Consider the following 58015-nt stretch of genomic DNA (forward strand, 5'->3'; position numbering starts at 1 on the left):
TCCTTCCAGTAGCACCTTAAAGACCAACTAAGTTAGTTCTTGGTATGAGCTTTCATGTGCATGCACACTTCTTCAGATACACTGAAACAGAAGTTGCCAGATCCTTCTATATAGTGAGAAGGTGGGGAGGGGTATTACTCAGAAGGGTGGTGGGAATGGGAGATTGGCAGATAGCTGAGATGAGCCTGTTGACGACTCTTAACGACTGCAATAGGTCTTACAGGAAAAGGCAAGGGGTGAGAAGGTGAGAAATGGCTTAGTCATGTATAATGAGACAAGAATCCAATGTCTTTGTTCAGACCAGGTCTCTCCATGGTTTTAAGTTTGGTAATGAGTTGCAATTCACCACCTTCTCACTATATAAAAGGATCTGGGAATTTCTGTTTCAGTGTATCTGAAGAAGTGTGCATGCACACGAAAGCTCATACCAAGAACTAACTTAGTTGGTCTTTAAGGTGCTACTGGAAGGAATTTTTTTATTTTGACTACTGCATTTAAGATTGCTGCAACGCGCTCTCTGCAGGGCCTCCCTCGTGCTTGATCCAAAAGCTGCAGGTAATGCATTGCTAAGAGGCCTTGTCAGCATAGAAAACCTGGCTGCTGATTTGCAACCAGGACAGGTTCAAGGCGTTGCTGTTAGCATATAACAACTTAGGACCAGTTTACTTACGAGATCCCCTTACCCCAAATGTGCCCACTAGACCGCTTTGATCAGTGGAATGGGCACGACTACAGGCACCACGTAATACTCACCCCACACCTGTAAGCTCAGTAGTTTATTGTGGCAGCACCTACACTTTGGAACTCGCTGCCTGTTAAACCTTCATGGTTTAAACCTCTCATTTGAATCGGAACCAGCGAGGGAGGTGAACGTCCTGTGTGAGTGTCTGGAGATGGAGGATAGATGGCAGTTAATGGATTGAGGTTGAATCCTGATTCCTGACAAGACAGAATAACTGTTTTAGGGAGACAAGGAGCCATCAGGTGTGGGGGACTTCCTGGTCCTGAATGGGGCAACTGTGCCCCCAAAGGACCAAGTGTGCAGCCGGGAGTCATTTTGGACTCACAGCTGTCCATGGAGGCACAGGTCAAATCTGTGTCCAGGGCAGCTGTCTCCCAGCTCCATGTGGTACGAAGGATGAGACCCTCCCTGCCCACGGACTGTCTCGCCAGAGTGGTGCATGTTCTGGTTATCTCTCACTTGGACTACTGCCATGTGCTCTATGTGGGGCTACCTTTGAAAGTGATCCAGAAACTACAATTAATCCAGAATGCCTCAATAGGTCAAAAACCATTTGCTAGCTGGAAGTCTCACATGGAGGTGCCTCTTCCAACTTTCCCACGGAAATGTCAGTAGCACAGGTATGAACAATGTTGTAAATGCTGTTGCATGGCAGGTGACAGGTGTGGACAGGTGTGTGCTGGATGAGAAAATGGGATCAGGCACAACAGGAAGGTAAATGGATTTTTTCTTGCAGGTATTCCCCGCAGGGCTGCAACTGTGCCTGGAGAAAAGCTGCAAAATCCTGAAACATTCCAGCCGCTTCCTTTAGAACTAGAGTCACTGATTTTACATTGAAAACCTCACCCCCAGGTACAAATACCCAGTTAATGACATACCTTCACACTGCGAATGGGAGATGTTGGAAATCAACCCCTAAAATACTAACAAGACTGAGTGGGTGACAAAAGTGGCCTGCTCAACTTAATTTATCCAAAGCTTACTGGAAGCTTCAAGGAAGCATATAGAGTAGGGAGACCAGTTATAAAGTCAAAAAGTTTGCTGTGTAGGTCAGGGGTTCTCAAAGTGGGGGGCAGTGCTTCCGGGGGGGGGGGCAAAGGGATTACCTAGGGGGGCTCTTAAGAGGAAAGCAGGAGGCAGGGGGGCTGGAGGTGTCAGTGACTCTTGGATTTTGAAAAGCTGCCATCACTGGATCAAGTCTGTCCATTTGGCTGAATTAAACTAAATAGTTTTAACAGAATTTTGAATAAACGTGCAATCTGTTGTTACTGTAGGGGGGCATTGGGGAGGAGTTTATGGAACCAAAGGAGCAGCTGCCCAAAGTTTGGAAACCACAGATGTAAGCAATATGATTTTGGTTTTTTTTCAACATTTCTTCTGTATGCAGTGGCAGCGCATAGCTTATGTGCACATTTATCAATGAAAGTAGTCCCAGTAGCTGCGTTCCCCAGCCAAGCAGGAGATTTTGGTGCAACGCAGGGACTACCGGGAGGTCCTGTTGTTTGCCAAATGCAGGAATGCCAGCTGCCATCTCCTGTTCTGGTCCTGCACGGGGGACTCTGGGGCAGATCTGTAAAAGTGACTAAACCGGAGAGGGCCAGGGGAAGAGCTTCCCGTAAGCCAGGGAGGCAAGCCGAGCAAGATGCCGGGAACCAGGAGGAGGAGGAGGGCAGAAGATGCTAGCATGGCCTTGATGGAGCCTCACAAGCCAGGGATGGTGCTGGCCTTGCGGCCCCTGTTCCATCAGTAGACCTGCTGCTCCTGCCCATCGAGGGTCAAGCCCCAAGAGCTTCACCAGCAAAAGGAGGAAGGGGGAACGACCCACCAGCTGCAAGGCAGAGAGAACAAAGAGCCAGTACACTGTAGTGGTTAGTCTTGGACTGGGGTCTGAGAGGACAGGGTTCAAATATCTGCTCAGCCATGAAGCTCGCTGGGCGACCTTGAGCCAGGCAGCTTGCCAGGCTAACCTACCCCACAGGGTTGTTGTGAGGATAAAACGGGGAGGAAGAGAACTGCGCAGTGCCACTTTGAGGAAAGGCGGGTGATCCAGCCATCTCCCTGCAAAGCCCAGATTCTGGTGGCTCTGTGGATTGGATTCAGCTTCTGGGACGAAGGCGGCTCCGTGGATGGAGTGCGACCAGGTGTTGCCATCACTAAGGGGAGTGCTTGGGCGAAGAGAAGGCACTGCAAAGCACCACCCTCAGAGCAAACTGCTGGGGGGGGTCCTGGAGGGCGCAAGGTTGGAGAAGGGCTGCTTCACCTGGATCATGGGAAGAAGCTGCACCCTTCCAAGGCATGGCTGGGCAGTGAGAGGTGGAGAGTTGCCCCCGGCAAAAGGGGCGGCCAAAAGGGGTTCCACACTCCAAGCCAGGAGGGAGGGAGAGGGGGCGGCCTTCTGCTGTTACAGGAAATACTCTGAAAACATACAAAACCCACATCACACTTGTCAACATGAATAGAAATAGACCAGCTAGAAATATTTCAGTTTATTTAACTTGTTAAGTAGAATATGAATTTTTAGCTAGTAGTACCAGAGAGTGGACTGTTTTGTTTTTTAACTGCTTGGTGCTTCATGAACACAGCTTTTACAAAGGATCTCAAAGAGACTCATACAGGAGGGCCAGGCCCAGGAAGCAAATAAAAAAAGCGCACGTTTTTAAACAAAGGTTATACAAAAAAGGATTTCGATGCAGACTCCACATTCCCTTTTTTCTCTCTCTTGGTAACGTTAGAAAGTGCAGCTCTGAAAAGGTAGCCAGCCATTTTCTATTTACAACACTAATCAGTAACACCATTACGCAAGGAACAAAAAACGGCACTGGTTTTTTGTTTTGTTTTTTGTCCCCTCAAGTCACCCAGTTATTTTGCCTTTGCTTCAACAGCCACTCAGCTGGGAGAGGTTAACAAGCGCGGGAAGAGACAGACTGCTCGACACAGGAGAGAAAGCGAGAGAGAGAGAGAGAATGAGAAAGGACAGTTCCTACGCAGGGAACACCAGAGCAAGGCAAGAGTTCCAAACACTTTTCGTGTGTGAGTGTGTGGTTTTAATTAAAAATTAAAATCAGCATCACCAGCTGATTTAATTAGTAGAGGAAGTTTCCTAAAAACAAGGGCAACAAGTTGATCCTCAAGCCAACCTCTGGAGCACCCCTGGGTTGGGGGGAGAGGAGGGGGCCGCAGGAGAGGCTGTGCTGCAAGAGGCCCCTCCTGCGGTGGGTTCGCAGGCAGGCTTGGCGGTGGGGAGAAGGCAGTCCCAGTAAGGCACCCCGCGCAGCACACGCCTCAAGAGAAACCAGCTCTCGTCCCGACCCCGGCTCTGCCCGAAGCAAAGGAACCCCCCCTCTCCACGCGGGCGCCCCGTCAACATCTCTGCGGAAGAGCTGGAGCAAGAGGCAAGGAAGTCCTGCCCCGAGGGGAACCCAAAAGCAGAGCGTGCGCCCGTTTGCTCGTGCAAAAGGGGGAAAAGGAAGAGAGGAGGTGCTGCGTTTGTTCGTCGTCCTTCCGCGTCCGTTGAAAGAAGTTACAATTGCCCAGGGTTGTAAACAAGGGATGTTTTTTATTGTGAAGAACTCAAACACAGAAGGAGAGCATCCTAGGGGTGCGACCAATCGACTCACCTGCCCCCTTCCCCCCACCCCCACCCGTCTTAAATATGTACTAGGCTACCGAGTCACCTGCCTGGAGCAGCAAAGAGAACCAAGTCTGTGTTGAGGGCTGTGGATTCGTGAACCGCCTGGCAGAGTCATACATAAAGATCAACAACAGCCACATCATCATCACCATCCTCCATAGGAAACTAGTGCATGCAATTAATTCTTCCATTATTACCATAAACCCCAATAACTACGCAGGAGGGGGGGGGATAGTAGCGGGCCTGACGTTTGCTAGACAAAGGTTAGTAGATACTTCACGTTTTACCTCAGAAAGCTAGAATCCGTGATCAGTGCTTCGAATTAAATTTGGCAAACGTACTGTGTTGCCGTCTCTTAACACATCACACCATAAAATAAAAAAAATAAAATAAAACCGGCATGCAAGCGAAAAAGAGAGAGAAAGGAAATAAGGATGAAATTGGCAGAGAGAAAGAAAATGGCAGCAGGAACTGGTCAGCATTTAAAGCCCCCCCCCTTTCCCTCCCCAGGGAAGGAGACCCCAAGCAGACTGGAATCTCTTGCTCTAACCCCCTTGTCCTCAATTCACTACATCAATCACAGTAAAGTCATCACAGGAGAGTTTGATAGTTTAAATGTGGCGGAGTCAAGTGGGGGGGGGACTCTCCTGTCCTGCTTCCGTCAGAGCAGGAAGAGGTGAAGAAGGAAAAAAGGGGGAGGGGGAGAACCAAAGTTCCTTTCCACATAAGGCACAGGACAAAATAATAAAACCCCATTTACATACTCAAGGCGAATGGATTTTTTTTTTTTTTTTTTGCCGATGCAAATATGGTGACTTAAGCACAGAATTCATTAACAAAACCCCACTGCTGTACAAAATAAACTGTTAATGCTAAGTTTTATTCTTGTACAATTTGCAGAAGGAGCTGAAATGATTTGCTCTAAGTTTTAATGTTAAGACTGGGCTATAATACAACCAGGATGTGACGCCGAGTTGAGCTGGTACATTAAAAGAAAAAAAGAGTCAGACATGATTTTAATACAGTTTCCAGAAAAATTATCGTCAGCGAGTTCTCCCGAAACAGAAGAACAAAGGAAGAGTGGGGCCATGTTAAGATGAGGAACAAAAAAAAAATTTTTTTTTAAGGTTAAAAATGGGCAAAGTGGTTTATTCCACAGCAAGAAGAAGAGGAGGAGGAGGAGGAAGAAGATGGCGCTTGGCGAGGAGGGAGCACGTTCAGCAGCACTTGCTCTTCCATCCCGTCACGCCACCTCCACTGCTGATATCTACATTTTCACTGTTGGGCTCTTTTACAGGGGTCTGCAACAAAGTGGCAAGACAGGGGTTAAGTCAGAATTGCAATGCTCCTTCAGCCAGTGAACATCAACAGCACAGCGACCAGGGTTCAAATGAAGGTTTCCCAAACTCTTTTGGACTACAACTTCCATCACCCCTAGCTAGCAAGGCCAGTGGTCAGGGATGATGAGAATTGTAGTCCAAAAGCATCTGGAGACCCCAAGTTTAGGGAAACTCTTAATGGGCAACGAGCTTGTTCTCAGGGTACGTTACGTTATGGGCCTAGGAAGGGTCATGGCTCCCTGGCAGAGCGAAGGTCCCAGGTGCAGCCAGCAGCATCTCCAGGTAAGCCTATCAGAGGCCACACCTGAAACCCTGGAGAGTCACTGCTGCCAGTCAGGGCAGACAGTACTGATCTCAATGGACCAGGAGCCTGACTTGAAATAAAGCAGCTCTTCCTTGCTTTCCTGCACCAACATGCATGGTATTTAGCCACACACTGATTTCTATAGCGACTCTGGATTGTGTCCCTCCCCTCCCCTCTCCCCGCAGGCTATTATACCTGGGGAAAGGAATCACAGAATTGGAAGGGACTCTGAGGATCTAGTCCTCCCCCCTGCAAGGCAGGAATATGCAGCTGTCTCTTACGGGGACTGAACTTGCCATCTTGGCACCACCACACTTGAATCCAATGAGCTATCCAGGCTCAAGAGGCCGATATTGCAGCTCTAGGCAAAAGTCGGGGAGGAGGGAAGGGGAAGCACAAATTGGGGGCCCATTTGTGCCACTGAGCCTCAATGGCTCTCAGTCCAGTTCCCGTTGTCCTGTTCAGCTCCTGCCCCACCTCCCACCCAGCAACCAAGCCCGCTGTTACCTTTCGAAGAATGTCTTCTGCTAACGTGAGGAATGCCTTCTCAATGTTAATATTTGCTTTTGCGCTAGTTTCAAAAAACCTAATACCGTGCTCCCTTGCAATCTAGGAAAAAAGGGGAAAACAAACAAACCTGTGAGGATGGCAAATGCTTCACTGCTGCGTATCAGAAATGGGCGGCTAGCTCTGTCCTGCTGCCCAAACACCCCCCACAGCAGTGAGAAGAGATCCTTCAACCTCAGCAATAAAAAAATGACAAGGCAGGACAGGAATGTTCCCAAAGAGGTTTACATGCAAGAACATAAAACATTTGAGACATATGGCATGTCTGCTGGATGCTCAAGTGAGGTCAGTGTGGTGAGCAGAGGCCTCTTCCAGCCTGGGTGGCTTTGCCTGCTAAAATTTAGAAAGAGACAAAACTAATCCAGCCAAGGAGCTCCGTCTCTGAGCCGAGGTCGAACCACCGTGAGGATGTGCGGAGAGGACACTCAGGTGGCCCCTAGGAGAAGAGGATGCTCAGCTTTTAAGACTGGGCTAGTTCACTTAAGGTGACTCACAGCCCTAGCCTGCAGGACGAAATGTTGGTCCACAGGCAACTCATGACCACTTGGGGTAACCCTGAGCTCCCTCCGGAAGCCGGGGATTCTCTGCTTTGAAGGGGTGGGGAAGAGGAGACAGACAGGAACATTCGCAAAGCTTTTCAAAGACTGGCCTGTGTGTTTGGGCGTAACGAAAGGACAACTCAGTGTAAGAAACGCTAACGGGGTTTGCAACACAAGTTACCGTATTTTTCGCTCTGTAAAGACACACCTAGTTTTTAGAGGGGGGGGGGGAATATTCTGCGCAGAGCATGTAAGCGGCTCTCGCTTTTCTTGCTTCAAACTCTTCCGTCCCTCCTCCCGCTTCTTCGCTGAGAAGCCAGCAGAGCAAGAGCAACAGCTGCGCAGCGCCTCTTCTGCTGGCTTCCCAGCAAAGAGGGATGAGGGACGAAAGGGAGCCCTTACGAGAGAGCGCTGAGCAGAGCCTGGCAGTGGCTGTTGCTGGGGGAAGGGACAGAGGGCAGCCCCTTCTCCCTCCTCGCGGAAAAGCCCCCAAGACACACGCTCCACACGGCTCTTTAAAGGGAGCGCTGAGCAGAGCCTCCCGCCTGCATTCGCTCCATAAGACGCACACACACTTCCCCTTACTTTTTAGGAGGGGAAAAGTGTGTCTTATGGAGCGAAAAATACGGTAAGTGGCCTGGGCCTGTGGAAATCTGTGTCTGATGCAGATTAGCCACAGACCTCCACCCTGAAGGCAGACCACCTGGTGACAGCTGCCCATAGGTGGCTCCAAGCCCAGGGGTCTCCTCCTCCTCCTCCTCCTCCTGCTCTTTGCCACCTGCAGAGTCCAGCGGAACTGCCACTCACCTGTTCGCCTTTTGCTTTGGGCACCACCCTCTTGTCATCCATGTCACACTTGTTACCTAGCAGCATCCTCTCCACATCTTCGTTGGCATGCTAGAGGGCGGAACCAAAGAAGAGCACCGTTAAGTTCGTCTTCACGGCATTGCTCCTACTCCCTCCAGAAAGCAAGGCTGACCTAGCTACGCCATCGAGAGTGGCCTGTCACATAGAACAGTATCTGGGAGAACCATGCAATCATAAAGGATGGGTTGTTGTGTGATTCGGCTTCCATATTAGATTACTGCATGCGCTCTACGTGGGGCTGCCCTTGAGGACGGATCAGAAACTTCAACAGGTCTGAAGCGCAGTGGTCAGAACACTGGCTGGGGTCACCTTTAGAACTCATAGCCTGTTCTAAAACTTTTGGCGAATGCTGAAGGTGCACCTCTATCCCCTGGGCCTTGACACCTGAGATGTAGGACCCACCCTACTCCTGTGAACATCATCTGCTTCAAATGGTTGTAACACAGAATAATAGAATGGCAGAGCTGTAGTCCAACCCCCTGCAAGGCAGCAGTAATGGAGAGTGGCCAATCCAGTTATTATTATGAAGAGTAATAAGAATAAATGTATTATTTAAGAAGGCCAATGTCTTGAAAATAGGGAGAGAAAACACTGCTATTTTATGTCCGTTTGCTCCATTTAGTGCTTTGTTTCTAAAATAATTTCCCTGCTACCTTTCTGAGGACAGTCTACTCAAGGTGGTTCACTTTATCAAAACAGCATAAAAAAAGAGTTTATTTGTTACAATGCTAGACAGTAGCCCAGAAGTCCATTTCCCCAACCCCCTCTGCCCTACCTCTCAAGCTCATGCTCTGATGTGCCCAATAAATAATAATAAATAAATAAATAAATAAATAAATAAATTTTATTTATACCCCACCCTCCCCAGCCAAGACCAGGCTCAGGGCAGCTAACACCAGGTATAAAAACAATTGATTGAAATACAACTTAAAAACAAGATTAAGTACAACATTAAAATGCAGCCTCATTTCAGTAGAAACTCAAATCAAAAACTTTTTGGGGATGAAAACGTCAAATCTTCACCAAGGCCAACTATCCAGACTGGTCCTACGTGGGCCAGAAAGAAGCCAGGCAATTCCCCAAATAGGAGTTCCATCACAGGAGGAGAAAGGAAAGAGGGGGAGGGGATCAAGTTGATTCCAAGCCAAAGGCCAGGTGGAACAACTCTGTCTTACAGGCCCTGCGGAAAGAAATCAGATCCTGCAGGGCCCTGGTCTCATGAGGCAGAGCGTTCCACCAGGCCGGGGCCAGTGTTGACAAGGCCCTGGCTCTGGTTGAGGCTAATCTGACTTCCTTAGGGCCCGGGACCTCTAGGGTGTTGCTGTTTATGGACCTTGAGGCTCTCCGTGGGGCATACCGGGAGAGGCGGTCCCGTACGTACGAGGGTCCAAGGCCGTGAATCCAATGAAGGGGAAGGAGGCCTTCAGGTGCCAACTCCCAGATCTGAATGGGAGGCTGCTTCCAGAGAGTGGGGCCACGTGAAGGCACCTAGGCATCAAATCTTGCCCCACTGGGCTGATTCTGCGTATCAGGAAAGAAGCCAGCCCTGTCTGTGCTGAGGGAGAGCTGCATGGTACTTCACAGGAGGAGGAGGAGATGGCTATCGGAGGCTACTAGGCAGGAGGGTCACGCTCCACTTCCAGCAGGCTTTCCTTGCGTTCTTAACATAAGCACTTTCTGTTGAGGCAAACCTACCCTGCCCTGCTCTCCCGAGGGTGACTTTTTGCCCCCCCCCCCGAGCTCTCAAAATGGGCAGCATTAGGGTCCCCCCCCCCCCACGACTCACCTCATCTATGTTTCTGAGCCATTTGCTGATGTTTTCAAAGCTTTTGGCATTGGTGATGTCATACACTAGCATGATTCCCATGGCACCTCGGTAGTAGGAGGTGGTGATGGTGTGAAACCGTTCCTGCCCTGCTGTGTCCCTGTGGAGAGAAGGAGAGAAACATGCAGCAGCAGCAGCCAAGCTCCAAGGGGCAAGCACAGAATGGGGCCACAAAGGGCCTTCAGCACTCGATGCTCTACTGCCCTTGAAGACACCCAGTGGCTCCCCTTTGGAGAAGCAATATCGGTTTCATGATACCCGCTTTGTGATTTTTGAACTGGCAATATATCACAAATCATGATATGTGTTAGGGCTGGGCGATATATCATTCAAAACCGGTTTCAAGTCCATATTGTGATACTGGTTTCATGATTTTTGACCTGGCAATATATGATGTGTGTGCAAGCACTCTGCAAAAACCGTGAATAATAATAATAATAATAATAATAATAGTTTGTTATTTATACCCCGCCCATCTGGCTGGGCTTCCCCAGCCTCTCTGGGCGGCTTCCAACAGAACACTAAAATACAATAACCTATTAAACATTAAAAGCTTCCCTAAACAGGGCTGCCTACAGATGCCATCTAAAAGTTTGGTAGTTATTTTTCTCTTTGACATCTGGTGGAAGGGCGTTCCACAGGGTGGGTGCCACTACTGAGAAGGCCCTCTGCCTGGTTCCCTGTAACTTGGCTTCTCGCAATGAGGGAACCGCCAGAAGGCCCTCTGCGCTGGACCTCAGTGTCCAGGCAGAACAATGGAGGTGGAGACGCTCCTTCAGGTATACTGGACTGAGGCTGTTTAGGGCTTTAAAGGTCAGCACCAACACTTTGAATTGTGCTTGGAAACGTACTGGGAACCAGTGTAGGTCTTTCAAGACCGGTGTTATATGGTCTCAGCGGCTGCTCCCAGTCACCAGTCTAGCTGCCGCATTCTGGAAACCAGCCAAAGCCTTGACATAGCTCCATCCTTTATTTCAGACACTGTGGTATATCAGTATATTGCGATGTTTAGCTGGTGATATATCGTGATGTCGAAAACCAGCCCTAACCCTCATTACCATTTGAATCCACACAGGATACTTCCCCACCGCCCTCTGCCCAACAGACACCTTCACCAGACAGCATGACAATAAAGGCCCCAACTCACCACAGCAGAATTTCATCACCCAGCTGTAATGCTTCGTAGGAAACCTGGCAAGCACAGCCATGGGAATTCCTAACGGCAGGTCCGCTGTGCCCACCTATGCTGGCTTAGCTCTGGGGCCGTCTCTCCTTGAGCAACCCAAGGCATTTCTAGGCCAGGGGTGGAGGAAGAACAGAGTGCTTTAACCTCCGTCTTTCAGACCACTGACTCGCGTATGATGACCAGGCAAGTGCTTACGTATAAACCTGCCTGTGGACAGGATGCAAGGAAGCTGCACCAAATGTTTGTCTGTTTAGGTCAAAGGCAGACTTTGGGGCTGCAGAAGAATTGCCTGCAAATGCCTTAGTTGCAAGATCATTCAGCTTTCCTCCAGTCCTGTTTGCAGGTCTCTCTCTCCCTGCTGTGGCTGATCTCTTCTCGTTGTGTTGTCTTCCTCAATTAGTCACAGGGCACATACTGAATGTTATTTATGTTACATACTGTCTGGCTAATCGACCCTTTTCACTGTAGCTATGAGAGTCACAGAGCACATCTTGACATTGCCAAAGCATCTCACCCCCTTTTTCGCATCAACATAACCCCCCCACACAAATTCTGATGTACCACTTACCATATCTGCAGTTTGATCTTCTTTCCTTGCAATTCAACTGTTTTGATCTTGAAATCTATCCCTAAAATATAAAAGAAACAACAGAAGTCATGACATGCCCAGAAAAACTATATTGAAAAGTGCAGTTATGGCAAATCCACCATCAAACCCCCCAACCCCCACTATGGGAAATCTTGACACCTTGCTTCTATACCTGCCACAAATCACCAGTCCATATAGCCTACAAGTAACCTTACATTTTAGCCAATCTCCTGGCCATTCCTGCTAACATGGCATTTGGTGCGTCAAGCTACAAAGCCATCTCACTAGTGCCTGTAGTTTATTCCAAGTTATACTGAAACTGAGCTGTCCTTTTGCAGATTCCTCCAAGTCATTAAGCTGTGCGTAAGTGCAGTTCAATAACACCTATAGCACACAGCAACTTCCGGATTAAAGAGTAGGTGAAGTCTCTTCACCCAGGCTTTTCATAAGGCATATGAGGAGGTGTGGTCTGTATTTTTTATTTTTATTCTTTGCTGTGCTGTCAAACAGACAGTTAAGGTGCTCTGTTGCGGAATGTTAGTTTATGCAACCTGACAGTTACGTATGCGTTTTTGATTTATTATGTGACCCACCCTGGGGCTGGGAAAGAAATTTAATACAGGACATAAAGACTCTCCCTCTGTGAATACTTCCGTAAGACGTGAGTTTCTGAACATGTGTAAACAGGGCCACAGGCAGCCCAGGTAACACCAAGGTCCGAAGCTAAGGCACATGGTCTCTCTTGAACTGCAGTCCTTCTGAGGAAGAGCAAAAGGCCCTTCTTTTTAGAGTCTTTGGGGTTCTGATTCATGGCTGACTTTTCCTAATTTTCTGATTATACTGACTTTCTTCTGTATCGTTTGTTGAGAGTTAATCTGAAAGTTTTCACAGTTTCTGCTCTGTTATTATGTTCATTATACAGTGGTGCCTCACAAGACGAAAAAAATCCGTTCTGTGATTCTCTTCGTCTAGCGGTTTTCTCGTCTTGCGAAGCAAGCCCATTGATGGATTAGCGGATTAGCGCCTTTTAGCGGCTTATCTGCTGATCGGATCAGCTGATAAGCAGCTTAGAAAAAGGGGGGGAAGGGGAAAAAAACCAGCAGGAACTCGCAAGACATTGTCGTCTTGCGAAGCAAGCCCATAGGAAATTCGTTTTGCAAAGCACCTCCAAAACGGAAAACTCTTTCGTCTAGCGAGTTTTCCATCTTGCGAGGCATTCGTCTTGCGGGGCACCACTGTAGGTGGGTGTATTTAATTTACTGTAAGCTGCTTTGCAGGCTCAGAACAAAAGGTTGGAAAGGAGAAGAGGAAACAAAAGGTTTGTCCTATTTTAGTATTTTCAATCTGAGGTCAATCTCATTCATTCTGTTCCTCTGCCTCTCCGGGATTATCTTAAAGTTTCATCAACATTAATTTTTAAAAATGGTAAACAAAGGAAGTCACCAATTTCTCATGCAATTCATATTTCCATTTAAGCACAGCACTGTAATGTTAACTGACAATCTGCCTGCTGTCCAAATAGACTTGCAAAGCACCCACAAAAAGATTTGTGCATATGCTGTTTGAGAACTTCTATAAAAGGGTGGTTTAATAATGATAACAATCAATAATTATATGTGTTCAAAAGGAACGTATATGTTCCGCTCACAAGGGTGTGGGATGCAGCGGCTACATCCCAGTCCGGTACCAGGATTAAGGGCCTGGCATTCATCATTCGACATGTGGCATCATGAGAGATGAACCTAAGTCAGGAGCACTATAGTTATGCTTACTTCAGCTCTCCCACAGTACCCTGCCTACAATCCAGAATTACAGCCAACACAAGACTTTGCAAAAGCTTTCTGTTAGAAAAATGCCCACATTGGTCTTAAACCAAAACTTGAACCTTCTCAAAATCTGAGAGCACTACGAGCAAATGTCAAAGCTACACTCATATGAGCACAGCGGTTACTGGGAATAGATAAAATATTGTGAAATCTTAATGAACTGAAACATGATCTTGGAGCAGCAACAGAAGCGTCATCAAGGCAAACAAACTTTCATACTATGGAAAACAAGTCCAGGGCCATCTCAATATGGGAAGTCCAGCATGTGAAGATACCTTTTACATATAATAATAATAATTTATTATTTATGCCCCGCCCAAAATGTAAGCTTTTAAGTGGAGACAGCTAACATATCCTCTAGGAAATGTTTCATAACTTCAGACATGTTTACTGAAGTTAGTATGAAATACACGTCATGGAAACAATTTTAAGCTGAACTGGAATTAAGTCCATGTTTCCCTTTGATTTCACCTGGAGGACTTTCACCCAGCCAAGTGTTCAGCTCCCCAAGTGGCTTACAGAGATGAGTCAAGACAGCCCCTGCCTTCAGCCTTGCAACCTAAAGGGCGTGATGACAAAAGGAACAGGGGGTTGGGAAGGCTGGAGGGAAAGGGCAACTGGGGCACTGTGTCCACAGAGTCCTTGCAATAACCAGAGGAAGCAAAGCAGAGTTCAAGGAGAGGAGGAGGAGAAGTGGAAAATTATTGAGCTGATGCTGCAACTCAGCTTCCCATCTTCCCTCTGCTACAACTTGATGAAGCAGCTGCTGTTGTAGCCAAGCAACTGCTGGTGGAAGGAGGAACCAGAGGTGGGGTTTTTTCTTTCTTTCTTGGACCAAAATGGGAGTTCCTCCACCTCTATTGCAAGCAACAAACTGAACACTGGAAGTGAAACAGCATCACTGGGACACAGGTAGGATGGACACCTGTCATGGATGCGTGAGTTGAGATTCCTGGATTGTAGGGTCTAGAGGATCCTTGGGGTCCCTTCCAACTCTAAGATTCTATGACCTAAACCAAGGATGTCCAACAGGTCGATCGTGATCTACTGGTAGATCCCCAGGAGGTTTTGGTAGAGCGGCCACCAAGACCACATAACACCGGTCTTGAAAGACCTACATTGGCTCCCAGTACGTTTCCGAGCACAATTCAAAGTGTTGGTGCTGACCTTCAAAGCCCTAAACGGCCTCAGCCCAGTAGACCTGAAGGAGCGTCTCCACCCCCATCGTTCTGCCCGGACACTGAGATCCAGCGCCAAGGGCCTTCTGGCGGTTCCCTCACTGCAAGAAGCCAAGTTACAGGGAACCAGGCAGAGGGCCTTCTTGGTAGTGGCACCCGCCCTGTGGAACGCCACCAGATGTCAAAGAGAACAACAACTACCAGACTTTTAGAAGACATCTGAAGGCAGCCCTGTTTAGGGAAGCTTTTAATGTTTGATGCATTACTGTATTTTAATATTGTGTTGGAAGCCGTCCAGAGTGGCTGGGGAAACCTAGCCAGATGGGTGGGGAATAAATAAATTATAATTATAATTATTATCACCATTATTATTACGCCCCCTCACCCCACCCTCCATTCATGAATGATCTATAGAACAGAAGACGGAGTTTTCTCCCTGAGGCTGATTGTTTGTATTTTGATGAGCAACTTTCCCCCATTCTCCCCCCAAAAAGCTCAGCATCTTTGGCCTGAATCCCTAAAAAACCGAGACTTTCCTCCCTAAAAAAACTCAGCATCTTTTCCCTGAACCGCCACCCAAAGGGGTAGATCACTGCCAGCTTTTTATTCTGTCAGCAGATCGCAGTCTCTTAGGAGTTGGAAATCCAGAGCAGGCAGTCACAAGCTGAACTGCCATTCCAATACGCTCACTCACCCCTGCTCCAAACCAAGACCAACTTCGTCTCAAGTCTCAATCAAACTTACAGGGTTTCAGAAAATATGAATCACTACATGACGTTCAGGAGCAGCTCATGCACAATTCAAGGGATTCTGCACTGTCGTTAGGAGAGCAGGAAGTGTGCACATGCACACACTGTGTGCCAATGAGGCAGCCGGGCTAGGAAGTAAGGATGCATAGCAACATTTCTGTGCCGGTCCTTGTGCACAAGAGGGGGGCAGCAGGAGACTCACGCTGACCCTGACACTTATAGCACCACAAAAACATATATTCAGAAGGAACACTAAGGGGGAATTCCCAAGAACAGAGCCTGCTGGTGGCCCACCTGAGAGGTGGGAGAGAAGGCAGGAAGGAAAGGGATGGAGTTTCCTGAAAGGGACCCTCTGGCTGCTGGAACCCTGAACAGGAGCGACACCCCTTAGTTGCCAGTAATCTCTGCAGAACAACAGCAACTTATTGCTCTTCCTCACAGCATCGCACACCTATAGAATAAAGGACGCCTAACATGAGTTCCTTCCAGATCAAGCCTAAATGAATGTCTCCAAAGCCTTGAGAACCACCTCACGTGACCCTCATTTCTCTTTCTACAAACACAGTAGCAACAGTGTCACAACCAACCTTCACTAGTTTTGCTAGCAAACACAAAGGTGATTTTTTGGGGCAGTGGGGAGGGCCCACTTTCCCCAGCCCTATGTCTGCATAAAATCTGGAGACAACTCAGCTAGGGATTGGCATTGCATTCTTTTTGTTTCTGCAGTCTTCTTCACAGCACCTAAGTAAAATTAGATTACTTCTGTCCTCCAACTTGGCGGATTTTTCGTTGTGCCTGCTCTACTGTGTGTGGAGGGGGAGACTGCAGGGTTGAGCTACAAGAAACTCGATCACTGGTTCCCAAACGTTTCCCTCCTTCCAGACTTGAAAACTGCAGATGTTTTTGGTCGACAACATTATGATTTTTCTACACTCTAACCCAGGGGTCGGTAAGGCTTACCTTGCCTGGGCCAGTTCAAAGCCGCGGAGCCCCCTCCGTGGGCCGGATCGCGCACCCATTATTTCTGGCATCTGTGCAAACGTGATAACCGGTGTCTGCATCTGTGCAGACGTGATTTTTGGCGCCGCAAAAATGAGTTCCTGCACCGCACCGGTTTAGCACAGCGTGTGGGGACTAGCCAAGCAGGTAGCTCGGCTCGTGGGCCGGTAAACCACCCCCATGGGCCACTTGTGCCCATGGGCCTTAGGCTGCCAACCCCTGCTCTAACCACTAGGCCATACTGTCTTTGCTGAACAGGTATTTCTACAAGAGCAGAAGGGTCACCTTTATTACTAAGGCCTCACACACAGCTACTACCTGAAGAAGATGCACCAGTCACCCAATGCTTTTCAGTACCAAGAAGAAGAAAAAGCTGGAGGAAGCAACTAATGGAATAATGATCCTCTAACTAGCTGGTACTGGGGACAATGCAACCGTCTCAGACGTGACATCTTAGAAAACACTCATCTTCTCTAAATTATGCACAGAGACAGCCACAGATATAGGATAAGAAGGTTTCTGCAGATTTTTCCATCTAGATGCTAGCAAGGGAAGTTATTGAGTGATATCCAACATTAGTGATACTCAGAATAGACCCCAACACAACCAATGGACTTAGGAAGTTAAGCTTGTTGATTTCATCGGGTCTAGTACAAGTATGAGTTAATTGGATCCAGTTACAGATAGGTAGCCGTGTTAAACTAAAATAAATTCAAAATAAAAAAATTCCTTCCAGTAGCACCTTAAAGACCAACTAAGTTAGTTCTTGGTATAAGCTTTCGTGTGCATGCACACTTCTTCAGATACACTGAAACAGAAGTTGCCAGATCCTTCTATATAGTGAGAAGGTGGGGAGGGGTATTACTCAGAAGGGTGGTGGGAATGGGAGATGACATTATACATGACTAAGCCATCTTTCACCTTCTCACCCCTTGCCTTTTCCTGTAGACCTATTGCAGTTGTTAAGAGTCGTCAACAGGCTCATCTCAGCTATCTGCCAATCTCCCATTCCCACCACCCTTCTGAGTAATACCTCTCCCCACCTTCTCACTATATAGAAGGATCTGGCAACTTCTGTTTCAGTGTATCTGAAGAAGTGTGCATGCACACGAAAGCTCATACCAAGAACTAACTTAGTTGGTCTTTAAGGTGCTACTGGAAGTAATTTTTTTTTATTTTGAGTTAATTGGAGTCATCCAATGTGTATTTAGTTGCATATGCCACACCTAGCATATCTGTTCTGAACCGCACCCAAGCCCAGAAGGCTGGCTGAACGCTACTGAAAACCAACTGCTGGGAATTGCCAGTGGGCAGACTGCTGCTGCGGTGCTCATATCCTCCTTGAGGGTTTCCCAGAAGAGGCAACTGGCTGGCCACTGTGAGAACAGGATGCTGGACTAGAAGGGGCACTGGCCTGATCCAGGAGTAAGCTCTTCTTATGCTCTTCCTAGCAGAAAGAGCAGGGCCACTATGCATTCACAAGAAAGATATAGAAGAGATTTGCAGGACTGGGTGCAAGGCAACAAGGGATTTCAGTGCTGTCCAACTGACATGTCACCAAATAGCTTCCAATGAAATGTGTAAACTAAATATACTTACAACACCACCAGTAGCATGAAAGCTGGCAAGTATTTCGCAGACCTAAAACTCTTCTCCCACCTTCACAGTTTCTCAAGCATGGTTCAAGAGGGAACCGGCTGTTCCTACCTGTAGTTTTAACTCCTTCTTCTGCCTCTGACTCTTAGGACTGCAAAGAAGGCCAGCTGGCAGCCCTGATCCAAGCATTCTGGCCTGGGGGAAAAGCAGAACCGGCCAGCTCTAACCTAAGGCAGAACAATGGTACAGACTAGAGAGAGACGCAGATCAGCTCCACTGAGATGCCATCTTCGGAACTGTTACGTGGCACCACTGAAACAGCACAAATTATAGCACTGCTCTGGGGCGATGCACAAGTTTATTTGAACACCACAAACCACGCCTAACAGATACAAGGACGTCTTCTCAGGAAGGCATTTACTCATTCTTTACTCTGAACAGAACAGAACAGAGTCATTCTCATGTCTGGACATATAGCCAATGTTATGTGCAGTTGCTCCAAACTATGTTGAAGAGGCAGTTTAGGCCAAGTGTGGTAGAAGACAGAATGTGTTCTGCCATGAGACCACTGGCTCAGCATTTTAGTTCTCCTAAAGGGACTTCAGCAGGTACTCTGGCTTTGAGAAGCTAGACCCTGGGAGCTGTGAGGATTCCAGGGAGGAAAAACAAGAGCCCATGCAAGACTGGTCAGTCTACCCTCACATATGTGTCAGCAAAACAAAAATATGTGCTATTAAAAAGGAAGTATTCTGAAAGATGAATCATAGACAAAACATGGCCTTCCACCCCAAGAGGGCAAAAATTACTAACCTAAGGCAGGGGTGGCTAACCCAGATCCTGGATCCAGCTCCTTTCCCCAGGGTCCCCAGTCATCTGGGAGTTTTTTAAAAAAGGATCCAAAGAATTTAAAACCCTGCAGCAACTTTTGATCCGGCTAATTTAAAGGGGGCAATTTTCACACTCATGTACAAACGCTGGATGAGTGGGGAGGCTGATCTAACTTTATTCTGCCCACTTCAGTGAATAATGGGCGGCGGGGGGGGGGGGAATCATGGAAATAAAATTGGAATTGTAGAGTGGAAGGGACTCCTAGGGTCATCTAGTCCACCCAGAATCACAACATTCCACAGAGTCACAACATTCCAGAAACAAGCTCTAAAAAACAAGACCTCAACATGAATCCAAACACACTGCGAGCCACACAGAATATTCACAGCTGAAACAATGCCCCGCTTATCATTCACTTCAGGTCTAACATAGTAAACAGCTCCCATCTAGAATAACTGCAACAAGATTTGCCTCCAGGAGAAGCTGCCTCAAGGCCCGATTCAGATGACGCCCAACTTGAAGAACTGATTCAAACTGGAATTCTCCCATCTATGTCCCTTTACAGAATCAGCCAAGAGGAAGATACCTTCCCAGAACATCTCAGAAGAACTCCACAACAGAACCCTCAATGTTAGCGAGTCAATCCAAACGGAGGATAAACATTAAACTATCCTTAAACAATTAAACATGAGAGACTTAACGGATATGATACCTTTGGCAAGATCTCTTTCTCCTCCCAGGGTCCATCAAAGAAGCATGAGCATTAATCAAAGAAAAACAGAGTTTCTAGGTTGATTCTATGCACGCTTACTGTAAAAATAGCTGCTTCCAAGTCCACTGCCACATTCACTACTGCCGGCAATCTAGACTGTTGCTGCCAGAGGTTCAAGGTAACCACTTGCATAAATCTATAAACCTGGTTTCTAAAATCAATAAGAGTTACTTATCACTGGCCATTAAATGCACGCCCAATCAGGGTTTGTACAGGAGAGGCCTCCAGGCTTCCCAGCTTTAGCAAAATGCCTAAGAAGCCACCCCAGAGCTGGGCAACAACCACCCAGAGACCTCTGACCAAACCTTCACATTCAAACTTCTGGCACTGTGCTGATGGCACACTGAGGAGCAGCTCTCAGGACACAGGAATAACTTCAGGGGAGGGTGGGAAATTTCTCCAGCGCTTCATTTTTCTGTGACAGTTAATACTTTCTGGAATTTTTTTAAAAAACAACAACAGCCCACAATTTGCTTTAGGGTAGATAAAAATCAATGATTTAAATAAATAAATAAATAAATAAATAAATAAATAAATAAAGGATGCTTTTGGAGGAAAAACCTTTCTAAATATAGTTTTCTATTTAAGTTACATTATAGTCCAAAGGCCTTTCATCAGGAAATAAGGATTTGTTTTAAGTTTTTCATGTGTGCTAAAACTCAGTCTAAGTTTTTTTTCAAAAATCGTTTAACCACATCAGTTAACAAACATGGATACATATGCTATAATGTTATTGTTTTAGTTAAATAAATTGTTTAAATTGTTATTAAGGAAATGGTTATTTTTCTCCTTCCAATAAAGTACGGCAGAAAAGCTGTCCAAATATAAACAGTTAACTTACCAAACCACAATAATTTCATAATCATCTGTCTATGTATTTCTAATAGTATAACCAAATCAGTCATTTTTTATATAATTGTAAAAACTACTCAGAAAATTTATTATTCCAAAAATGAAACCTTCATCTGGTTGCAAATATGCAAGAATGAGTCTTTCTGTAAAAAAAAAAAGATTTAAATCAAGTCTTACTGGCTAGTGATTTAAATCGATTTGATTTAAATCCAATCCACCCTGTTTAGGAGTAATTTAAGAAAATGAAGGCTGGGGAGCTGCTGAGATTTTACGAACATCAACAATGGGAAAGATGTACACTGCTTTTTAAAAATACGGAAATAAATCAAGATATGGCACAGTGGGATTAAGCACCACACTCTAGAAGAAACACCACCTAGTTCTTCACAAGTGATGCATTACTTATGGAACTCATTATCCAAAGGGTGAGGTTACCTCTGGCAGAGGTAGTTTTCAAGATCGCAGTTACTTTCCCTGATAGCTGTGAGCAGAGCTTCCATCTTCAGGAGTAGCTTGTCTCCAGCACCTGATAACCAGAAGCGAACAGGAGTCCACTGTCTCCACCTCCTCAGGGTCCCTTTGTTAGGTGACCACTGCTGGGAACAGACTTCTGGACGAGACAGCCCTTAGATTTCATCCGCAAAGACATTTCTCACATTTTTATGCTCAAACAGCTTAGGCATTTGGTGGTCCAGAATAGCCCATCAATATCTTCCTGAAACTTTGCAGATCCTCCAGCACCTATAGGATTTAACTCACTGTTCTACTGTGGAAATGCAAGCATCTCCCCACTTCCAGGCATTCTACTCGCACACAACCGCACATATGTGCGGCACCGGGAAATTATTAATAAATAATAATAATAATAATAATAATAATAATAATAATAATAATAATAATTTTTTATTTATACACTGCCCATCTGGCTGGGTTTCCCCAGCCACTCTGGGCGGTTTCCAACTGAATATTAAAAACAGTACAGCATCAAACATTAAAAACTTCCCTAAATAGGGCTGCCTTCAGATGACTTTTAAAAGTAAAATAGTTGTTTATTGCTTTCACATCTGCTGGGAGGGCGCTCCACAGGGCAGGCACCACTACCGAGAAGGCCCTCTGCCTGGTTCCCTGTAACCTTACTTCTCGCAATGAGGGAACCGCCAGAAGGCCCTCGGCGCTGGACCTCAGTGTCCGGGCTGAACGATGGGGATGGAGACGCTCCTTCAGGTATACTGGACCGAGGCCGTTTATAAAATAAATAAAATCCTAACAGGAAATGGCAGGAGAGAGTTAAAGAGTCCTCATTGCGCACAAGGAGATCCTCCCAGGAACCCAAAGAGGACCTCAGTGAGGGTGGAGGAAGCCCCGAAAAGACCTGAGGCACAGAAGGGCTTTGTTTTAGGCTGCTCAGCCTCCCCACCTAACAGCTGATGTACGGGGTAGGGCAGTTGCCGCTTTCCCATATGTCCTCCGGGCTTCAGCCGGGGCCACAGCTTCAACTCTATAGTGGTACCTGGGGTTAAGTACTTAATTTGTTCTGGAGGTCTGTTCTTAACCTGAAACTGTTCTTAACCTGAAGCACCACTTTAGCTAATGGGGCCGTCCTGCTGCTGCCACGCCGCCGCAGCACAATTTCTGTTCTCATCCTGAAGCAAAGTTCTTAACCTGAAGCACTATTTCTGGGTTAGCGGAGTCTGTAACCTGAAGCGTATATAACCTGAAGCGTATGTCACCTGAGGTACCACTGTAATTGAACAGAGAGTTGTGTGGAGAGAGAGCTGGAGATCAGGAACACATAGGCATTTAGAGGCTTTTAAGAGGGTGTTCCCCACTTTGCATGATTTCACTTAAGCGTGCAGGGGCCAGAATGTAACCCCCCGCATAAGCAGGGTGACGCCTCTATGAACTTTTAACGTGACTGATGCTACTGCCGCAATATAGCACTTTTTGCAGACGTCTTAACAAAAAGCACAATTGCAACGAACCGTTCCAGAAAGAGATAAGCTTTGCACGGGGCCCAAGAACACCACTCACAGACAACGGTGCATTGGTTCCCATGGCCAAGAGAGGGAGGGCCCGAGAACATTCAAGCAAAGCAAAAGGCGCCAAGGTCACCTTAGCGTGAAGAGCTAGAAAAGTTAACAGTTTGTCACAAAAACTGTAATGCTATCTGCTCAGCTTGAACACACTTGGCATTGGTCTCAGCAGCAGCCAATGAAGTAACACCCTTGCCAAGACTTCTAACGTTGCAAGTAAAGGGATAGGGATCCCTTCAAAATCACTATTAATTCAGATTACGAAAACTGGAAGAGAGACTCCTTCCTCTCCCAGCACAGTCACTAAAGGCTTGTTCTATGCCTCTAGCAACAATTCAGCTTCGATATTTACACTGGGGGCAAAGAGTCCATCAAACTCTCCCAGGTATGACCAATCAATTGGTAGAACACGATGAGACTCTTAAATCTCGGGGCCATGGGTTGGAGCCCCATGTTGGGCAAAAGATTCCTGAATTGTGGGGGGTTGGACTAGATCAGTGTTTCCCAAACTGGGGTCTCCAGCTGTTTTTGGACTACAACTTCCATCATCCCTAGCTAGCAGGACCAGTGGTCAGGGATCATGCGAGGCATGTGCCCTTCCTATAAAACAGAATAACCCTTGGTGGGGGGTTTCGGCTGAGGGGACGACCAGAGTTTTTATTGCAATGGCTTGGTTGTGACTCTCACTACTCTGGTGGGTTGTGTCCTCAATGGTTATTTTCCATCAAAACTGTACAACTCTTCCCCCCTTAATTACTAAGAGATCTGGAAAGGGAAACCAATGACTTAGTCACATTTTCTATATTGCCACATCAATGTTCAAGTTTGCAGTGAACGGTAAAATGCTCAAACATATCAAGGTAACTTCTAAATAGTATCTGACCGTCAAATATAGCAACACAAATCTTATTTAGATTTATGCTACCTGTGCCTTTCTTCATGACAAGAACTTTCAGTTGTTTTAGATTTATAATTTTTATGCCACTTAATAAAAAATATTTAAGGGGCTCTATTGATGAACCCAAAAACCAAATTTAAATGCTGGTTTATTCTGCACTCTAGCAGAGGATGAGAAATCCTGCAATTTATCATCCAGAGAATAATTTAACATACCATATTGCCCATTAAATTTAACAAGAGGGTTCAATCAGATCTTGTAAGATAAGTAAATGCAAGCACTGAAATGCAAGTTTCACTGTGATCAGAAAGAGATCTTGGCCTCTTCAACAATTCCACCTTTTGTATTCCCATTCTTCCACTCCAAAAGAGCTAACAGCAATTTCTCGGTTTCCACAGTCTCTTTCAACATTTCACAAAATGTATGCTGCAAAGGGCTATCATTCTTTGCGCCATTTTGATGGTTGATCCCAAAATTTCCTTTCAAGACACCAAAGGGAACTCAACTGTCCGTGCCTGTACGATTTGAGATGCGAGAGGTGGCAGTTGGTATTTACTGACGGTTAAACAAGATGAATTCACTGTAAAAAAACAAAACAGTGTACTTCAAGGGGTCACGGCCTGCCTGAGTGAAATGTGATTTATACATTTTAAAAGGAATCATAATCTCTGAATATCATCATTCCTGTTCCTGTAAATGATTAGCTATTTTGGGAGGCCAGAAAAAAAGTGTCCAGAGTTGTTTTGAACAGAATGAATAGAGGACAAGGACAAGGTTTGAACCAACCTTTTGCAACTTGGGCAAGGAGTTTGAACCACTCTGGTGTCCAGGACCATTCCCCACTTACTGGCTGCTGCAGCAGATCTGGTGCCTTGCTTCACATCCAGCCAGGGAGTAGCAGGGAGTGCAAAGGAAAACAGAACAGTGAGAAGGCTGTTCCTGGCAAATTCTGTGTCCTCTACCTTCTCCAAGCATGTTTAGCCTGGAGAAGAGGAGGTTAAGGGGTGATATGATAGCCATGTTCAAATATATAAGAGGATGTCACATAGAGGAGGGAGAAAGGTTGTTTTCTGCTGCTCCAGAGAAGCGGACACGGAGCAATGGATCCAAACTACCAGAAAGAAGATTCCACCTAAACATTAGGAAGAACTTCCTGACAGTAAGAGCTGTTCGACAGTGGAATTTGCTGCCAAGGAGTGTGGTGGTCTCCTACTTTGGAGGTCTTTAAGCAGAGGCTTGACAACCATATGTCAGGAGTGCTCTGATGGTGTTTCCTGCTTGGCAGGGGGTTGGACTCGATGGCCCTTGTGGTCTCTTCCAACTCTATGATTCTATCATTCTACCTCCTACCACACACAGAATTGCTGGAGCTGGCAGCAATTTGGGACCAGGATGAAACAGAGCCATACCCATGCAACACGGAGGGCAGTCGCAAGGATGCCTGCGATCACACATTTCCCAATCTGACCTTATCGGGGCTTTTTTTCAGCCGGAGTACAGTTCTGGCTCCTCTCAGATGAGCGCCATTGTGGGCCAGCATCTCCCCTTGCCCGTTTCTTGCCTTTATGCCCCAAATGGACATTTCAAGTCAAAACGGAAGCTGGCCAGTGTGTACAAGTCTACACTTTTCCTTAAGCTTTCCAGCCAGGTCTCTACTATTTCACACATGGGTGTTTGTGCCTGGCTCTTCTGAACTGCCCTAGCCATCCATCCGAATCTAAGGAGTTGGGGAAGCATTTATTTGACCTGCACAAGAACCAGGGGCGACCCCCCCCCCAATCAGCTTGCCATGGTTTTTAGCACCTCCACAGGCAGTAAACGCAGCTGTTGTCAAACTGGCATCTGTTCAGGGTTGACCAGAGTCGCCTAGCGATTTATTGTAACAACTTTGTGGTGAGTTCAAGCACCTATTTTTCTTGGAAAAGAACACTGGACCTTACAGAACAAAGTGTCATATGAGCAAGGAAACCAAGAGAGGAAAAATAAGAATACTGACGGATGTTGAGCTGCAGCTGTTGAGACTTTGGTCTGATTCAGAGAATCTCCCAATGCCTGAAAGATCAGGGAACGAGTCGCAAAAAGTCTCAGGTTGTGCAATCTCACTTCCCACTCTCCCTCCTTTGCATATGAGGAAAGTGAAAGCATCCACCAACCAGTGCCAACTCTTAAGGACTGTGGTTTGCTCCAACCAATTCAGGTTAGCTAAAACAAACCAGGATATTAAACCATGGCCACCTATATTAGGTTTAGGAAACTGTCTGAACTGAGTCGGGAAGAGCACATTCAGATCTGAGCATTTTGGAGACATCAATCCTTGACCATACAGGATGCCCAAAGCTGAAAAAAGACCACAGCATCTTTCTGAAGTTTAAGACCTTAAATGTATCACATCCAACTGCACAGTATCTTTAATTTAGTACCACAAACTCCCACAGATATTCAGTTTGCCTGGTGGTTAACTCTGGAGCACTGCTGCTGTTGAAAGAACTGTTCTTTCCAGCCAGGCACTCTGGACATTAAGGATATGGAGATGGCTCCTTCTTGGCTGCACAGCTATCCTATTTCATCACATTCTCTCTCGGGACGGTTTTTATACACACAGGCAGTCTCTCTCAAAGTTGCTGCAACACATTTAATAGGCTCAATATCCATTCTAATATTTTATATCTCTCTCTCTCGTGTGTGTGTGTGTGTGTGAGAGAGAGAGAGAGAGAGAGAGAGAGAGAGAGAGACCTTAGATACAGCTCCATATCATGTGCACTTGCAAAGCCAGTAGGATACCAGCAAGGAGTAGTAAAGTGCAGAAGTCCCAAGTTGTTCAGCCAACCCAGGAGATCTGTGTCACAGGCCAGCTGAAATAATTTCTGAATGGCAAGCTAGTCAAGTGACAGACCTGGTGTGCTTTACCAGCTGTCAACAAGGAGCGCTTGCACCATGTTAAGCACACAGGAAGTTGATATCTACCCCTAAACGTTCCAGGACCATGTGCATGTCCCATGGCAAATGAACCCCAGAAGTGTTCCACGAAAGCATCACCTGCACTTTCGAACAGCCAGCTGCCAATCAAGTTAAACCCATGATAGATGGAGCAGAGTGGGAAGAGAGGATTCTCAGAATCTCTCTCTAACATTGGTTAACCCAATGCTGCAATTAACACACAAATACATAAGCACAACCTAAAAGCATTATTCTGCATGTAGTGCAATAGAGCTTTCCTGGAGAACTTTAAATGTCACATCTTGCCTTTGAAGACAAATGCTCTGCCCTATTCAGGGAAGTTATGATGACTTGGGGATTTTCACACTGGAGGCTATTTATAGTATTCCTAGCTAGGGTACTGAAGTCATCTGCCCTCCCCTCAGCAATTTACTTTTCAAATAGAAGCTGGACCACAACTAAAAATAACAAAGTGTCCTAAATTATTGGCAAGCTGAAAGGTGTGCCATGACACTGCCAAAAGCACTATGCCCTTATTTTTGAAGATCCAATGTTGCCCAGAAGTAGAAATGCGTCTTGATCATTGTGCAAGATCAATAAACTAGAAAGCGTAGGAACTCGGCCATTGCTGAATATGGTAAGCCTGTTCTTAATTTTGCTCAACCTGGGAATGAACAAATCTGTCAAGACTTGTTTAAGAGCCATCACACAAAGCCTGAAGAACCAAAGTATGGGGGGCGGGGAGTGTCCTGGATTTACCTACTGGCAGGTAGACAGCAGCAAGCCGCCCAAACTTTTAGCTGAGTAATGTTTGATAATCCAGCTGTGTGTCTTGCAGAAAAGTTGCTACTGTATGTATGGCTGCTACAGAGATAGTGTTCTTCTAGGCTTAGTAATAAGAAGCTTCACTGCAGGCCTTCAGCATTTGAATAGCATACCTTTAATGTTTGTCAGATTGAGGGTCCCATCTCTATGAAAAAGATCCACATTTGTTCATGCCCACACAAACCTGTTAGCCATCTGTAGGCCAAAAAGCAGGCGTGGGGACCTTTGTAAACCAACTTCCATGCTTCAGAATCTCCTTTGTGTGACTATTTGACACAGGCAACCTTGCAAATGACTATTTATAAGCCTGAGCTGACACAAAGCTACAACTAGAAAGACTGAACATAAAAAATTACGGTTCAGTTTTAGAACAGTGAAGCCAGATGTCTGCAGAGCAACCGCCAGCTATAAACAGTACCTAAATTAAGCCCACAGAGCAAGAAAAAATGCCAACTACTGTACATCTCATGAAGTGGGCTCTTTCAGTACCAGTTCTGCCAGTTTTAAGGTGCCACAAGGATCTTGCTTCCACTGCAACAGTTGTTATTATTATTATTATTATTATTTCCAGTACAGTGTAGGGCTTGAATACCCACTCTGCCGAGTCACTGGGCAACCTTGGGACATTCACTGCCACTCAGCCTAACCTACCTCTCAATGCTCTTGTGAAGACAAAATTGGGAGGAGAACTGTGTCTGCTACCTTGATCCCCCTGGACTAAGGTGAACATGTTTATCCTAATCAAGGCGCAATAACCTGCAGCTCCCTGTTCAGGCCATTCCATGTTTACATCTGTACAGTGTGCGAAACAGCTCTAGGATGTCTGACCTTCAAAACTCAGATAAAATATTCCACCACCACAGACAAGTGTTTACGGAGTAATCAAATCTTCATAACACACAGGCAACCTGATAAGAGACATCAAATATTAACTATTATTACTGAGTATAATCCTGCGCAACTCTGATCAATTAAATCTTAGAGAGGGAGAAACCTCCTCAAGGGAAGTGATCTGGGACAGAGAAATTTACGGTCTGCAAATAAAAACACCCTAAAGATCCCAAGCCTCAGAGAGGTTAGGCTGGCCTCAACTAGAGCCAGGGCCTTCTCGGCCGCGGCTCCAATCTGGTGGAACGCTCTGTCACAAGAGACTAGGGCCCTGCGGGACTTGACATCCTTCCGCAGGGCCTGCAAGACAGAGCTGTTCCACCAGGCCTTTTGTCAAGGCGCAGCCTGACCCCCTCCTCTGGCAATCTGCACAAAATTTTGCTTGATGGTTGCCATTAATTTGATTTTAATTTGATTTAATTAATTTTATGAATGTTTTAGAATGTTGAGCTATTTTGATTGTTGTTAGCCGCCCTGAGCCCAGCTTCGGCTGGGGAGGGCGGGATATAAATAAAATTTATTATTATTATTATAAATGATGATCTTCTACCTTTCCCTGCTGTTTACTAGTGCAATACCTTTAAACCTGGAGTTATGAGTGGACAAGGTCACATAGAATAGTAGCACAAATCCCATCTTTCCAGTTTATGCCAGGAGAACAACTGAAGTGTGTAACTGTGCTGCTCAGCAAGTACAGTAGTACCTCAGGTTAAGTACTTAATTTGTTCCGGAGGTCTGTTCTTAACCTGAAGCACCACTTTAGCTAATGGGGCCTCCTGCTGCCGCCGCGCCGCCGGAGCACGATTTCTGTTCTTCTCCTGAAGCAAAGTTCTTAACCTGAAGCACTATTTCTGGGTTAGCGGAACCTGAAGCATAGGTAACCCAAGGTACCACTGTACTTGAACTACTGCGCAAAGCCTTATAATCAGAGCTCAATCTATCCTAAACAGCAACTAAGGGTCCAACAATTTGTAGACTGAAGTTTATCAACTTTTGTCTCCAGGAAGCAGAAGGAAAAGAAACAGCAAGCAACAGAAACATCCTGGTGGGCAGCCGCTATTTGTGCTCGGCCTCTTCAAATACAGGCTTTTAAAAGGGTGTTGAAATCCTCTCTTCACTCCTGCCTTTCCTTAAGACTTGTGAAATTCAGAGCAGGTTTTTCATAAAAACTGTACACCTATCTGATGCATCTAATGCATGTTTCTTATGTACATTGCTTTGGGAGGGTTTGGCCTTAAAAAGTGGATTAATACTTTTAATAGAAGACAGACAGATTGCCACCTACTGTATTGTAAAACTGACTGCTGTGTTTTAATATAAAATGTTTTTTGTGCAGTTTGTATGAAAAGCAGTGTATGAAAATATTAAACAAAGATCACATAGCTGTAACTAGCAGGTACCTGGCAGTGTATTGCTGTGAGGCACTGCTGCCCTGTCCAGGAACTACCGTGAAACCTCTGCTTGTAACTTGAGATCTTGGGGGAAATGAGTTCGCATAATAAGGGAAGCAAAGCATGTGAAACTGTTGATCTCCAGAGATTGCAAAATAATTAAATTGAACCAATGTCAGAATAATGTGCAGCAAAAATATCCTATCCGCAGGAAAAAATTGCAAGTATCTTCATGAAAGGCTGGGCGAGAAAGAAACAAACAGGTTTATTCTATTAGGGCACCTGGGACTTCATTTCCTGAATCAGAATTGCCAACATTATTAACAGTGATTTAGAAATCACCTTCTAAATCAACATCTCAAGGCCACTTACAAATAAAAGTTAAAAATACAAAAACAAATCCGGTTAAAACAAGACTAAAACCCTAACAAGGGCAGATAATGTATTGTGTCTTGAGTTCAGCCCATTAAGGACCCCAAATTTCATTCCAAAAGCAAGCCCTTAGGGATTCCGATAAAGGCTTCCTCTCCTCCAAAAAACAGGTGGGGGCATCTGCATAATTTATATAGGCCAGTGTTAACACTTCCTGTACTAAGTTTTCCATCTACAGTGCATACACACAGCCTGGGAATAGCTCAAAGCAGACAGCAGGATTTATGTTGGCTCAAGCCACACCTATCTACTATAGCAATGTTAAGACATCAAACAAAGCAAAAAGCAGGCAGCAGTTGTCTCCAAGATAATGTTTCTTTGGTCTCTGATAAGTCCTCCACGCCCATTCCCAGCCTGCCAGTCTCCATCGCCTTAAGAGTACAGCAAACTCAGCACTGGGAAAAATCCTAAAATATTCCTCACATTTAAACTACTCTGTGCTGAAATCAACACCATCTCTTTGAAAGCATTTCTAGAATTTCACCCCTCTGTAGATAAGGAATTGACAGTCAATATTCATAGTCAGCTATTCCTCCATTTGAGGCACAATAGCTGGAAGCAGATACAGATAATAGCATAAAATGTGATACGCCGAAGGATAAAGGGCTCCATGAGCAAATAGTAGCCTCAGCACTAGGGGGTGTGGTATGAGTAAGAGCCCTCAGGCGACGCTGAGGTCACTCCAAGAAGTCAGCCTGGTGTTTTGGAAGATGCAGCGGTGGACGGGCAGGTGCCAAAGATGCCAATGGACAAGAGTGAGGGGAACAAAACAGCGCAGGGCTGCAAAGGAATCAAAGGCTGCTGCCAAAGGGGGCAGCGACCAGGTCAAAGCATTAGGAGCATTCCTCATTCAGAAAACAAAGCTGGACAAATATAACCCCGCTGTGCAGCCAGAGTGACAGGTGGGGCTGCTATGACCAGGGCAGGGAGCACGCATGGCAAAGCAGACACACTATATGAAGACTACTGGGGCCAAGCACTAGCAAGCACTCAGATGGCGGGGATTGGCTGGGGGGTAGATACAGCACAAGGAACAAAAGATGACGCTTGGAGACTGACAGCTATGGGGCAGGATGGTCAGGCAGGCAGTGGAAGAGGAGCAAGTGGGGAGGTATGGGAGGGAGCCCACCTTTCCAGGATGGAGGGCGGTGGGTGGGTGGGTGGGATGCACGGGGAGGAAGACACAGGGAGGGGGTGAGCCCACCTTTCCAGGATGGGGAGGGTGGTACTGCAGGCATGGTGGAAGGGGAGCAAGTGGGGAGGTATGGGGGGAGCCCACCTTTCCAGGATGGAGGGAGGTGGGTGGGATGCACGGGGAGGAAGACACAGGGGTGGGGTGGGGTGAGAGAAGGGGGGTCATCCAGGGGAGCCACGAAGCGGGATCAGGCCCAAGCCCCCCCCCAGTCCCAGCATCCTGCCCCCCCAGCCAGATGCCCCCAGCAACTGTGCCCGCGACCAAGGGTCGCCCCTCCGGCGAGGGAGGAGGGGCCCTGACCCCGGAAGCGGCGTCGGCGGCGGGGAGGGGGCTCCCCCTTCCCACCCCCTTCCCACCCTGCCCCTCCTCACCGATGGTGGAGATGAAGGTGGTGTTGAAGGCGTCGTCGGAGAAGCGGAAGAGCACGCAGGTCTTGCCCACGCCCGAGTCGCCGATCAGCAGCAGCTTGAAGAGCAGGTCGTAGGTTTTCTTCGCCATGGGGGCCCCCCCGCCGCGCCGCGCGCCCCTCCCTCGCCAGGCTCCGCCTCAACAGGCCTCCCGCCCCGGACCCCCCTCACGGGCTCCGCCGCCCTCGCTCGCCCGCTCGGACTCTCCCTCGGGGCCCCGCCGGCGCTCGGGAGGCACAAAATGGCTGCTCAGGCGGCGGCGGCGGAGGCCGGGATGGGCGAGCCTGGGCGGAGCGGAAGGCGGCGGCGCGAGGGCCCTGCGGGTCGGGGCCGGCGGTGGCGGCTTCTCAAGGGGCGGCGGCGGCGCCCGGCTTCATACCCTCCCTCAGAAACGCCCGCGCGCGCGCTCCGGAGGCCAAGAAGAGGAGCAGGCCGCACGCACGCACGCACGGGCCGACTGACTGACTGACGGGCGGACTGGGCGGAGGCGCCGTGTGCGCAGGCGCGGGCCGGGCGGGAGCGCGCACGCCGCCGGGCCTCTCCCTGCCTTTCTTTGCCTGCCCAGGCGCCGGAGGGGGCGGGGCTGCGCGCTGACGTCGACGCCGCCGCCGCAGGATGTCGGAGGGCAAGGCCGGCGCGCGCCCTCTCGCTGGCTCGCCTCAGCCGCCGGAGCTCGGGCGCATGCGCGCAGACCGACCCCCTCCCCTCGGCTCGCCCAAATGGCCCTTCTAGGCGTGCGCGGGGAGGGAAGGGCTTGCTCACGCACGCACGCACCGTACGTAACGCTGCGCTGGGCGCCTCCAATGGGAGAGCGGCGAAGTGACGCCAGCGGCCACGCGAGCTCGCGGATCTGAGGGAGGGAGGGGGGAGAAGTGGGCGGGGCGTCGGGCGCTCCCTGTTTCCCTCACTTTGTCTCCCGCGCGCATGCGCTCCCGTAAAAAGACCGGTTTTCGAAAACATGAGGCGAAGAAGCCCCGCCCATGTCCCTCTCGGATTGGCTGAGACTCCTCGATCGCGGTTGGCCAGCTGCGGGCAACTCCAGGAGCCGCGGGGATGACGTCAAGGGGAGGAAAGAGGAGTGGGCATGCGCAGAGCGAGACGGAGTTCTCACGCCGCGGGAGGGTTGGCTGCGCTGCGCTCATTATGCAATTAGAATATGCATGTAAATTATATATTTGCATATATGCAAATTAGATGTACCAACAAAGGTCCGTATAGTTCAAGCTCTGGTTTTCCCAGTAGTGATGTATGGAAGTGAGAGCTGGACCATAAAGAAGGCTGATCGCCAAAGAATTCAGTGTATCTGAAGAAGTGTGCATGCACACGAAAGCTCATACCAAGAACTAACTTAGTTGGTCTTTAAGGTGCTACTGGAAGAATTTTTTTTTATTTTGACTATGGCAGACCAACACGGCTACCTATCTACCGCCAAAGAATTGATGCTTTTGAATTCTGGTGCTGGAGGAGACTCTGGAGAGTCCCATGGACTGCAAGAAGACCAAACCTCTCCATTCTGAAGGAAATCAGCCCTGAGTGCTCACTGGAAGGACAGATCCTGAAGCTGAGGCTCCAATACTTTGGCCACCTCAGGAAAAGAGAAGACTCCCTGGAAAAGACCCTGATGTTGGGAAAGATGGAGGGCACAAGGAGAAGGGGATGACAGAGGAATGGATGGTGGGACAGTGGTCTCGAAGCTACCAGCATGAGTTTGACCAAACTGCGGGAGGCAGTGGAAGACAGAAGTGCCTGGCGTGCTCTGGTCCATGGGGGTCACAAAGAGTCGGACATGACTAAACGACTCAACAACAAGAAATTAGATATTCAAACTTGTGTTGCTGCAAGACCCTTTTAGTGTGTATCCATTTTATTGCGTTTCTCTTTTCATTAAGCTGCATATTGCCGGGAGGGGAGCTCCGCCTGCCTCCCTCGTGCTGAGCATCTAGTCCAGCCCTCAGCAAGGCAGGAATCTCAGCTGAAGCACACAGGACAGGAGCCTTAAAAGTTCCAAGGAACCTGGGAGTTTGTTCCACTGTCAAACATCTCTTACTGTCAGAACGTTCTTCCTGATGTTTAGTCAGAATCTCCTTTCATGCAACTTGAAGCCATGGGTTCGAGTCCTAACCCTCTAAATCAGGAGACGACAAGCTTGTTCTCTCTTCCATGTGACAGCCCTTCAGATATTTGAAGATGGCTCTCCTGTCTCCTCTGAGTCTCCTCTTTTCCAGACTAAACATACCCAACTCCTTCAACCATTCCTCATCAGGCTGGGTTTCCAGACCCTTGATCATCTTGGTCGCCCTCCTCTTTTTTAAAAAATAAATATTTATTAGGAATTTTCCATTTTAAAAAGCCAAAAAAACATATACAATTTGCAATCCTTATTTTCTATAACATCTTTCCCTGACTTCCCCACACCTCCCCTTCTTATATTCCCATTCAAATTTCCGCCTTGACAGCTAGTTTGACAGCTGTCAAGCTCTTCAATATCTCTCCAACAGGCTTTCTCGCGGATCACTCCCGGGTCCGGGGGGGGGGGGGCGGTGACACTTCAGCTCCAAAAATTAACTCTTGTCCTCCAGTAAAAATTACTTAAACTGCCAAATCGTGAAATTAATATCTTTTGCCCAATAAGAAGGAAAAAATCCTCTCGACCTTAGTTAGTTAGTCCTTGCTTTAGATTATTTATAAGACAGGGAGACTGACTTCCTGTTTGCGCCTTCCCCGATTGTGCCTAATTCAACAAAAAAAATTCCTTTGAAAGTCCAATTTCCGTACTACTCACGGGTTACTGCTTTAGAGTCCAATTGTTCACAAGAAGAAGTCAGCGCTCTCCGACCATGGCATGCGGCTTCACTCCGTAGGAGAAGCAGTCGACTCACAGCACCGCACCGCTCACCCCGTCTCCCGTTCCAAAGCCTTTAAAAAGGCTCCGTCACGGGTCGGGGGGCGCAAATGGTGCCTGCCGAGTCACCAGGTTCACAGGCTTCCCCGCCTGTGATTTTTAAGGGTCCCCGCATTGCCGCAGCGGCAAGACCCGATCCTACGGAGCCAATTCCCTCCGGAGCTCAGAGGGAATCCGCCATTAGTCGATCGCGCTAACCCGGAAGTTTCCATCTTGGTCGCCCTCCTCTGCTCACCTTCCAGTTTGTCAATATCCTTAAATTGTGGTGCCCAGAATTGGACACAGTATTCCAGGTGTTTTCTGACAAAGGCAGAATAGAGTGGAACTATTCCTTCCCTTGATTTGGACATGAAATTGATGTTGATGCAGCCGAGAATAGCATTAGTTTTTTTTGCTGCTGCATCACACTGTTGACTCATGTGAATCTTATGTTCTACTAAGACCTTTAGATCTTTTTCACATGGACTACCGGCTGGCCAGGTGCCACCAGCTCCCTCAACCTGAAGCGAGATGAGCACCACATCCCATAGTCGCCTTTGACTGGACTTTACCTTACCCCCATCTTATACTTGTGTAGTTGGTTATTCCTGCCTAAGTGCAAAATCTTACATTTGTCCCTATTGAAATTCATTTTCTACGGTTGCCCCCTGCTCTCCAATCTGTTAAGGTCATTTTGAATCCTGATTCCGTCTTCTGTGTCATCTGCAAATTTGATGAGCATTCCCTCAATCCAAGTAATTTATATGGATGTTGAACAACAACGGGCCCAGGACAGAACCTTGCAATACCCCACTTGTCCTGTTATTCCAGGATGACGAGGAACCATTAATAAGTATTCTTTGGGTTCGCTCAGTCAGCCAGCTACAAATCTACCTAGTAATTACTTCATCCAGCCACATTTTACCAGCTTCTCCGCAATCATTTTATGGGGTACTTTGTCAAAAGCCTTACAGAAATCAAGATACAATACGTCCACAGCATTCCCCTGAGCCACCAAGCTTATAATTCTGATCAAAAATAAAGAAATGAGCATCATCTGGCATGACTTGCTTTTGAGAAACCTAGGATGTTTCCTGAAGGAGTGAGTTCCGTAGTCTGCCCATAGGACAGCAACATGGGTGGTCCACCCACAACATCCATTCTCTCCCTTCCTTGACCGCACACCAGGGACAAAATCTTCATCCAGATCCTGGTTTGTGCCTTCCGAACCTTCTCCACCTACATACAGAATATGTAACGGGCGTGTTGGAACATGAGTCCCTGGTTTGGTTACGTGTCGCTTTTTTATATTTTAAGAACGCTGAGCTATGAATCAGGAACTCCCTGGTTTGAAACTCGCCCAAAGCTCAGCAATGGTCCACCTACAAATATGTCTGGATTTTTCAGTCTTGAAATGTGGCAACAGATCCTCTCTCCTGCCTTCAGCCCTCCGCCACTACTGAGATCCCTGCATTGCAGGGAATTGGACTAGATCAGCCTTGTGGGTTCCCAGATGTTGTTGAACTACAATTCCCATCACCCCTAGCTAGCTAGCAAGCTAGCAAATAAATAAAAAATTATTATTATTATTATTATTATTATTATTATTATTATTATTATTTATTATCTCAGGAGTGTCTGATGTTTTATTGTATTTTTAGTATTTTGTTGGAAGCCGCCCAGTGTGGCTGGGGAAACCCAGCCATGTGGGTGGGGTATAAATTATTATTATTATTATTATTATTATTATTATTATTATTATTATGTTAACTGATAAAATAATATGTTTAATAGAAGAAGGAGAAGATTTAAAGATGTTAATGTTTAATTTAAAGGGTATTAAAATTGGGATTTGGAAAACCGCTATAAGGATATGCAATGAAATTCAACTAAGGGGAAACGTTTATTATTATTAGTCAGGGTCAGCCACTGTGAGAACAGGATGCTGGACTAGATGAGCTGTTGGCCTGATCCAGTAGGATCTTCTTGTTTGTATATGCTGTATATTCTTGTTTGTATATGCTACATATGATTATTATTGCTTCCAAAAAGACGTATGCTGTAGCAGTACACTGCAATGCCCCACTGGAAGTTTCTTCCTTCTCCCTAAGTCACATTGCAAAATAATTGTTCCAGACCCCTGTAGATTTTTGCACGAGGCCTCATTACCCAAGCTTGGCATTTTGCCCGTCCTGCTGGGATCCCCGTTCTGCCTCTTTTCTGATGCTCTTGGGCAGAACTTTCCCGGATGCCGGGTGATTTTGGTGCCCAGGAATGTGATGCTGTCGCCCATGTAGCCCAAGTGTTTTTCCAGCTCAGCAGGTTATCTGTGTGTCAGGGAGACGCTCCTGGCTTTTGTCTTGTTTTTGGGTTTTGACACAGACTCTGCATGAGCAGATCACAGCATTCCTGCTAAGGGGATTAAAGAGTTTAAAAGTGCACTCTGTCAGCAAAATGGTATTTACGGCGGGAGAATCTACCTTACAAAAAGAAGCACGTTAGAATGTCCCAGGCTGACCTCGGAGTATTTCATGCTTTACAAAAACAACAAGGAATCTTGTGGGCATCTTAAAAGGCTAGGAATCTTCTTGTGGTGCAAGCTTTTTGTGGGCTGCAGCCTATTTCATCAGGTGTGTGGTTATCCTAAGTTGCATATGTGGCTGGCAGAGGAGGGCTGTACAATGGGGTAGGAAGGAAAATCAGAGAAGTACAGAGAGTGATAATTACATGATTAGCAGTGGCCACAGACACACAAAAAGGCTGGTTGTGTTGATAACACAGACATCGTGGCACTGGCAAACCCAGGGGTCCTCATATTTTTCAGCAGGTGGCCGGTCAACTGTCCATCAGACCTTGTGAGGGGCTGGACTATATTTTGGGGGATAATAATAATAATTTATTATTTATACCCCGCCCATCTGGCTGGGTTTCCCCAGCCACTCTGGGCAGCTTCCAACAGAATATTAAACCTATTAACCTATTAAACATTAAAAGCTTCCCTAAAGAGGGCTGCCTTCAGATGTCTTCTCAAAGTCTGGTAGTTGTTGTTCTCTTTGACATCTGGTGGGAGGGCGTTCCACAGGGCGGGTGCCACTACTGAGAAGGCCCTCTGCCTGGTTCCCTGTAACTTGGCTTCTCACAGTGAGGGAACCGCCAGAAGGCTGGGCAGAACGATGGAGATGCTCCTTCAGGTCTACTGGACCGAGGCCGTTTAGGGCAGGGGTCTGCAACCCGTGGTTCCGGAGCCGCATGTGGCTCTTTTACACCTTTGCCGCGGCTCTGGGGCGGATACTAGCGAGGGGAGGAGGTGCATTGTGCGCCCCGACACTCCCCACTGTGGCGGGCGCTGTACTGGCTGTGACGTTGCATGGGGGTGGTGCGTGCGTTACGATCCTGTATATATAGCATTAAGGTCAGAAACAATATATGCAGTGTTATATTTGTTTTAAATGTCGCAATGGTTTTGCGGCTCCCAGGTTTTTTTCCTTCGGAAACGCGTCCAAGTGGCTCTTTTTGTCTTAAAGGTTACAGACCCCTGGTTTAGGGCTTTGAAGGGCAGCACCAACACTTTGAATTGTACTCGGAAACGTCCTGAGAGCCAGTGAAGTTCTCGGGGGGCCCCCTCTCACAGATTGTCTCTTAATACTTGATTGAAATTTTCTTTCAAGATCAAATCAATCTTATTTTGATGCTTTCTCTCAGGGCCCCTGAAAGGCGTGGGGCCCTTAGGCTTACTCTGCCTGTTTGGTAACCTGGCACTGCAGAGTCCTTCTGCCTGGGATGGAGATGCAGAGCTTCCGAAACATGACCCCAGGTCAGGGCCACGGTCCACGGCATCCGTCCGATGAGGCGCAGTGAGTCGTGGAGCCCATTCAAAAGGCAGAAGGGGGGGGGGTTGGGTTGGATGTTGCAACTGGTCAATTATTCAACAGCCTTTTTGTTCCCCTGATGCTAATTTCTGCCCATGCAGAGAGCCGCACTCTGCCAGCTGCTGCATCCCACAGCTGACCTTGAGGCCACCTTCCCAGCTGCCACGGATATACCCAGGAAGTGGGGAATTGGGGGGTGGGTGGGTCGTGGGCACAAGGAGACCCTTTCTCTCCTGCAGCCCACATCTGCTCAGCCCCAGGCCTTCGAAGCAGAGAAAATGCACCAAACATTCCTCCTTCACCGAGAATTCCAGGCCAATTCCTCAAAGGATGAGGAAGAGCTGGAAAAGGTTCAGGAAAGGGCAACCGGACGGCGCTTGTGTTGCTGTTTGTTGTTGCTGATTGTGCTTGCTGTAACGCCAAGATGGTGTCTCAGGTGTGCCTGAACTGCCACGCTGACCGCCAAGCTGCTGTGAACCGAATGATTAACCTAGAAGTCTATGCTAGCTAAGGGACGCGGCTGGCGCTGTGGGTTAAACCACAGAGCCTAGGAGTTGCTGATCAGAAGGTTGTGGTTCAAATCCCTGCGACGGGGTGAGCTCCCGTTGCTCAGTCCCTGCTCCTGCCAACCTAGCAGTTCGAAAGCATGTCAAAATGCAAGTAGATAAATAGGTACCACTCCAGTGGGAAGGTAAACGACGTTTCCGTGCGCTGCTCTGGTTCTCCAGAAGCGGCTTAGTCATGCTGGCCACATGACTCGGAAGCTGTACACCGGCTCCCTCGGCCAGTAAAGCGAGATGAGCGCCGCAACCCCAGAGTCGGCCACGATTGGACCTAATGGTCAGGGGTCCCTTTACGTTTACCTAATCCCCATGTCACCCCCCCAAACTATATCATTCATACATCACGGTTACATCATGAAAGGGGAGGTCTGGTGGCAGTAATCTGAGCATCCTGGACCCTGCCCCATGGTCCCCCTTGCCCTCCACCAAACACCCATCAAGTGGAACAAAAGAGATCTTTAAATTTCCCTGTTTCCCAGCCAAGTTCATCGCACCCTTTTGTCTTCATCTGGGTTTGCTATTCCTGGAATGGCTACCTGTCTGGCACTCAGGTATCAGGATGCCAGGGATTATCCCTCAGGCAGAGGGGCTGCTGAGGAGCTGAGCTCACAGGTCTAGATGAATTTCTGAAGTTTTCCCAGTGAGCTAGTACAGAGATACATTTATCAGTGAATTCTTACATTTGGCATCGTGCAGCAGAGGCCCTTTGAATAGATAGGAAGAAACTGTGATGAAGTGTTTTGTGGGGACAAATCACAAAAGTCACAAAAGTGATTGTGCTGGTTTTGGTAGTGGGCTGCATGTGCAGGATATCTGCTGGAGGGGCAACCCCCCCCCAACCTATACATAAATTCCTGCAACAGCTGATTCTGATCTCCATGCTTCCTCCGTCTCATGACTTCCCCTCACACCTTTTCGCCATGTGCCTCCCTTCCCACAGCTCTTTCCCTCCCTCCCTCCTCACTTTCTCCCAGGGAGCAGAAGGAGGACTTGAAAGGGGCCTTTGTGTGTCAGAAAGCAAATACGGTCCCATTGTCCCTTCCTTCCCCTCCACTGCTGCCATCGCTGCACATCCAGTGAGCAGCAGCAGCAGCAGGACAGAATATCAGGAATGGATGAAGCATCACCGATGCCACTTGTTTATGGCCTCGGGATGGGTCACAGGTTGTTCAGAGCAGGTGTGAACCCCTGGAGGCATCAGCGAGGAAGAGGCAAGTGAGGCAGCAGTCGGGCAGCCGTTCCTGGATTGGGGCTTCAAGCTCTACATAGAAATCTCAGATTAGTCAGCATGTAAAATCAGAATCCGGGATGCGGGTGGTGCTGTGGGTTAAACCACAGAGCCTAGGACTAGGTCAGCGGTTTGAATCCCCGCGACGGGTGAGCTCCCGTTGCTCAGTCCCTGCTCCTGCCCACATAGCAGTTCGAAAGCACGTCAAAGTGCTAGTAGATAAATGGGTACCACTCTGGTGGGAAGGTAAACAGTGTTTCCGTGCGCTGCTCTGGTTCGCCAGAAGCAGCTTAGTCATGCTGGCCACATGACCCGGAAGCTGTACTCCGGCTCCCTCAGCCAATAAAGCGAGATGAGCGCCGCAACCCCAGAGTCGTCCGTGACTGGACCTAATGGTCAGGGGTCCCTTTACCTTTAAAATCAGAATCAGCCTTGGGGGGGGGGGTGAATGTGGGCCCCCAGGCGTCTCTCTCTCTCTATGGCTCCTGAGATTCTGCCCAGGCCACACCTCCACCCTAGGCCACGCCTCCCAGCAGCCCTGCTCCACCCACCTTCCTCAAGGGCGGCTGCCTGCCTGGGCTGTCTCCTTAAGCTGTGGCCATGGCTCTGATTTTTCTATGGCGGGTTGCATAGAAACCAGGGTTGTCAAGACTGCGGAGAGAATAATTGGGTGCACTCTTCCCACCTTGGATCAAATCTATGCTTCCAGGTGCCATAAGAAAGCTGCAGAGATAGCGCAGGATAGTGCGCCCCCCAGAAATGTTCTCTTTCAGCTTCTGCCTTCTGGAAGAAGGTCCAGGGTTATAAAGGCCAGGACTAGCCGCCTGAGAAACAGTTTCTACCCAAATGCGATTTTGGTTTTAAACGCAGTGTAAGCTAGTCTCTATGGGAGTATATTGTATTTAATTATAGGGTATCAGTTTTTAGGGGATTTAAGCAAGCTGGGATAGTTGGGATAGCAGGCTTGTTGGTTTCTGAATGTCTGATGTAGATTTTCTTAATTTCGTTGTTCTGTATGGGACAATGACAATAAAGATTATCATATCGATTATCGTATCATTTCGTAACCTCAGGTTGAGTGCGCAAAGGTAAAGGTAACATGTGCTCAGACCACTTTTTCCTCTTGCCCTGGCAAGCCAGAAGGTTGCCCGGCGGCGAATGTGGCTTCTGCTAAGAACAGCTGTTGGGAGGAAGGCGAATGGGTAGGCAAGGGGGCATGAGGACCCTTCAGTTCTGGCCTGCGTGGAAAGGAGACCCTCTTGCTGCTTCCCTGGGGCCCTGGCAGCCCTGTGAAAAGAGCTGGCGGAGGTGCTCAGAGCCCATCCAAGGGCCACATAAGAAGTGCTACAGGATCAGGCCAGTGGCCCACCTACTCCAGCGTTCTAAGTCTCTCCTGTTTATGACCTCCGGGGTTTTGATGAATGCATGAATGCCTTCCTCCTTTTATTCCTATTTTATTTACTCTGGACTACTATGCATGCTCAAGTAGGAAATAGTTTCTTTGTAGTTTTAACTTTAACTTTGTCTCACGGTTTTTGTTGTTTTTTTTTTGGTTTTTTTTTTGAAATGTTGGTGGCTGCCACAGCCTCCTGCAGCAGGGAGGCTAGATGATGTTACAGGTAGGTAGCCATGTTGGTCTGCCGTAGTCGGAAACAAAATAAGCAAAATGAGCTTTCGTGGTATCTGAAGAAGTGTGCATGCACACGACAGCTCATACCAAGAACAAACTTAGTTGGTCTCTAAGGTGCTACTGGAAGAAAATTTTTAATTTTGTTTAGCCTAGATGATGACATTGTCAGGGGTCTGGGGAGGGCGCATCACTGCCCCTCAGCTGAGAAGGTGGTGACTGAGAAGGTGGTGACGGCTAAGGGAGCTGGGCATGTTTAGCCTGGAGAAGAGGAGGTTAAGGGGTGATATGATAGCCATGTTCAAATATATAAAAGGATGTCACATAGAGGAGGGAGAAAGGTTGTTTTCTGCTGCTCCAGAGAAGCGGACACGGAGCAATGGATCCAAACTACAAGAAAGAAGATTCCACCTAAACATTAGGAAGAACTTCCTGACAGTAAGAGCTGTTTGACAGTGGAATTTGCTGCCAAGGAGTGTGGTGGGGTCTCCTCCTTTGGAGGTCTTTAAGCAGAGGCTTGACAACCATATGTCAGGAGTGCTCTGATGGTGTTTCCTGCTTGGCAGGGGGTTGGACTCGATAGACCTTGTGGTCTCTTCCAACTCTATGATTCTATGATTCTATGACTCTTGAAATATACTCAGAGTCGCAAAGTGATTTCATGCTCTTTATTCAGCTCATAGTGGTGAGGAGGAATGAATGAAAGTCCCCTCAAAGTATCTGCTTTATATACATTATTTACACAATGGGCTGCACATGATTGGTTAATTCTGGAATTCTACTGTAAGCCAATCAGGTTGTGGATTCACTTATATCTGGAGCATGATTGGGTGGTTCCTGCCAACCAATCATACTGCTGCATTGTTCTTGGACGAATCAGACTGCTGCATTCTGAATCCTATTGTTCTAGGACCAATCAGACTGCTGCAATTTGGATCCTATTGTTCTAGGACCAATCAGACTGCTGCAGTTTGAATCCTATTCAGCTCAGTACATAACACCCCTCCCCTCTAAGTTCCAGTCCTGCCCGGGAGGTCGCATTCATAGTCCTTGAGGTACGCCGGCGGCCTACGTGTGCGTTGCGGCCTGTGGTGTTCCCTGGTCCGGGGTTCAGGTTCTGGCTCGTGTTCCAAGGATGCTGGCTGTGATGGGCCTGTTTGGTCTGGCGCAACCGGCTCGCTCAGTCGTGGTTCTGGTTCCGGTGTCCTTTCAGCCTCGCAGGTCCTCTCTGTATTTACTGATTCTGCCTCTCCTGCTGGCCCCTCCTGCTCTATGGGCGTCACTGCCCCGCTGTTCCCTTGGGACTCCTCTGACCTGTCCTCCTCCTGGTTTTCCCCCGGGAATCGTCGCCGTATCTGGTCACAGTGGCGGCGCCAGCATTGCCCCCCATCCGTTAGCACCTCATACGACACGGGGCCAGTGACCCTGGTGACTGTGGCCGGTACCCATGCTGGGCCTGCCCCAAAATTCTTTGCGTACACTGGGTCCTGGGCCTCGAAGGTCCGGGGGTTCCTGCCTTCCCCCACCACTACCTCATCCTGAGCTCTATCGGGGTGAAGGCGGTCCAATCTGATTGCAAGGCGCCGATCCATTAGTAGTTCAGCGGGGCTCCGGCCAGTCGTTGAGCTGGGGGTGCTGTGCTGTGCTAGGAGGAATGTGGCAAGGCGGTACTCCCAATCCCCTTGCGTCATGCGGCGAAGGGTGTCCTTGGTGGTCCGCACCATGCGTTCTGCTTGGCCATTGGTGGCAGGGTGGAATGGCGCCGAACGGATGTGGCGGATGGCGTTCTGCGCTGTGAAGGTTTGGAATTCTCCTGACGTAAATGCAGTCCCGTTGTCTGAGACGAGAGTGTCAGGGAGCCCGTGGGTTGCAAACAGCCTGCGTAGTACCCAGATGGCTGCGGACGTGGAAGTGGACGGTACCAGTGCGACTTCCAGCCATTTGGTGTAGGAGTCCACCACTATGAAGAATGTTTTCCCCTGAAAGGGGCCAGCGAAATCCACATGCAGGCGTGACCATGGTGCTCGGGCGGACTCCCAGGACTGGACTGGGGCCTTTGGGGGATCTGGGCGGGATTCTTGGCAGGCCTGGCAGTGTTTGACCCAGGCCTCTATCTCTCCATCGATCCCCGGCCACCACACATAACTCCTGGCAAGGGCCTTCATTCTTACTACCCCTGGATGTGTCTCGTGTAGGGCTGTGAGGACCCTTTTGCGGAGGGGCTGGGGAACAACGACTCTGCTTCCCCATAACAGGCACCCCTTGTGGGCCGACAGTTCATGTTTGCGGTTTGTGTAGCTGGCGAATTCTGGCCCAGGGCTGCTGCTGGGCCATCCCCTCCACACCCAGTCCAGGACCCGGGAGATGACCCTATCTTTCTTGGAATGGTGTGCAACTTCTTGTGCCTGAATGGGGCGGTCGGGAAGCAGCTCCAGGCTCATAACCTCTTGTGCAGGTGCTGGGTCAGGGCCTGTTTCCGGTAGTGGTAGCCTGCTGAGGGCGTCCGCATGGCCCATCGCCTTCCCAGGTCGGTGAATCAGTGCATACTGGTAGCTGGCAAGGAAAATTGACCACCTGAGGACGCGAGGAGACAGCACTTGGGGGGTCTGCTTTTCGGGGGCAAACAAGCCAAGCAACGGCTTGTGGTCAGTCACCACGGTGAAGGGTCGCCCGTACAAGAAATCATGGAATTTTTTTACTCCCTTCACGATTGCCAGCCCCTCCTTGTCGATTTGCGAGTAGTTCCGCTCGGTTGCGTTGAGTGTCTGGGAAAAGTACGCCACCGGTACCTCTCTTCCATCCGGGAGTTGGTGCCCCAGGACAGCGCCAATGCCATAGGGTGAGGCTTCGCATGCTAGCACCACCGGCAGCCTCTCGTCGAAGTGTGCCAGGACCGAGTTTGAGACAAGCAAGTCCTTGACTGCCTGGAATGCAGCCTCCTGGCGCTGGCCCCACACCCAAGGGGCCCGCTTGTCCAGGAGTCTGTGTAGGGGCTCCGCTACCGCCGCCTTGTGGGGAAGGAAGGAATGGTAAAAGTTCAATAGTCCCAAAAAGGCCTGAAGTTCAGTCTTGCTCTTGGGCGCTGGGGCATCACAAATGGCCCGTACCTTGTCCCCAGTCGGGTGGACCCCTTCTGCGTCCACCATAAATCCCAGAAAGTCCACCTGAGGCACTCCTAGTAGACATTTTTCCCGCTTCACCTTGAGACCCGCCGTCTGGAAACGGTGCAGAACGGTGCGGAGGCGGTCCTCAAACTCCTCTGGTGTGGGCCCGGCAATCAACACATCATCGAAGAAGGGGGTGACGCCAGGAATCCCTTTAAGGAGAGAGTCCATTAGATTCTGGAATATGCCTGGTGCCACGCTGACCCCGAATTGCAGCCGCTTTACCCTGAACGCTCCTCTGTGCGTCACAATCGTCTGTGCCTCTGCTGTGGCCTCATCTACTGGCAGCTGTTGATATGCTTGGGCCAAGTCCAGCTTGCCAAAAATTTTCGACCCAGCCAGGGTGGCAAGGACATGGCTGACCACTGGCACTGGGTATGTGTGGGCCGTGAGGGCCTTGTTTATGGTACATTTGTAGTCTGCACAGATGCGGACCGAACCATTAGGCTTGACGGGTGTGACGATTGGGGTTTCCCAGGGGGCATTAGGCACCGGCTCCAGCACTCCTTGCTCCACGAGTCGGTCCAATTCCTCGTCTATACGGGGTTTCAAGGCGAACGGGACCCGGCGGGCCTTGAGCCTGACCGGTCGTACTGCGGGGTCAAGCTGTAGCGCAATGGGGGGGCCCGTATACTGTCCCAATTTCCCGTCGAAAACCCCTGGAAATTCTTTGCATATGGCGTCCACATCCACTTGTAAGCTAGTGTGGTTCACCCCGGTGACAGCTAGCCCCAGTGGTCCAAACCATGCCAATCCCAGTAAGCTAATGTAGGGGCCCTTGACCACAAGCAAGTCCAGTTGCCGCGTCCGCCCTCGGTATTGCACCCTGAAGGTCCCCACCCCCATTGTGGGGACCTTACGTTTCTGGAAGTCCCGTAGGGTGAATGGGGCCGGCCTGAGTTTGGGACCCCCAGAAGGACACAGTTTCCTTAAGGTCCTTGCCGAGATTATGGATAGAGTTGAACCCGTGTCAAGCTCCATGCGGCATGGGGCCCCCTCTATCTGTACCTCTACATAAATTTTCTCTACGTTGGGGTGGGGCAACTGGTATACCTGGCAGTCCGTGAGCTCCGTAGAGTTGCCTTGGTGCGTTGGGCCCCGGGACCTGGGGCTCTTGGATTGGTCATCTGATGCCTGGTGTCGGGTGGGCCGAGCCCGACACACCCGGGCGATGTGTCCCAATTTCCTGCACTGCCTGCACTCTGCGTTGCGGAAACGGCAGGTCCTCCTCTCGTGACTCTCCCCGCAGCTTGCGCAGTTTCCTCCTTCTCGTCGAGGCAGCTGTGGTCTGTGCGCTGCTTGAGTGCGCTGCTGTACTCGGTGCACCTCCTCCCTGTCAGATCCTGAGTCGTCGGTGAGGTCTTCGTGGTGGACCCTCGGTTGGGATGGCAGGCTCGGCCGTGCCTCTTGCGTCGACCTCTCGGCAGCTTCCATTGCCAGGGCCTCCTCTAGAGCGACCTGGAACGTTAGGTCCTTCTTAGCGTAGAGGCGTCGTTGCAGCTTCTCATCCTTCAGGCCACCGACGAGGCGGTCACGAAGCATGTTCTCCAGCTCTGAGAAGTTGCAGAACCGGGCGGCTTGGCGGAGAGAGGTCACAAACCCAGTTATGGTTTCCCCAGGGGCTTGCCGCTTTGCGTAGAAGGCATTTCGACGAGCCACCACTGAGGGCTGCGGCGAAAAGTGCCCCTTCAGCTGTTCCATTATTGTTTTGTATGGAACAGTAGCGACGTCTTCAGGCGCAAGGAGAGCCCGGGCAATTTCAAACGTCTCCTCTCCGCAGACGCTGAAGAATATCGCCCTCTTCTTGGCGTCTTCGTCGGTGACCCCTTTGGCTTCTAGGAGGAAGGTGAAACGGGAGGCGTACGCTTCCCAGTCTCCAGATGCTGGGTTGAATGGCGAGAAGCTGCTGTCGGCTGCCATTCTGAGTTCCTTGTGTCCCGGAGCTGAAGCCTGGATACACGGTGCGAGGCAGCGGTGCGGCAGGTGGCGGTGCTGCGGTGCTGTGTGTGGCAGTCAGCTCAGCGGGATCCCACCTTCGTCGCCAGTGAAATATACTCAGAGTCGCAAAGTGATTTCATGCTCTTTATTCAGCTCATAGTGGTGAGGAGGAATGAATGAAAGTCCCCTCAAAGTATCTGCTTTATATACATTATTTACACAATGGGCTGCACATGATTGGTTAATTCTGGAATTCTACTGTAAGCCAATCAGGTTGTGGATTCACTTATATCTGGAGCATGATTGGGTGGTTCCTGCCAACCAATCATACTGCTGCATTGTTCTTGGACGAATCAGACTGCTGCATTCTGAATCCTATTGTTCTAGGACCAATCAGACTGCTGCAATTTGGATCCTATTGTTCTAGGACCAATCAGACTGCTGCAGTTTGAATCCTATTCAGCTCAGTACATAACACCTCTCCAGAATTTCTGGCGTAGCTAAATGGGCCCCAAGCACAGGCCTCGCAGCCGAGCCCTGCTTCGGAGTGATTCTGGCTACGTGGATCTCAGCCGGGCTGTAAAAACTGCAGCCGGCGCAAAGGAGGTGTCCCTGCTTGTGCAATGCTGGGTGTGTCCAGGGCCGCCTCAGTGTGACTCAGACTCCTCAGTGAAATGCAAGAGCCAGCCAGCCCGGGATTACTTCCTCACCCCAGAGCTGGTTTTAGCCCTTGTTCGAGGTGCTATGGGAGGGAAATCCGGCAGCCGAGTCTCCTGTGCTCCTCTATCCTTGCTGCATGTTCCCTGCTGACTATAATAGTAATACAGTGGTACCTCGGGTTAAGTACTTAATTCGTTCCAGAAGTCCGTTCTTCACCTGAAACTGTTCTTAACCTGAAGCACCACTTTATAGAATCATAGAATCATAGAATTGGAAGAGACCACAAGGGCCATCGAGTCCAACCCCCTGCCAAGCAGGAAACACCATCAGAGCACTCCTGACATATGGTTGTCAAGCCTCTGCTTAAAGACCTCCAAAGTAGGAGACTCCACCACACTCCTGGGCAGCAAATTCCACTGTCAAACAGCTCTTACTGTCAGGAAGTTCTTCCTAATGTTTAGGTGGAATCTTCTTTCATGTAGTTTGGATCCATTGCTCCGTGTCCGCTTCTCTGGAGCAGCAGAAAGCAACCTTTCTCCCTCCTCTATGTGACATCCTTTTATATATTTGAACATGGCTATCATATCACCCCTTAACTGTCGAGTTGCAGCTCTGCATCCAAAGAAAAATCAGTCTCACACCATGATAGGTTCCGAAATATCGCTGCTCCTAGGGAAATATGGCTGCTCCTAGGGCTAAGGACCTGGCAGCACAAGAACTGATTGGCAAACAATCAGTTCTTGTGCTGCCAGGTCCTGAACTTGCCGCTTGAAGGTATTGTACAAGCGATCAACAAATTGTCCATAGGGCTTTGCAGGATCCTGTCTGATGCTTCCCCATCGGCCATCTGCCCATGTAGCAAACTGTTGAAAGGCCAAAATTACAGCTGCCAATTCAGCACGTTGTGCTGAGGACTGCTCAGTAGTATACAAACTTTTCCATCCCCCCTCCTCTTCCCACACCACCACCCCTCTGGATTTGGTACCATCAGTGAACACAGTAAGGGCGGAGGGTAAGGGTAAAGGGGACAAAGCAGTTTGCAAGACATAACGTAGCCCTGTAAGGAAAGATAAACGAGGGTCTTTAGGAGGAGTGTGAAAGATATTTCCCAAGAAATCAGCAAAAGCTATTTGGGTAGAAACGGCTGTCATCATCAGATGCTGAAATTCTTCCTGTGAGAAGGGCAGGTACACTGACTGTAAGTCCATTCCAGAAAGGGCAAGGGCTCGATGTCGGCCTTTAACAACAAGGTCCATGACGCTGTTGGGTGTAGCATACACGTTCCGTGGAGGAGTATGAGGCAAATGAAGCCACTCCACAATAGACACAGTCCCAGGCTTTTGGCCTGTGGTGTATAATATAGCTGTTGGAAGGAGCGGGGTGGCAAATACTGCAAGTGATAATTGTGCCATGGAAAGAGAAGGAATCCTGTCCACCATACACCTGCGGAGATGGTTGTTCACACAGTTTGCTACACTTAACCTCCTCTTCTCCAGGCTAAACATGCCCAGCTCCCTTAGCCGTTCCTCATAAGGCATCGTTTCCAGGCCTTTGACCATTTTGGTTGCCCTCCTCTGGACACGTTCCAGTTTGTCAGTGTCCTTCTTGAACTTTAGCTAATGGGACCTCCTGCTGCTGCTGTGCCACCGGAGCACGATTTCTGTTCTCATCCTGAAGCAAAGTTCTTAACCCGAGGTAATATTTCTGGGTTAGCGGAGTCTGTAACCTGAAGCATATGTAACCTGAAGCGTCTGTAACCCGAGGTGTCACTGTAATAATAATAATTTACTATTTATACCCTGCCCATCTGGCTGAGTTTCCCCAGCCACTCTGGGCGGCTCCCAATTGAGTGTTAAAAACAATACAGCATTAAATATTAAAATCTTCCCTAAACAGGGCTGCCTTCAGGTGTCTTCTAAAGAGAAGATAGCTGCTTATTTGCTTGGCATCTGAAGGGAGGGCGTTCCACAGGGCGGGCGCCACCACCGAGAAGGCCCTCTGCCTAGTTCCCTGTAACCTCACTTCTTGCAATGAGGGAACTGCCAGAAGGCCCTCAGCGCTGGACTACAAAGAAAGGGCTTCACAGCACAGTACTATGAAATCACACACACACACACACACAGAGAGAGAGAGAACTCTGACGTTTTCCTGCTTGAAAACACAAAGCCTGTATTCAGCCAGGGACCATTCAGCCAGGGCTGTGCCACATTTTTCATGACCCAAGCTGCCAGGTGCTGCTGCTGTGCTGCTGCTGCTCCACTTTCTAGCCAGGGACGGTCTCGGGGGGGGGGGGCGCAGGACTTTCTGGCTTCTTGGCAGAAGAAGAAGAAGAAGAGTTTGTATTTGATATCCCACTTTATCACTCCCCTTCAGGAGTCTCAAAGCGGCTGACATTCACCTTTCCCTTCCTCCCCCACAACAAACACTCTGTGAGGTGAGTGGGGCTGAGAGACTTCAGAGAAGTGTGACTGGCCCAAGGTCACCCAGCAGCTGCATGTGGAGGAGCGGAGACGCGAACCCGGTTCCCCAGATTACAAGTCCACTGCTCTTAACCACTACACCACACTACACCACCAGGGACTTACTGCCTCTGAACTCTGCTGCTGGCCAATAGAAATGGGAGCCTGAGTTTCAATTTCCCTCTTCCCTCCTTGCTCCTTTGTGCGTTGTGTTTTTCTCAGATTGTAAGCCTGTGGGGAGGGGGAACATCTCGCTATGATTTTATGTAAGCCTCCAGGTCTGGGAGATTTTTCTAGCCGAAGAGCAGGGCACAAATGCTCCAAATCGGTGTTTCCCTAAACTTGGATCTCCAGCTGCTTTTGGACTACAACTCCCATCCTCCCTAGCTAGCAAGACCAGTGGTCAAGGATAATGGGAAATGTAGTTGGAGACCCAAGTTTAGGGAAACACTGCTCTAAATAACTTAATAACATCTGTAACAAAGCATTTGAGGAGAAGCTCAGAATGCTTTATTCTTTTGTGTGTTTTATTTCTTACTCTGTTAATCCTATTAAGCTGAATAAAATGTTTAAACCATTTGACCTGATCCGATCTACCCCTGCCTGTTCAGAAGTTGGAGAGGCGTCAATATATCTCACCAAAAGTTCTACTCTTCCGGAGACATTCCAAGGCAAGGGGACCCAGACATCCTGGCCACTTAGGTCACTGGGACAATGTAAGAATCTACACTTAGAAGTCACGAGCTTCAGAAATATAAAATGAGGGAAGCCTGGCTTGCCCACAGCACATGTGAAAAGAACCCAGGGGTCTTAGTAGACCACAAGCTTAACGTGTCAACAGTGTAAAGCAGCAGCTGAAAAAGCAAATGCTATTCTGGGCTGCATCAACAGAACTATAGTTTCCAGATTGAGTACCGCTCTATTCTGCCTTGCTCAGATCACACTTGGAATACTGTGTGCAGTTCTGGGCACCACAATTTAAGAAGGATGTTAACAAGCTGGAAGGTGTGCAGAGGAGGGCGACCAAGGGGATCAAGGGTCTGGAAACTAAGCCTTATGAGGAACAGTTGAAGGAGCTGGGTATGTTTAGCCTGGAAAAGAGGAGACTGAGAGGAGCTTTGAGAGTCATGTTTATATATCTGAAGGGCTGTCACATGGAGGAGGGAGCATGCTTGTTTCCTCCTGCTCTGGAGGGTAGGACTCGAACCCATGGCTTCAAGTTGCAAGACAGGAGATTCTGGCTAAACATTCGAAAAAACTTTCTCACAGTAAGAACTGCTTGGCAGCGGAACGGACTCCCTCGGAAGGTGGTGGTGAACTCTCCTTCCTTGGAAGTTTTTAAGCAGAGATTGGAGTTCCCAAAAAATAAACCCATAGGGTGCCAGGTCGGAGCCCCGCCAAAGAGCGTCCCCACGACTCGGCTCCTTGCTGCCCGGATTCCCGGGCGAGGCGGAGACGGCGCTGGGCGGGCACACCATCTCCACCGTCTCCTGCTGCTGCCCGAGCAATCTCTGCAGCGGAACCGGGCCTCGGCCGCTGGGCAGGGCTGCTCCGCTGGGCTCTGCGGACGCCCCGGCCCTCCTGGATGGAGCCCCGAGGCGGCGGAGGAGCAGGAGGCTCCGCAGCCGGGAGCGCGGCGCTGGCACTGACCCATCCGACGGGAGCAGCTGTGGCGGAGACTGCGGGGTCCCCGCGCTGGCAGCCCCCTGAGCGCCCGGAGGGTCGCCCATAGCTGTCAACCTTTCCCTTTTTTAAAGGGATTTTTTTTTTTTTTAAAAAAAAGGGAATTTCCCTTATTCTGAATAGGATTCCCCGCAAGAAAAGGGAAAAGTTGACAGCTATGGCCTCGCCGGGCTCCATGAGCAAGGGCTGCGCCCATCCGGCCGGGGTGGTGCTGGTCAGCTGCGACCTGTGCCTCTTTCGCGCAAGCAAGTGCCGGGGCTCCATGCGGGGCGGGAGACGAGGGCGAAAAAGCCCCCGGGGGTCAGGATCGGTGCCTGAGACCAGCGCATCTCCTTCGACCCCTAGCGCAGACCCGGCTGTCCGTCTCTCGGGGCGCTGGCCTGGGTGCTGAACCCAGGCTGCCCCGCACCCCGACGGCCTTTCTGCTCCCTGCCCTGGCCCTCGGGAGGGAGGGCGAGGCTGGGGGGGGTGGAGTGGGGGGTCTATCTGGCCCCCCTGCTCTGCCCGCGGACGGGAGCACAGGCTGCGCCGTCGTCGTCCTTGTTGTTTAGTCGTTTAGTCGTGTCCACCTCTTGGTGACCCCCTGGACCAGAGCACGCCAGGCACTCCTGTCTTCCACTGCCTCCCACAGTTTGGTCAAACTCATGCTGGTAGCTTCAAGAACACTGTCCCACCATCTCGTCCTCTGTCGTCCCCTTCTCCTTGTGCCCTCCATCTTTCCCAACATCAGGGTCTTTTCCAGGGAGTCTTCTCTTCTCATGAGGTGGCCAAAGTCTTGGAGCTTCAGCTTCAGGATCTGTCCTTCCAGTGAGCACTCAGGGCTGATTTCCTTCAGAATGGAGAGGTTGGATCTTCTTGCAGTCCATGGGACTCTCCAGAGTCTCCTCCAGCACCAGAATTCAGAAGCATCCATTCTTCCGCGATCCTGACCGCCAATTCCCCGTGGATCGGGGCAGCAGCGCCGCGGCCAAGCCAGGCTCGGTCCCCTCTCGAAGCGCCTCGTTCCCGGCCAAATTCATTAGAGCAAAAGCCTGACTCCAGAGGAGACCGCGGGTGCCAGCTGGTCTCGCTTGGGCGAGAAGTAGCCTCTGCCCACCTCCGCCTCCTCTCGGGCAGCGGCAAAGGTCCCCTGGCAGGGGGCGCCTCCTGGTACCCTGCCCTTGACCCACGAGGAGGTGACTCTGGCCCACTCTGACGCCCAAGACCCCCACACCACCCATCTCCTTCGGTGCACACTTGACCCACGAGAATCCACGGTCACGATCCCCTCCAATCTGGCCTGCTTTGCCCGGAATCCGGACAGAAACTGGCGGCCGTTGCTTCACTTCCAGCTGCCCAAGACAAGGGACCGGACTCTGGCTCGCTTGGAGGGAGACACCTTTTGACCTCCCCATCCACCCAGGCATTACACGCTGCCTTTCACACCCCCAGACTCCCCTACTTGGCGGGGTCCGTCTTCCTAATGCATAATAGCTGACCCTTTGGAGTTTTAAGTGCAGCCCACCTCATTTCCTGGGCCGTAGCACCATCTGCTGTTGAACGTGGCTCATTGCACCAGCGACGAAGTAAAGGTAAAGGGACCCCTGTCCGTGAGGTCCAGTCGTGGCCGACTCTGGGGTTGCGGCGCTCATCTCGCTTTATTGGCCGAGGGAGCTGGCGTACAGCTTCCGGGTCATGTGGCCAGCAGGACTAAGCCGCTTCTGGCGAACCAGAGCAGCGCACGGAAACACCGTTTACCTTCCCGCCGGAGCTGTACCTATTTATCTACTTGCACTTTTGACGTGCTTTTGAACTGCTTGGTTGGCAGGAGCAGGGACCGAGCAATAGGAGCTCACCCCGTCACAGGGATTCGAACCGCTGACCTTCTGATCGGCAAGTCCTAGGCTCTGTGGTTTAACCCACAGCGCCAAGTGACAAAGTAGCCGCTGCCAATCACCAGTCCTTCCAGGTTAGCGCATGGCAGCGGTGAGCACATCCAGCTCTGGTCATAATGCGCAGACAGGTGGCACTGCCAGGCCAGGAGATTCAGGGAATGGCACCTTTGGCAACACCTCATAGCCAAGGAAGATCGTCTTCCATGAAAATGGTTTTAACAGTGAGTCTGTAAGTGACTGTGGAGGCCAATTCTGGACCCACATGTCCTTCCGCAGTGGGGAGAGAGGTTTCTGGGCAGGAGTTGATCATGGTGAGGGTTTGCCAAGCGTGCCTTCCTCTTAGCAGGTTTCTCCCTTTGGTCCTGAGTTCGAGTGTCTTCAAAGCCCAGGACACCTTAGATAAAGGCTGTTCTCCAATTTATGTCTGCAGCTACAGCTGCAAAAATGTTATTTGCCCCCAAATAGAAAGAAGATGTTGCAACGAAAGAAGAATGGATGCTGAAACTAATGGACTCTGCAGAAATGGTGAAGCTTACTGGAAGAATAAAAAATCAAGACACTAAACATTTGTAACGGAATAGAAATGGTTTATTGAATGTTTACAAATAAACTGTAAACGGATTAAGACATTGGCAGGATGATTGTAAAAACCTGCAGTTTCAAAAATAAATATGAGAACAGATGATTAAAAGAATAAGTTAAGATAACTTGGAGCATGCAGAGAATTTGAAAACAGATGCAAGGAACCTCAGAAAGAGGGAGAAGGAAGTCGAGGTTCAAAATGTTAGAATTATTGTAGAACTATTGTTGTAATGTATATAAATAAAATGAAAACTAAGATTTTTAAAAGGATCCTGCTTCCTTTATTTTTTGGAGCTGCTCTCAGGAGCCCCTTTAGAAGACCCCCCCTCCCCTTCCCCAGGCATGGAGGTGAGAAGAGGGTGCCTTCTCCGTGAGTCCTTGCAGGGGAACAATGTCAAGAACTGCTGCCTGATAAGGGACCTTTTGGATCAAAACATTTCCATTGATAAATCTATTAAATGTTTGCAAATGCCCCCTGCTTTAAACACAACTGCACACAAGTAAATGCCATTTCTTTAAGTGGGATTCCTCGGAAGGTGGTGAACTCTCCGTCCCTGGAGGTTTTCGGATGGCCACCTGCCAGGGATGCTTTAGTTGAGATTCCAGCATTGCAGGGGGTTGGACTAGATGACCCCTGGGATGCTCCCCCCCCAACTCTGCAATTCTATGATTCTATAAACAGGATGAAACACTAGCATGGCTGCTGTCAGTCTCAGGTGAGTCAACTGCCTTAGATAGGTGTACTTAATCCTCTGTCCAGTATTTGTTTGTCTCTTTCGCCTTATTTTATATCTGTTTTTCTGTTTTTCATGTTGTTTTGCAATACAGTGGTACCTCGGGTTAAGTACTTAATTCGTTCCGGAGGTCCGTTCTTAACCTGAAGCTGTTCTTAACCTGAAGCACCCCTTTAGCTAATGGGGCCTCCCGCTGCTGCCGCCGCATGATTTCTGTTCTCATCCTGAAGCAAAGTTCTTAACCCGAGGTACTATTTCTGGGTTAGCGGAGTATGTAACCTGAAGCTTATGTAACCCGAGGTACCACTGTACTGAAAACCTCAATAAATATAATAATAATAATAGTAATAATAATAAATTTTACTTATACCCCACCCTCCCCGGCCAGAGCCGGGCTCAGGGCGGCTAACACCGATAAAATCACAGTAAAAACATAATAAGGGAAAAGGGGGGGACGACGACACCAATTTAAAATACAGGTTAAATTGCAGTTTAAAATGCAGCCTCATTTTAAAGTAGCTGATAAATCAAGACTACAAGGGGAGGGAAACATTAGAGAAACATTATTAAACACACATACAAAAATCTCAGGTTGTTTTGAAGTGCCAATTTGCTTAGAAAAACAGTGGAGGGTGAGGGGGGCGTTTCACCCTCCCCCAAGCTGTTTTCCTGACCCAGAGCCCCCATGTATTTTGAGTTGGAAAAGCAACACAGGAGGGCAGGGTGAGGCCCTCCCTCCCCAGAACCTGCTCTGATCTGCTCCCCCTGCACCCCAATTCCTCCCACAACAGCTGTAAGGTACTATGATGGGGTCAGACTCGGAGCCAGAGGAGACTCAGTCTGCACCGGATCCTCTGCCTCAGGCGGCATCTGAACCAAGTCTGGGGCCTGATCCTGAAGAGCCCCAGTCTGCACAGGTTCCCCTGCAACAAACACCAGCTGGGCCGAGTCAGGGGCCTGATCCTGCCCTGGCTCCAGATGTGGGGATGACCTCGTTGCCTCCAGCTAGGCCATCACTTACAGCTGCTCCACTACCGGCTGGGTCAGGGGAGGCTGAGGCGGCCCCTGGGTCTAGTCACCCACCGACGTCTCCTGAGCTGCAGAGACTCAGGTCTGAGAGAAGGAGAGACCTGAGTACTCGCAGGAGGAATGCTCGCCTTCGGGCGAAACAGGGAGGTGAGTCACCGGGGGATCAGGACCGGCCACTACTCCGACAAAGATAAAAGGCTGTCAGACCTCGCTCCAGGTTGCGGGAGCAACATTGCTGTATGCCGGATCCTGCCTGAGATCCTGTGCCTGACCTTGCCTGGTTTCCTGCCTTGACCCTGTCGGACTGACTCCTCGTGGAATCCTTGGATTTGGGACCAGACCTGGACCGCATTGCTCGGGTTAACCCCCAGGCCCAGCACAAGTACAAAGAAAAAATCTGGGAGTTTCAGCCAGGGAACTTCATTTCTTCACACACACACACACACACACACACACACACACACACACACACACACATAGATTCATAGAGTTGGAAGAGACCACAAGGGCCATCGAGTCCAACCCCCTGCCAAGCAGGAAACACCATCAGAGCACTCCTGACATATGGTTGTCAAGCCTCTGCTTAAAGACCTCCAAAGGAGGAGACTCCACCACACTCCTTGGCAGCAAATTCCACTGTCGAACAGCTCTTACTGTCAGGAAGTTCTTCCTAATGTTTAGGTGGAATCTTCTTTCTTGTAGTTTGGATCCATGGCTCCGTGTCCGCTTCTCTGGAGCAGCAGAAAACAACCTTTCTCCCTCTTCTATGTGACATCCTTTTATATATTTGAACATGGCTATCATATCACCCCTTAACCTCCTCTTCTCCAGGCTAAACATGCCCAGCTCCCTTAGCCGTTCCTCATAAGGCATCGTTTCCAGGCCTTTGACCATTTTGGTTGCCCTCCTCTGGACACGTTCCAGTTTGTCAGTGTCCTTCTTGAACTGTGGTGCCCAGAACTGGACACAGTACTCCAGGTGAGGTCTGACCAGAGGAGAATACAGTGGCACTATTACTTCCCTTGATCTAGATGCTATACTCCTATTGATGCAGCCCAGAATTGCATTGGCTTTTTTAGCTGCCGCGTCACACTGTTGGCTCATGTCAAGTTTGTGGTCAACCAAGACTCCTAGATCCTTTTCACATGTACTGCTCTCAAGCCAGGTGTCACCGATCTTGTATTTGTGCCTCTCATTTTTTTTGCCCAAGTGCAATACTTTACATTTCTCCCTGTTAAAATTCATCTTGTTTGTTTTTGCCCAGTTCTTGTGCAGACAGGATCATCCTTTCTCCTTGCTCTGCATCCTTCACCCTTTGACGAGACTCTTGCGTGTCCCCTGAGCCCAGCCGCTTAAGCAGCCCGTAGATTAACCTTGCCTTTTTTCCCAAAGCCTCGCGATCCTCTTCTCTTTTTCTTCCTCTCCCTAATCTCATCCTCCTTTCTTCCCAGCAGGCTTAATGCTCTGGAGCCTTATCTGCGATTCCGCTCTCTTTCTTTTCACCCCAGCATCATGCGCTCATGCTCCTTCTCTGGGAAGCAGCCAAAACCTGCCCCTTTCTTTCTGCTGACTCAGCCAAGGCTTTAAATCAAGCTCTTCTCCTCACACTTATCGATTTCTGCAGCTTACTGGGTTGCCTGGTTTTCCTGCATCTGTTTCAAGCCACCCCCATCTCTGGCCACCTAATTCCTCCCGGTTTCTCTCGCTTTCCTCTCCCAGCAACTGTCCTGGATGCTTTAGCTGAGATTCCTGCATTGCATGGGTTGGACTAGATGGTCTCTGAGGGCCCCTGAGGGCCCCTTCCAACTCAACAATTCTGATTCTGTGTTTTGAGGTTGTACATACCTTCCAACATTTCTCCAATGAAAATAAGGACATCCTATTCCATAATAATTTTACTATTTATACCCCACCCATCTGCCTCTCAGCCACTCTGGGGGGCTTCCAATATATTCTCTCATATATATATATATATATATATATATATATATATATACACACACACACACACACACACACACACACACATATATATATATATATATATACACACACACACAGAGGACGCTCAGGTTGCGAACGTGATCCGTGTGGGGTGCACATTTGCAACCCGCAGCATTCGCAACCCGCAGTGGCACATCTGCGCACAGCGGGTTATGATTTGGTCTTCTGCGCATGCGCAAAGCGCAATTTAACGCTTCTGCACATGCTCGGCCGCCAAAACCCGGAAGTAACCCATTCCAGTACTTCCAAGTTTCTGCGGTCCATAACCCAAAAAAACACAACCTGAAGTGTCTGTAACCCAAGGTGTGGCTGTACAGTGGTACC

At 48.9% G+C, this 58015-nt stretch overlaps 1 protein-coding gene across 1 annotated transcript; it reads right to left on the reverse strand.

The window, feature by feature from the left end:
- Positions 1-3213: 3213 nt before the first annotated feature.
- Positions 3214-31565, reverse strand: RAB10 (RAB10, member RAS oncogene family). The gene is made up of 6 exons (XM_083494886.1): positions 31361-31565; positions 11570-11630; positions 9777-9915; positions 7931-8020; positions 6525-6626; positions 3214-5674 (listed from the first exon to the last, which is right to left on the reverse strand). Exons 1-6 carry the CDS (start codon positions 31485-31487, stop codon positions 5591-5593), a joined length of 603 nt encoding a protein of 200 aa, XP_083351012.1. The 5' UTR covers positions 31488-31565; the 3' UTR covers positions 3214-5590.
- Positions 31566-58015: the final 26450 nt, after the last annotated feature.

The sequence above is a fragment of the Podarcis liolepis genome (assembly GCF_965112155.1).
Source record: "Podarcis liolepis genome assembly, chromosome: 3".
NCBI lineage: Eukaryota > Metazoa > Chordata > Lepidosauria > Squamata > Lacertidae > Podarcis > Podarcis liolepis.

Bases quoted from the DNA above. Each gene is read 5' to 3' on its own strand.
- RAB10 (XM_083494886.1), bottom strand. From the start codon at position 31,487: ATGGCGAAGAAAACCTACGACCTGCTCTTCAAGCTGCTGCTGATCGGC. The intron at 9,916-11,569 runs GTAAGTGGTACA...TTCTCTCCACAG, and splicing joins AAGATCAAACTGCAGATATG to GGACACAGCAGGGCAGGAAC. The intron at 8,021-9,776 runs GTGAGTCGTGGG...TCCGCCCTCTAG, and splicing joins GGCTCAGAAACATAGATGAG to CATGCCAACGAAGATGTGGA.